The 72,089-nt window shown below is 39.1% G+C and overlaps 1 protein-coding gene and 1 long non-coding RNA gene across 2 annotated transcripts; one reads left to right on the top strand and one right to left on the bottom strand.

Annotated features, from left to right (window-relative positions):
* The first annotated feature begins 31,585 nt into the window (after nt 1-31,585).
* On the top strand, nt 31,586-33,681 carry LOC124276780. The gene is made up of 3 exons (XR_006898660.1): nt 31,586-31,596; nt 32,708-32,820; nt 33,635-33,681. It is a non-coding gene; the product is annotated as an uncharacterized LOC124276780 (long non-coding RNA).
* Nucleotides 33,682-45,641: 11,960 nt separating this feature from the next.
* Nucleotides 45,642-70,202, bottom strand: LOC124276764 (sodium-dependent proline transporter-like). The gene is made up of 14 exons (XM_046712418.1): nt 70,163-70,202; nt 59,686-59,889; nt 58,863-58,994; nt 57,646-57,925; nt 57,050-57,230; nt 55,131-55,265; nt 53,635-53,738; nt 52,912-53,036; nt 51,484-51,596; nt 50,703-50,834; nt 49,635-49,734; nt 47,592-47,692; nt 47,211-47,384; nt 45,642-45,731 (listed from the first exon to the last, which is right to left on the bottom strand). Exons 2-14 carry the CDS (start codon nt 59,879-59,881, stop codon nt 45,642-45,644), a joined length of 1,863 nt encoding a protein of 620 aa, XP_046568374.1. The 5' UTR covers nt 59,882-59,889; nt 70,163-70,202.
* Between the last annotated feature and the right edge of the window lie 1,887 nt (nt 70,203-72,089).

Raw genomic sequence — 72,089 nt, 5'->3', positions numbered from 1 at the left:
TGAGCAGCCAACTACTTAAAACAACAGTAGACGATTATTGCGATGGATTAAAAAACGATAGAAACTACGTCGAGCCTCAGTACAAAGACTATTCGAAGTTTACCATAGATGATAAGGGCATTCTACGTCTTAAGGATAAACCGGAGGTTGATATCATGAACACGCGCACCTGAAAACCACTTGCCTTGTCAACGCTAACCAGTCGCTATGGTACCGAATTTATCCGTAATAAACTAAACATGCAGGATTATGGTGGTGCAAAACCTAAGATTCCTCCGAAGGTAGTTCAAGATCTGCAAGCTACCAGGTCCGAACTCAGAAGTGGTGGTGACATGACACAGCATGCTACAGAAGTGTCAGACAGCATCGAAAAACTGTTAGGCACGTACTGGGACAAACCGTTGCCTAGTTTTAAATTTCCAATGAGGGAACTGTATGGTTTAGATGAAGCCTTGAAACATGTACGTGGAGAACTCGTGAACAACATGGGTAAACTGAACGAACTCGACGAGCACATCGCAAGTGAAAAAACCAAACTCACCGAAACTGAAGACGATGATATGAAGCGTCGTATCACAGAACGACTACATAATTTACAAGATGAGAGACAGACTGGAATCCGCTTCCTCGAATCGAGAACAGCTTCGATCTCAGATCAGCCGCGTGCGGGAAACCATCGATCGAGTACTGAACAAGGATACCACGTTGGCTGAAAGGATCAGAATATTGTTCCGAGAGCAAGGCATCACCATTGCCAGCGTTCTTACAGCATTTGGCTTCATCATATTGACCATGGTCGTATCGGTGACTGGTGGTGGAGGAACACCAACACCACCAAAACCACCGAGTGGTGGTGACGTCAGAGACTGGATAAAAAAACATCTGAAATCACTAGGGGAAGCCCTGGCTAAACTCGCGGGTAAAGCCGCCGAAGCCATGCCAGGTATCCTGGGTAGCATCGTCTCGTGGTTGTTTAGCACTCTCTCGAAAACAATCACGTGGTTCAGTCAAAACCTGTGGGCGTTCATCGTCGCCGTTGACGGGTTGGTGTACGTGTCCGCTAAGGAATTTTTAACCAGATGAAACCCAAGCCAACTGCGATCCCAACAACCACCAGCGCTGTTTTACGGTCGATGTGCTGCTGATTAGACACCTGCACGTGTGGTGTTTTGGGTTGTGGTGGTGTGGACTGAACCCTAGACTCTGGGGGTGATGCCACTATACCCGTTTCACCAGTATGCGTGGGTGGTGGTACATGGGAGACGTTGACGTCGGCGTGAACACCCAATTTTTGGTCGGCTGTGGCGATGATTATTTCATTGTTGTAGCCTGTTATTTTATTGATTCTCAGACGCATATCACTCGGAGCCATGTACAATCCAACACCGAACACGTAGTCGACTTTTGACCTGGCGTATTGCAACGTATCCTGATATCGTTTTATAGCACTAGGTAAATCTACTGGTGATGCGATAGCGTCCTCAATATTAGCCACGAACTGTTTTTGAGAATCGTAAGCCGTTCCCTTACCTATAATATTAGAATGCTTCTGTGATTGAGACCCTAGAATAGCCCACACGTACGTTCGAATCGAATCGTTCAATCTGATAACACCAGCACGAGTAAAACCCTTCGACGTGTCCAGCATAAATATTTTCCAGTCATTCGGACCCTGCTCGAACCTTCATACTCGGTAATCCTTGCTGCCGTCGAAAGACATGAGATCATCTCTCCACTCGTTACTCGTGACGTAAGCATTCGCATATGTTTTACCACCCCATTCTTTTAGCTTTTTGTTGGCTTCCACGAGGGGCATGTTGTTAACGATAGGGATACCCAGGCCATGGTTCGGGTCCGTCAAACGCCAATGCGTCTTTGGGTCTAGTTCGAATTCATTACAAATCCGTTCATACGCACGTCGATCGTACGGATTGTTTACTGCATCCCATGCCTTTTCCTGTGGGACCGGGGCGCTGATTTCTTTGAGGATACGCCTTACCTGGTAATACAAGTGAAAAGTGAAAACGGATTTACTTAGCTCATTACGCCTAGTGTCTGTCAATGTCAAACCACATCCAGTTGTCGCACACCACACGGCAAAATTGAATTGATTCTGCCAGAACTGCATAGGGTTGTGAAACCAATCGTGAACCGTTTTAACATTAGTGACCGAAAACCTATAATTTTTAAACACGTCTATAAACTGGGTTTTGAAGTACGAACCAGCCGTGTCAACCACTATTTTCATGTGTGTGAAGTCATAAGCCTTTATGTTGTCGTTTTTTGGGTAACGTACTTCGGGTTTATACATATTATTATATAATATATAAATATATATAAATATGTACATTACGCTTCCGGGTGTAATGAGCGGTGAGGCCGTTCAACTTATGCACGCTATTGATAACACGTCTGGTCAACTCGAAATAGCACTATGTGATATAACCTACTACCCGCGATGGACAAACATCAACAGCAATAATAATAATGTGTTCTTTGGTGGATTCCTACGTAAAATAACATATGGATACTACAGGGTGTGTTCTCTAAATGATGAAGTCTTCAAACCCTTAGGAGCTGAACTCAAAATAAATGACTCAAACGGAACAGTGGTGTTGATTAACAACAGTCCAAACAAATTGAGACTCGGTCGACCGTTGGCGAAGATACTAGGGCTGCCACCAGAAGAAATAAACCCTAAGATTACCGTTACTGGTACGAAGTTACCAGAGCTAGTTCCATACCGCGAGCTATGCATTCATCTCGATCAGCTTAGCACAACAGATAATGTACAAAGTGAACGTCCTTCCAAGTTGTTGAGGGCTGTCCCGGTTAAAACAGAAAAATACAATGACGGACGCACCGCGACAGTATAAAAAATTGATAAATGGTAATATTTCTGAATTAAATATATCAATTTTAGATACCAAAAATAATAATATAAATATAGGATACCTCAGCGTAACACTACATATACAATAATGGCTAGCAATCAAGGCCCAGGAATGCGAGTAAAAAGATGCAGTAATGTAGGATTATCAGACCTAGGTGATACTAGAGGGTTTGATGACTCAGGAATAGATGGTAAAATTTACGCTTTTAAGCTTGTAAACAGATCTTACAAACGAGTTGAAGTTCCCGTCGTCGGTGGATCTGGTAGTACTTTTAACCTAGACACATCAAGATCTGCCAGCAACACTCGATACATACAGTTCGCAACGACGAGGATGAATGGAGAATATACCTATCGTTTGGTGGTAAATTGTTCGATTTAGAAGACTTTGACAGAACGAACGTTGATCAAAACAAACCGTACTATCTAATGCTCACTAACGATGACAAGTGGATGATGTTACCATCTCGAATCAACTGGTTTCTCAACATCACACTAAGTTCCCCATACGTATTCACGGAAAACAAAGACAACTTACTAAACAAAGTCGTTAACAAGGGAACCCTAATCGTGGCTTACGTCCCATCAGAGAGACGCAGTGTAATCACCAGCCCACTCTCGACTATGTCAGCCCACATGCTATCGGTTAAACCAGGGGAGAAAAACGCGGTATTGAAGTTGGTGTCTGAATTCGACGGCATGCTCAACATCTTGCAAAATCTACCGGAGAATTTCACGCTGTTCATCCAAGTCTACCTAGGTCAACCAACTCAGAGTGAGATTGAGATCGTGAAGGGAATCAAACTCCAGTGGGCTAAAAAACACCAGTATCGCGTTTGCTCTATTTACGTGTGGATGGGAGACGATTCACACACCAGTCTGCAGGGTGTCACCGTTAACGTGGAAGACACTATATCTCTAGCCAGTATTTTTCTATCCGAAAACATACATTTTATGGAATTGAAGTTAACGCCTGAGAAATTATCAGAAAAACAATTGGAAACTATGTTATAACAGTTATATAAACAATGGTAAGTCATCACCCCAATGTAACACTCGGTGATCTAGGAGACACAAAGCGGTTCAATTTACCTGGTGAGGAAGACACCCCGTACCTACTATACTATAAAGACGACGTATACGAACGAATGCCACTAGCAGATTTTTCAGAGCTTGAATGGTTAATTAAAATAACACTAACCTCACCTTACATCTTTTTTAATCAAAATGATTTCGTTTCCAAAATTACAAACAACGGGATTCTTCTCACGTCCTTTAATCCCTTCAAAGAAAATACTGTTCAAATATTACGAATACCAGGGCACACTGGTAACATGTTAGCTCCAGTCGGCTTGAATGCCAGTTTATTCATTCGCAGCATTTACGATTACCAACGTGATTTTTTTCAGATTCAAATTCTGGTATGAAATCACACACCACGCTAGTTATAGACGTATATCTCGCAGAGATGTCAAGTCAAAGAATACTTTTAGATGGCCTGAGAATAATTTGGTTTAAAAGACACGAGAATAAACATTGGCGAATCATAATAAGACAAGGTTATAAACCATTAATAAGCCTAGATGGGCTTAGTATTTTAGACCAAAACATACCTATTAATGTCTCACCCATTTACCTGTACAATAATCTAAACCTTATAAGCCTCAAATATATTAATAAAAAATTAAATGACATATAATTAAAAAATAATTTATAAAATATATTATAAACACATAAAATGGGGCTATACCCAGCCATAAATGAAGAAAGAAATATAAAGGGAAGTGTAGAAGGGTTTCGACTTAAACAGATATGTGAAATAAAACGTCAGCTAGAACAAGACCGTGATATTCGGGCATCGCTACACAAAAAATACAATAGAGCTTTAAACTACATTGATGGGGCTGATTCAACTCTTATGACAACTAGCATGGGATTAGGAGCAGTAAGAGATGGAATGTTGACCACCATCGTAGCCGCACCAGTGGTGTTAGGCCTTGAAATAACAGCTGTAGTGACAGGAATAGCTGGGTCAGTGTTTAAATTTGTGTCTCGCAAATTGAAACGTGAAGCTAAGAAACACGATGAAATTAGAATTCTTGCTGAAGCAAAGTTAAACACGATAGAAGACCATATTTCCACCGCACTCAATGATAATAAAATCTCAGAGGAAGAGTTTCGTTTGATCCTATGTGAACTCGAAATATATAAAAAAATTAAAGAAGAGATTCGATCAAGGTTTTATCCAAAAAGTTCTGCTATCGGCGAGAACGAGAAAAAAAATACATAAACCAAGGGATACAACAAGCCCAAGAAGCATTTATTACGAAAACCAAAGACATCATAGAAGATACACGTTAAATTGGTTTGCTGAAGTCAATATTTTAAATTGATGTAATCTTATGGGTTTACAAATTGAGGTATAGATACTTATTGATTGCTTGCCTTATATAGGATGACCCCATACTCTATAGTCTTACTCTTTCGAGTAAGACTATGGTTACTTTTTATCTCCCTTTAAAGTAGCCATAGTCTTACTCTTTCGAGTAAGACTATGGATACTTTTTACAGGGGAGATAAAAAGTAGTTGTGTTACGGATTTAAAGATTAATATGAGTTAGGAATAGATACTTATTGATTCCTTTCCTTATATAGGCTGGTCCCGTACCCCCATTGTTTATACTACTTAAGAGAGATAAAGTGCTATTCTATTGGGACAGCTAGGGACACTTGAGAGGGCAAAGAGGCACCTCATCGCCCTTTGTTCACCACTGAACCTTTTAATCCCTCGAAACAAGCACCTCACAAGATCTGCCAACATCGCAGACAAGACGTAACTGATACTGGTAGCAAGAGCGAGTGCAGCTTAATAAGGCGTGTTAGCTTGTGTAATACTGCTTTCTTTGTCAGGCTCTTTTGGTGATAAGAATAATGAGTTCACGTGGACGTGCAGCACATTGAATACTCGGATGATATACTCCAGTAGAAAAATCATATAACTATATAACTATATATAACTATTTATAAATATATATATATGTCTGCGGATATATATATCTATATATATACATATATATACATATATATATATATATGTCTGCGGATCTAAGTCGACCATATCAGATTAATGTCTATTAATATATCGCTCATCTCCTACGTATATACGAGATATTAAATACTACGTAGGGGATAATTTGTCCTACGTAGGAGAAAATATGCCTTACGTAGTAGATATTAAGTCCTACGTAGGAGATAGTGAGAGCAAACATTTTTTTCACCGTGGCCCTACTACGCTTCCGTAGTACTAAACCCTAACTTGAAACTCTACATATTACTGTAAGAGCCAGTTATCATGAAGATAGAACCGTTCATAGCGAACCGTTCTCTGTCAAGTTTGTACAGGAGGTGGTGCGTGTGTAAACGTATGAAGTAATATCCGTTACATGTTCAACACGAATGGCGTTTTGAATTAGCTTCACAATATCATCTGCGACTGAACCTTTGATATTCACTGCGCGATCAAAGGTAACAAGAGTTTTTAAAACTCCCAGCGTTGTTGAGTGAGCGACTCAACATGGATTTATGCATAAACACCATACAGCGCATTGATTAGATTCATGTTCCCAAAGGAAAGACCAGCACAAACACAGGCGTTCACTACACGCTCTCGCTTTATGAGATATACGTCGACAGATGGTTGTTGTCACAACATGTACTCAGTGAGTGTTCAATAGCAAAAAACAGTCAGTAGTCTACAAACTAAATTAAAAAAGCAAGGTTTCTTTTTATCCACTATTATGTATCATTTAGCATGTGTTAAGTTGTAGAAACGCTACACTTTAAAGAGTAAATAAGCACAAGAACTTCCATTTGTTTTCCGTTGTCAGATCACATAATGCCAATGTCATCGCTGGGCGTGGGACGTGGAGTGACTGAAAAGCAAATCAGCTCGGAATACTTTCTGTGTTTCAAAGACAGCTATGTAACATTAATGGCTGGTGTAAATCACATAATGCCAATGTCATCGCTGGGCGTGGGACGTGAAGTGACTGAAAAGCAAATCAGCTCGGAATAGAAGCTGTGTTTCAAAGACAGGTATTTAACATGAAAGACTAGTGAATAATCTCTCCATAAATGCCTGAGTATGACGTCAAGTACATGTAAAGCCTTGCAAATGGTATTATTGATAAATATAACTTGACAAACGTTCAGCCATTATTTGGGCTGTGGGGTATCCAAGTGGTTAAAGCGTTCACTCGTCACGCCGAAGACCCGGGTTCGATTCCCCAAATGGTTACTATGTGTGAAGCCCATTTTAGGTGTCCCCCCGCCGTGATATTGCCGGAATATTGCTAAAAGCGGGTAAAACTAAACTCACCCACTCACTTCATTATAACCGACACTGTCCATGTATTTCATGCAGCGCCGACTATTTTGCCGTCGCCCATGTCCGTGTATGAACCATACAGAGACGGAAACAAATTGCATGTTACAATAATGTCAGTAAAAGCTGATATCATCTAAATGCGTTTTCATGCAAGTTTAAAGAGTTACAATGCCTTTAAGGAGATATCCAAATAAACAATAAGAAGGAATCTCGTAGCATGCTGTTACTCTGTAATCAACGAGTGAGCGAGTGAGTGTGGCTTGCGCCGCTCTTTGTCATATTCCAGCAATATCTCGGGGGTGGCCTCACACATTATGCAAATATGTGGGAAATTGAACCCGGATCCACGAGCGAACGCTTTAACCACTAGCCAAGCAAATCGACCCTCCATGATCAACGAGGACACGTGACCAGAACATAATTTGTCAAACATCAAGCACATTCCTATGGTTGTTTTCATATATGGACACAGAAGATAATTTCCTATATGCTTTGATTCGGAAAGTGAAGTATGTGTATATATAAAATTTTATTTTCTAGCATTGCCATTGAAAAACATAGTTTTATTACTTCCTTTTTAAAACTGTTTCTGAAGAAAGAATACAATGCAACCATTCTGAATAACACATATAAGATTCAGATTTAAGATTCACAAATCGTAATCGAGACGGGAAGCTATATGAGGACCATAGGAGAACACATAACTTGTCAGTTGACACGATTTATCATCAATGAAGATCTTACTGGACCCGAGCAGCACAAGCTCGAAGGGCCCGCCAACTGGTCTTGTATAAGAAAGTTGAGGCGTCATGGGTGACCAGCGGGGTCATGCATCCTCATTAAGATGGGGGACGGGCCGGCGAGAAAGGTGGCCAACAGCACTTCGATGAAGTGTGAGAGTCTACTAAACTCAAGGTAGTGATTAATCTGAGTCAAGACAAATGAATACTATTACAGTCATGAGATAACTTGTTTGAAATACTCATAATGCCCTTGCACGATCTCATGAAAAGTTACTGTCGATAGTCATCATGACTCCATGCTTTACATATGTTAACATCATTATAACTGTGCATAAAACTGTGTTGTTTACAGTAACATTGCGCTTTTGCAGAGATTCACGTGATGTAAATGAACAATTTATATGATTTAGATAAATATGATAATATGCGCTCATGAAGTTGTCAATGCCTCCCTTCACGTCTTCAGTCAGTGACACGCACCGCCAGATGTTAACAGTGAACGCGCTGCGAATGTTGTGAAGCACCTGCACGTGAGTGTGTGGGATGCACGAGCAGTGTGTCCGTGCTCTACATGCTATGTAACGGGTCTGTCTACTACAGACAGACAACACGTACTTACAATAGATCGTCCATACAGGTAAACTGTTAGCTTCCTCCGACGATAACGAGTCCCAGTGTACGAACTTGACTTTTATGCATACTATGATTTTGCTTGCTTGGGCAAATAATATCGGTCTGTGACTGTGATTAAGACTGGGACAAGGTATGGACAACCAACAATTTGGACAACAGACCATTGTTTAGGTCTTTCAATTGTAGATATGATTCAAATAGCTTAACCTAGATTTCGATATCCTTCGAATGTACATTTGGTTGAAACTGGAAAATATACATTTATCTCGAGACAAGAACGAATGTTTACATATAATTCAAAAGTATGACAGCACGTGTATCCATTTTGTCTTTTGTCTTCTACCCGTCCCTACTAGACGAACAACTTGTCTCTGAAATGAACATATTTTACCGAAAAGAAGTTCATAGTAAAAAAGAGAAATATAATAAAAAGGAGCCCTGAGACATTCTCCTGAAGCTGTGGAAATCTAGACTTGCCACATTTTCTAAACTTGCGTGGACTTTTGATATATTTGCTTCAGGGTCTGTATGACAGACTACGTCCCTACATACGCTCAATCACAAGTGTCTCCAGGTCACGGAGAATCATTGGTGTAGGGGCTCGTATTGCAATTCTCGTGCGTTTGCATGTGTTGTTGACGCAGCATGGACGCCTTGTAACATCACTATTTGATTATGATTCACAAACACATGCTCATGATATGATCGGAATCGTGCCACGGATTAGCAGATATTTATCATGAAAACAGGTTTTTATGTAGGTGGCTTGAAACTTGCTTTTACAAAGGCCAATAGATTCGATCACAATACTTTTCGTTTTACAACTTCTTTTCTCTTAACATGCTGACCTCAAAACTGATTTAAATTCTAATCGCTGCTTAAAGAGTAAGACAATAAATAGTATGCCAAATTATCGTTACCATGACAACCCTGTGATATTTCACCTTATGTAAGAGAGTAATAAATACGATGCTAGGTATGGCAGTACTACTGCAGTTGATAGTGTCTGTCGTAAATTTTATTAAGTTGCTTCAACACTATCACTAATCACTGGGTATGTATACAATTATATGTGTGATGGAGGAGATCTTGCGTCGCTAGTTTTCTCAATAATCGGAATACATGTATGTAGCGTGAAACCGGCAGATACCTATAGAAGAAAGTGTTTGCCATACCTGTAACAACGATGTCCCTTGTATATAGAAGGCATATAATATGGGGATGAATGGCATGTACTTTTATCTTTATAAATACTACGATCTTTCACAATAATCCCTCTGGATATCAGATTGAGGGTACTTTTTAAACATAACTGGTATTTCAATTATTGTATTTATACAGTAATATTCTTCAAACGTTCTCCACATACGTCCGTCAGATACATCGCGCACTACCCCTTTCTCTTTTCGTCTCTCAAACGACTGTTACAAGTTCAGAGAATCCTGGTCAAAGTTGAAACGTCTTAAGACTATTCCCTACTATTCTGTAACATGCACATTGTACCTAAAATGGGTAGAGCTTCCGTTCGGGGGAATATCAGAAGGACAGCGATACACTTGTCTCCAATGTTGTAGAAGACACTCCAACTACTTAGGAAAACAATAACCCAATGAGATATTGCATTCATGTCGGATTCAATGTTTTCGGCCCCTATCAGATGTGAACTTGAACATGCAAGGTCTGCGTCTATGTCAGACTAAAGGTCTACGAGTTGTTTAGCAGCACTGGGGCGTAATAGTCATATGGGCCTGCTCCAAACAACGGAATATATATCTTTTGAGAAGGACTTCTCCGACGGGTAAAGGTACAGCAATGCAACATCACGAAAAATATTTTTTTTCACTATTTTTCATTTCATGTTTCACAGAATATTTAATTTGATGGGCGAGAGTTTTTAATATCGTTCTAATCTAATCGAATTAAGTCAAAATGAGCTGAAATTTGTGTCATGATGCTTATAAACATACACTCATTCATTTACAACCAAAACATGAATTCTGAGCGAAATTAAACATTCGCGCCCATGGGCCAACATAGTTTTCGCCCATGGGCGAGATTTTTTAATATCGCCCTAAGTTAGTCGAATTAAGTCAGAATGAGTTGAATTTTGTGTCATGATGCTTATAAAACATGCACTCATTCATTTACAACCTCCAAAACATGAATTCTGAGCAAACTTAAACATTAAAGTTTTTTGTGTGCATTTTTTCATCCCTGGCATATATTCATAACAACTGCATGTTTAATTTGGCCAAATCATTTGTCAGAAAGTGCCCACAGTGCGGAGAGTTTCTGGACTTTTGTGAGTCCAGAATTAAATTGTGACGTGTTTTATAGTATTTTAAAAAAGAAATTGATGTAATCCATACATTTTTATATGAATTTATATTGTAAATAGGTAAGTTACTATTTTAATTTTGACGAATGAAAAAATAATTTTGATTGTTAGTGGCTGTACCTTCAAAAGTGACTGAAGGGGCGTAAACTAATTGTCCCTCTGTGGTTTTAAGTGTATAAGTTCTGGTAGTTTTAACTGTTTGGTTCTCTGTCTACAAATCACCGGTAGCCAGAGGGTTGGTATTAATCCAGCCGGGGCACCTTGCAGGTTGCAGAAATACATAACTTTGGTTCCTTGTGATCTGTAGCCCTGCTTTAGATTTTAATGTTCTATATAGTCACATTTTGATTCTAACGTACCAGTTTTAGGCCTATATCTGTGAACACCTAGATATATTACTGTGTTTTGATGACAGGTTTATTTTGAAATGTAATGTTTGAAAGTTTCGTAAAACTGTTTTATTTGATATTTGCCATAACATGGCTGAAATACTACTGATGTGACATATATTTAACTCACTCAGTCTTTTGGTCTTCTGTTTATCTCTAGTCGTTTGACCCTTAACTGTTCACTGTATCATTCTCGATAATCATCAGGGTATACGTTACGATCAATCTCCACTATACCCTGGATGCATCCACGGCTTGATTTCATTACCTCCCAATAAGGTGTCTACGCTGGTAAGTTGAGCGTACCAATCACAACTCACTTTCGCTTCTTAAATTATCCAACCGTTTAAACTTGGCAACACAATTGATGTAGAGGTACTCTGAAAGAGGTAGAAGGAGTTCTTTCATATATTTTTTAAAAGTTTCAGATATGTCAATTTGTCAGTATGATTGCATCCAAAATCTGAGTGGCACTGCGAACAAGAATGCGGAGCCAGCTAAGGGAGGTAATACAATTATCGGGCCAAGCCGTGGATGCATCCAAGGTATAGTGGAGATTGATCGAAACGTATACCCTGGAAATTATCGAGGATGTTCACTGTATGTGCTCTTAATGTTCCTAATGATGGTTTCCGCACCATATCATGGAATTCGTTCTGTCCATATATGTTTTTTTTATAAATTCAATGTTACTTTGCGAGTGTTATAATATTTGAGTCTGACTTTTGTTATTGAACGAGAAAATGTCATGGGAGCAGAGAAACAACGATTACGTGAAGGTGAGTGAGTGGGAGAGTTTAGTTTTACGCCGCACCCAGCAATATTCCAACTTTATGGCGGCGGTCTGTAAATAATCGAGTCTGGACCAGGCAATCCAGTGATCAACGGCATGAGCATCGATCTGTGCAAATGAGAACCGATGACATTTGTCAACCAAGTAAGCGAGCCTGACCACCCGACCCTACCCTACATTCAATCCCCGCACCTGGTCAGTCTCCAACATCATGAGGACAAACAACTTTGTTGAACGTATACATTTCTTTATAAATTATTATTAAATATATTAATAAAGATTATTATACTATTTTGGCATTTTCAAATTTCAATTTTTAAAATGTTTTGTAAAATTATGAGTTCTTCTGTTCAGGCTGGCGCAGGCGAATGACCAACAAGGTGGCAGAGCAGTCATTGGGGATTTACAGGCTCACCCCCGAGCTCCACTGTGAAGCCAGCCTCCTACCCTTCCAGACCAGGTTCATTCAAGAGCTCCACTGTGAAGCCAGCCTCCTACCCTTCCAGACCAGGTTCATTTAAGAGGGACGTCTGAAGGCATACATCCGAAAGTCATCATCACAGCAAGACAGGATAAGGTCTTCCAACTGTTGAGTTTGTTCAAGGATGGTGACTTGTCTATGTCCCAACTTCCCTCTAGATGTTCTGTGATCCATGGGCCAATCATTCAGTGAATGAATGAATATGACAATATGTGTAATGATGACGCTGCTGTTATAATCTTTTTGTTATCATCTTGCTAATGTGATGTTAATGAAATGAGTGAGTGAGTAAGTGAGTATTGTTTTACGCTGCTGTTAGCAATATTCCAGCAATATCACAGCGGGGAACTAAAAATAAATATATGTGTTGTTTTTATTATTATAATTATTATTATTGTTGTTGTTATCTAGCTAATGTTATAAGGACATGAAATATAAAACGTCATACTTTGTTTTATATATCTTGTTATAATCTTGCAAATGTTATAAGGACATAAAATATAAAACGTCATACTTTGTTTTATATATGTTGTTATAATCTTGCTAATGTTATAAGGACATGAAATATAAAACGTCATACTTTGTTTTATATATGTTGTTATAATCTTGCTAATGTTATAAGTAAATGAAATATAAAATAAAAGTTGACGTCATACTTTGTTTTATATATGGTGCCGTTTTAGTCCAGAAATCAGTAGCTGTTTTCGCCAATATGGTGCCGTTTTCGCAAAGTACAAATTTGGAGCCTTTCTGCTGTGGTACCGTTTTAGCTATCACTAATTAAGACACTGAAGCTGCATGGACACGTTCATTCTACTCTCCATTGTTTTGGTGTTACCAAATATTTATGCTGCCTCATCTTATCTGTATGGCATGTTTGTCGAAGTGCACTGCTTACAACTCTGTACTATATGTTTTCAGAGTGTAGTATGGCCACAGATACGGATAAAACACACATCATGTAAAACCTAACAAGTGTGAATCAGGCGCACAGTTGGTTTGTCGTTCGGCAGTGGGTCTGGGTGACCTCGACTTTCCTCGAACATCCGTGTCATCACAGCTTTTGTTAGTGATTAATTCCTGTCAGCTTTTCAAACGCCCTGTGTTTGTGTAACCATACCCAACAAACCGCGTAGCATAAGCAGCTTGGGGACTTTGATGAACAAAGGAGTCACGCTATACGATTACTGTTTGGTATGCACTATGTCTCGTACAGTAGTGTTTAATGACGAGAGCAGCAGTAGGCACAGACTAGCGAGGTCATACACGGTTTAGCCAATAAGACGACGCTTTTAGCCGAAATGATTGCAACGATCTTATTCATAACGTCACAGGCTCATGAACAACAATATAGATGACACAGATTCTATGGAAAACTCCCACACCTGGTGTGAAACGAAATACACAGACTTGCATAGTTAGACATGATGAATAATACACGGCTGAGAAATACAGGGCCAAATGTCAGCTCACATAAGGCTGCTGTAAGGGAATGAACATAAGATAATTGTTAAGGTATGTTTACGAAACACACTTAGGTCCTTGGTTAAAATCCTCAGCACCCAGGTCTCAGCGGGGATGGTGAAAAAATCTGAATGTTTACCACCGCATATATGACAAAATTGTACTGATCGTACGGTAAAACGCTGACTATAAATGCAGTCCATTTGGTAGGCTGATATTTGGCGTTGAGTGATTCAGTGTCCATAATTTCATTCGGAAATAATCCATTTGTAATAGGCGGGGTTCTGAACAAACTCCTGTCGCCCAGTGACAGTTAAGTTAAATCAACCTTTTTGGACTTCTTGTTGTGTGCTTTTATCATATAATGTGTTGCTCGCTACTCAAAACTCAGTGACCAGTTCATCATCATAAACCTTATTAAGCGTAAGCTTATTAACAGAGACAGACTGAAAAGTAATAATAGTTTATTACAAAAACCTGGTAGAAAAATTGAAACAAACACTCAACAACTTGTCAATGTCACAATGCTCTAACTCACATAAGCATTCAGTCCTTCAGGTACACGAATCCCTTAAACTACTCTCAAAACACCATCCAAACCAACACTTCTAACCCGAACATTACCCAACATCTGGAGTCTAAACCCAATTTCGTTTCCTACGCTAATGCCTCCCCCCCTCAAAACACACACACACACACACACACACACACACACACACACGCGCGCACGCACACACACATGCGCACACACGCACGCACGCACGCACGCACACACACACACACACACACACACACACACCTGACCTAACGTTAGAATAAGATCACATGACACCCCCATATTGCGCTTAGCATTCTGCTTTATAACAGGGAGGGAATGATCCTGAAACATGACCTCGGGACATCAGTACTACTAGGAGACACCTCATATGATGTTCAAAGCTAGACACTGAATTCAGAAAGGCAGTTCACTTATACAGCGCTCTAGGATGACCTTTGATGTGGGTCAAGGTTCATCTACTGACGTCTACGGACGTCTCCACCAATCAGCGCCTACCAAACATCCACGTGGCCTACCCAATGTATCCAGCACTTTGATGAACAGTAACACCAGACAGAAAGTAGTCCCTTAATTAGAGCAAGTGAAACAATGTTCTACAAGACTCTCCGGTAAGCAATTAATGTGTCAATCGTAATTACTATCTAAATATCCCTATATGAACCCCTGCCCCCTACATGTACTTGCATTACTATTTAACAAAAAATGCGACACTGAATGCGACATGGAAAACGCGAATGCATACGCATGTGATAATGTTCAGTTGAATGCTAGGACTTTTGTTTAAACACATACACATAGCGCACATCATCTATTATCTAAAAGAGCGTGAATTTATTGTATCCTTTATATCGAGTTATCCAATTCCTTTCTAATGTAAACACGAAGAGAGACTAAATTGATTTTAAATTCATTGATTTTAAATACTACTATCATTATTTCAAATCATTTATATCACTATACTCTCTTTTAATAGCAATTCAACACAATTCGTTGGCGGGGTTAACTAGTGCTCAGCCTACCCAGGACACTTGAAATGTTAAAGTGGGTCGTTTCCTTCACTGTGGTACCAATCGCCGCATGAAAAAGAGCCATTGCTGGCAAAACAAGGTAGCTACATGACCGCTGAAATTCATGCTAATTTCTATGAACACGGTAATAATCCATTTACCTATGATTCTTTGTTTACAGACATTGAGTTTTGTCTGTGACAACGACATATCTATATCACAGTTAGAAATTCTGTCGACGCTAAATAATGACATTGCTTTTAAGTATCGAACTGAGAAAGTGACTCGGTAAGAAGAACGTGTGGTGAAATAGACAAATGAAAGTATATAAACAGTTAAATAGGTAATCTACTGTAGTAACATATAAAAAGCTCGCGCCTGTGAGATATCAACAAAACATTAGAAAAATAGCTCACACCAAAGCCTTCACCGAATATTCACCTGACAACCCGCTTCCAAGCTCCGCGAACCTATTTCACTGCGCATGTGCTAAGAGCGCAGCCCAGCTGTTGAAACCACTTCAATTCCCCCAAGCGCTGGTGGAAAGTTAGTGAATCATTTGAACTACGATTTCGCGCGGTTTTTTTCATCGCGTTTTTTTTCAACTTTATTAGTTGAATTTGCATTTTTGATGATTTGTTTCGGTAAGTCCTTACCGAAAGGTATCAGAATCTGCAAAGTTGTGTTTTACGTTGCATGTGACCTTTAAAATGTATTTGTGGACGAGTTAAACATATTTGAAAATACAACATTTTTGCAACAGATTTCTGAGTTATGCGTTTCTTTTGAGAATAGTATATATTATATAAGCAGTGTGTGTGTTTTATTTGTTTTTTCGTTTTTTGTTGTTTTGGATGTGTTTTGGGGGCAGTATTCTGAATCATTGAATTCTTCCATTTCAAGAGTCCTACATCATGGAAGTCATGCAGATTTGTAGATATGTACCCTTATATAACAAGGTTATGAATTCTGTCCTATTTTGATATGACTGAAGCATTTTCTGACTGTGTTGAGATATGCCAATTAAGCCTATTGTGTAATTACGGGATAAAACAGAGAACACGATAAATACCAGGGATGATACATGCGTGATAAAAGGACATTAATCACCAACACTATTATAAGTTATGCCGTGAGTTGGAACAAAAGGGAAAGGGAGTCAGTTATCCTTCAACCATCAGACCTGAAATCAATGCATGAAACGCCCATCCTTCCTTGTCAGTCATTATTGTATATACCTACCACAGCACCAAAAACCGGATAGTAAACCATTGAAATATACGTAAATACAGTAGGAAATACATGCCATGACCGGGTTTACGTATGTTTTCAGATATTTCCTAACTTCGGGCATATATTTCAAATGAATCTATACCTTTGAAACATATGCTCATCGTACATTTTCGTATGCACAAGCACCTCGTTCATGTATGCCCTGACCGGATTGTCGGGGATTTCCAAATATGAATTGCAAAACAGATACCCCGGTAAATACATGATCATACAGTATTTCCAATGCATTCCTTTGAATTTCAGTAGGTGCTGAAATTTCCGATTTCGTTCTAAGTTTACTCGGTTGGAAACATGTGAATTTACTTAGGTGGGGAAACACAAGTAAATTTTCAAATTTGCAAATGTTTACACATCTTAGATATTTATGTATCATACCGGATAAAGGGCGATGCGTTGCCCCTTTGTCCTAGCAAGTGTCCCTAGCTGCCCCAAAAGAATAGCACTTTGTCTCTCTTGGAGCACAGTCAAATATGCTACCCGAACCAACTCGTAATTTCTTAAGTCTGTTTAGCTCGCGCATCACTACTGTACAATAATTGTGGCAGTACATAATTGGAATATTATTGCACTTGCTGTAATAAACGCCATACATAAACTTTAAAGTTTGTTTCACTAACGCAAAAGTATACAATAAGAAACAATGCCATATCAAATTATATATTCTGTGAGACATGAAATGAAAAATTGTTTTTATCGTGTAGCGATTATGACCGGATAGCACAGGCGGGTGCGTTCTCTGAGTATATCATAGACATGTTGGATCTCCGTGCCTTTTGTGAAATTCGTCTATATTGTCCTGTTTAAATTGACGATCCATAACTCAGATTGCGAGTAAATATCACGTAAATAATTGTGATGTCGCATTGCTGTAAATTTCCCTGTCGGAGAAGTCATTCTCACAAGATGTATATTCCCTTGTTTGGAGAAGATCTATGGTTATTACGCCCAAGTGTTGCTAAACATCTTATAGGCCTTTAGTCTGACACAGACGCGGAGTGAGTGAGTGAGTTCAGTTTTACGCCGCACTCAGCAATATTCTAGGTATATGGCGGCGGTCTGTAAATAATCGAGTCTGGACCAGACAATCCAGTGATCAACATCATGAGCATCGATCTGCGCAAATGGGAACCGATGAAATATGTCAACCAAGTCAGCGAGCCTGACCACCCGATCCCGTTAGTCGCCTTTTACGACAAGCATCGTCGCCTTTTATAGCAAGCATGGGTTGCTGAAGGGCTATTCTGCCCCGGACCTTCACGGGTCCACAGACGCGGACATCGCATGTTCAGGTTCTGATCTGACAGGGGCTGAAAATATCATTCCGACATGAATACAATATCTCAGTGTTTTCCTAAGTAAGTGGAGATCTTTCTACAACAAATAACTCTATCGTTGTCCTTCTGATATTCCCCCGAACGAAAGCTCTACCCATTTAGGGTACAATGTGTAAGTTACAGAATTGTAGGGAATAGTCTTAAGACTTTTCTACTTTGACCAAGATTCTTCGAACTTGTAACAGTCGTTTGAGAAGATCAAAAGAGAAAAGGGTAGTGCGCGATGTATATGACGGACGTATATGGAGAACGTTCGAAGAACTTTATAAATACAATAATAGAAATACCGGTTATGTTTAAAACTCACCTTCAATCTGATAGCCAGAGGGATTATTGTGAAAGATTGCAGTATGTATCATCATAAACGGGCCAAGATAAAAGTACATGTCATTCATCTCCACATTATATCCCTTTTATAGACACGGGACATCGTTGTTACAGGTAGGGCAAACACTTTATTCTAAAGTATCTGCCGGTTTCACGCTACATACACGTGTTCAGATTATCGAGAAAACTAGCGACGCAAGTTCTCCTCCATCACACCAGAGACCACATAATCTATCATATGGCCTTTGATCACACATATAATTGTATAGATACCCAGTGTTTATTGATAGCGATGAAGCAACTTATCAAAATTTACAGCCGACAGTATCATCTGCATTACTCTCTTACATAAGGTGAAATATCACAGGGTTGTCATGTTAACGATAATTTGGCATACTATTTATTGTGTTGTTCTTTAATCTGTGATTAGAATTTAAATACGTTTTGACGTGAGCATGTTAAGAAAAGAGAAGCTGTAAAACGAAATGTATTGTGATCGAACCTATAGGCCTTTGTAAAAGCGAGTTTCAAGTCACCTACATAAAAACCTGTTTTCATGATAAGTATCTGCTAATCCGTGGCACGATTCCGACCATATCGTGGGCATGTGTTTGTGAATCATAATCAAATAGTGATGTTAGAAGCAGTCCATGCCGCGTCAACAACACATGCAAATAGGGGCGTAGCTACCATTATAAAAACAGCTCGAGCATTCACATGATCTTTGCTAAAAATAATTTACAGTAAATTACAGTAAACAGGTTATTCTTCATATCATAGCTTTCAGTGATGATTGTTTTTCCATCGACATGTATGAGGATGTTTTGTTACAGTCATGATTACATGTGAATCATCATTGAAATGCAGTTGTTTATTTATCATTTGTTTATCAATTATTTTAGAAAAAAACACCAAATACTCGATGTATGGTATTGTATCAATGCAGCTGACATGTATAAAATATGTCCAAACATATTTGTATATGAGGAAATCACACTTGAATTTCCATGGTGGTAAGACTTCCGTCCGTAACCCCCAAACCTCCCCACCCCTCCCCCTTAAATTTTAACGATGAGGAAAACTTTCTTTGAGTGGCATTTATATGTCTTTCAGTATGTTCAGATTAAATAAACAAAACACGTTAAAATCATCCTTATCGGATGAGGAATATATATTGAGGTGATATGATTTGACTAGAATGAAATTTAAGGGGGGATACAGGCGGAAGTCTTTCCACCATATTTTGAAGCTATTGAAATCATCAAACGATAACTCTTCAGGTCTCATAAAAAATGAAAGTTGGACAAGCTCTCAATACCACCTAAATATAAGGCTTTGCAGCTCATATTGCTTACACGAAAAACATGGCTTGCTAGGTGCCTGGCAAACGCACGAGAATTGCAATACGGGCCTCTAACCACTGATTCTCCGTGACCTGGAGACACATGTGATTGAGCGTGTGTTGGGACGTCGTCTGTCATACAGACCCTGAAGCAAATATATCCAAGCCCACGCAAGTCTACAAAATGTGGCAAGTCTAGATTTTCACAGCTTCGAATTCAGGAGAAAGTCTCAGGGCTCCTTTTCCTTATATAATATTCTTTTTTTACTATCAACTTTTTTTCTGTAAAATATGTTAATATCAGAGACTAGTTGTTAATCTAGTACTGACGGGTAGAAGACAAAAGACAAAATGGTTACTAGTGCTGTTACATTTTTTAATTATATATAAACATTCGTCCTTGTCTCGGGATAAATGTATATTTTCCACCAAATGTACATTCGGAGGATATCGAAATCTAGGTTAAGCTATTTGAATCATATTTACAATTAAAAGACCCAAACAATGGTGTGGTGTCCACATTTTTGGTTTTCCATAGTCACAGAACGATATTTTCTCCCCTTCCGTCTCTAGGAAAACTCACTGCAGGGTTCGGGTTATGGAGAGCCATACCGAACACCCACAGCTGGCGGGACCAACATCTCCAGTAACATTTACATCTGCCAACGCTTAATTCGCAAGTGGTGAGGCAATAAGCTAATGAGGCTAAGGGTCCTGTACCATGTTTGTGAAATATCTGTGATGCCTTATATGAAGTCTATCATCTAAGCAAGTCTAGCTATGTATGGCGTTAAGTCACTGCTTTAAGAAAGGCCCCTTTAGAATTTTATCTGGTCAATATTAGTATTTCCATCATATCCGAAAATACATAGACTAACGCTTAGTGTCTGAATATATATAATTTTGATAGTAACAAACAAGCCCATTTAAATTGAGCCCCAGGGAGACACGACATTCAGTCCGGCTAGCCATGGCTGCAGTTAGCTATAGATATGTTTACTTTGTAACCCGACCCCCAAAGTGAGTTAGGATTCTTGCAGATGTTAACAGACCCTGGACCTGAGGAGATCTAGACTTGCTTCATTTAAGGCTTTAGCATTGCACAGAGGACTCGGCAGTAGGGGAAATAATGTGGTTCAGGGACTGTGAGACAGACTAAACAGTAAGGAAAATAATGTGGTTCAGGGACTGTGAGACAGACTATAAAATGCATGGCAACCTACACTTCATTGTGCCTATCACTTTAAAACACAAGGGTTATTTCCTTTGGGTTAACTGACAGGCTTTCGGTGTCAAATTATTTGGAACTCCAGCCAAAGGTGATGTTATGCTGTTTGGAAATATGGCCTTTTTGTAATGCCATAATGATAAGTGATTGTTGTACATATGATGTTTTTGAAGGATAATATCAGCGTACTAATACTTTGCACGTGTTTCCCCCCCCACTCTTTCCATACCCGTAAAAGTTAACTTTCCAATATATGCCTGTAAGAAAATACTGTAAAGTAATGGGATTGCTGAATTTGGCCACCTGAGGTAGTGACCACAGCACTCTGGTTATACTGCATTGGGAGAGGACAGAGCTTGGCAAGATACCAATAAATATGCTTGTCATTTAAACCTTTATCTGATAATTGTGGAATGTGATTTTATAATTGAAGATGCTTCCTGCACCTGTAGCCCCAATATAGATGTTGTTAGTCCAAATTACTTCGTCTCTTTTTTTTCAATTGAAATTAAGATCTTTGCCTTTTATCAAAATAACATATTTTCAGTCTTAATGTGCCTTTGTCGGGAATCAAACACCGGTTTCTAACCTGACAAGCGAACGCTTTAGCCACGAGCGTACCCCATCATTCCTTGATACTGTTGGTACATTTATTATACATTCAAGATTGAACCCAGTTTTGTCACCATGTATCCTTCAGTTTTTATGTTAGTGACATGATCTGCACACTGATAATTTAAAAAGTGGAATATAAATAATGATTGTTTGCGATCTTTATCCAATTTAGTTTTCCACTGATCTAGTAATTTTCAGTTTCTATTTCCACGAAATTCTGTACGAAGGTACTTTTAACAGTTTCACCCAATAACAGTAAAGCAATCATTAATACATTGTAATCATCTTTTATGAAAGTATAGATAATGAAATTTGTTCAGTTATGATCAGTCGGATAACTCATACAAGTGAGCACTAAAATTAGGGACCTACCGGTTCATGTCTGTGTGAACACATTCGTCCAGATCTGTGTTTTATTGTAATTAGCAGTGTCTCCTAGTATAGCATATAAGAAGTGTACCTAAGGTCAGTTATTTAAACTGTTATGTAATTTCCATTACAAAAAGTATAAATGATATTACCTATTGGTCAGAAAGACTTATCAGTACCCCAACACCGACCACCGCCGCCACCCCACCCTAGGCCTACCCCATGCCACACCCTCTCCCTCGCACACACACACACACTCCCTAACATACATATCGCTCTGGCCCATAGACCCGATATTTGAACCTTTTAAACAGACACCATGTGTATGTCAAGAAAGACACATACGTTATTAGTGGTGCTCAGTCATGGGTATCACTTCACCATGTGTTACTAATTATCTCAGTACATTATGGCGTGGTCGGACGCGCTAACGAACCCTATGTGACAGTTACATTACAGCACCATTGAAATACATGTTGAAGAAGTGCTAATCTTGTAACACTATACTTACTCATTTCCAACCATTTACGCATGTACAAAATATATGACAAACCTAACCCTGGTCATACGAGATTTCAAGGGTATTGAAATGCATGTCCTACAATCACAGCATTTACATATGTTACACATGTTAGGAAACATATGGAAACAATGGCCAGATTTACACACCTGTGAAATACATGTAAATGCAGAGTCGAATGTTCGTTTATTTTAACACCCTTTTAAACGTGTGTAAATCTGACGGCCAGATGAAACGTAGATTTCAAACGTTGTTCATATGGCCGCCGGATGAAACGAGTATTTCCTGACGTTAGTAAATTTGGGTAATACAGTCATTTTGTGTGGTGTACAAGGATCATCAATACAGGTCCAAACACGAAAATGTAAAGTGTCTGTCGACAAAAACAAGGGATTCGACACTATTCTTTTTGTATAACCTGTTCAACTCATCTCCGCAAGTAACTGAATCTTCACTTTACTGAGAACTGAATGTTTTATCCCATATATAACATGTGTTCTCTGTTTCAGTATATTTGTTGAAAAAAAACGAGTATCAAAATCCATCTTCTAGCAAACAGCTTTTTAGCAATTTGCTTTGCTTCACTTGAACGCCATCACGACTGTGACGAAGTTCGCTAAATTTGTGTCACATTAAAGCGAACATTCACACCACATCACATTTTTTAACAACAGTTAATCTTTAATATTTATATTCACCTTAACATCTTACCATCATGTATACCATTTCACACCACTGCGTTTTGTACCTCAACATTTCAATTTATCATATCCTACTCCTCACCCGTTTTAGTGCTCTTATCTATTTATTTGTTTACTATCTCAGTGCTTACTGAAATGCGATATGTTGATTTGTCTTATGTGTTTTACGATGTAACCAAAATTTCCTTCGGGATAATAAAGCATTATCTTATCTTATCTTACTATAATCGTTTTTTCGTTGTTTTTTTGTACTCTCTCTTGAATTCTCATTGACTGAATTCAAACATACAAACGTGTTTCCCCTCACAGGCAAACAAGCACAACACCCAAAACATCATGTTAAACCAGCATGTGCGCACTGCATGCATTAGCCAACTGCACGTCCCAAACATATAAAGGGTCACATATTTCAACACCATGTGAAGTTGTTCTCACTCTTCCCCGCAAAACAATATCCTAACAAATGCACCCTACCCTTTTGTTCAATATTTTTTTTCCACCGAAATATACCCCGAAGATAATTAAAATGAACTTAGCAATGAGTACTCAAACTCGTATCACATAGTATATCAACGTGATCAACCAAAAAAATTATTTCTTATCAATAAATTTTCATATTATTTACAAAGAAGCGGTTATTTGTTACAGGTTGCATTTATCACAATAAGGCGTTTGAAGTTAATGTTTTGCCTAATTTGCCTCCACGAGGGTAGTCTTAGAGTTCGCCATTATGTTATCATGTTATTGAATTATTTGGTAATCCTGAGTTCACAGGACGCCATTCACCATCAGGTCCCAAGGCACCAAGTATACACTTTCAGCAAAATTTCTCTGTGGCTATTATAAAGTGAAAAGTCAACTCGCATTTGCGAGATATGTTCGTATTTATATCAAAAGGATATATGGAAAAAGTACCCGTGAAGATCCGGGGTAGAATAGGTGTTCAGCAACCCATTCTTGTCGTAAAAGGCGACTATGCTTCTCGTAAAAGGCGACTAACGGGATCGGGTGGTCGGGCTCGCTGACTTGGTTGACACATGTCACCGGTTCCCAATTGCGCAGATCGATGCTCATGCTGTTGATCACTGGATTGTCTGGTCGAGACTCGATTATTTATTACAGACCGCCGCCATATAGCTGGAATATTGCTGAGTGCGGCGTAAAACTAAACTCACTCACTTACTCAATATATGGAAAAGTAGCCTTTTTCTGGACCGTTTGCTTGGCCAAGCTGGCTTTCGAGAACATTCAAGAAACGTTTTGTGGTCCAAGGGAGATAACTCTTTTGGTTTTTTAACCAGCTGATCACATTCGTCACTACTCGTCCTTTTCCGTACCTCTGTCGACGAATGTTATGTGCGAAAATACGACAAACCAATCAGAACGCGCGTAATGAGTGCGGTACTTTGATAAAAAATAATCCTCAGTACGTACTTAAATCGTTTATGGCATTATGTGTTTGTTAAAATCATGAAAAATATGTATCAGAATATTAAAAATACAAAGATTATAGCTTACAGAATTGTGTTGCCTGATGTGAAGTTATTAATAAAAGAAAGGGGTCATGGACGATGAGACATTCAAATACACGCGTTATTTACATAATGGTTGTCCTGGACCCAGTTGAGTCTTTTTCTGACGAACTTGCAGGCTTGTTTTGGTGATTGTACGTGCGCTTTCCGACATTTTTAGGAATCATAATTTTCATAAATTGCTAATTATAAATTGTTTCAAAACAATATATTTATTTTATTATTAACTAATAAACTTTAATCTTTACCACCGGACTTACATTTCACATCTTTGGGGATATTTTAGTCTGACGTTTCCGGGGTCACTTATATTTTTTCAGCTAATTCATTTGAAACTTCCACCAGGGATATGGCAACAAGGTTACACGAATGTTTGGTTGGAGATATATTTTAAAGTCATATTTGTATATCTGTTTTGGAATTAAAGGGAGCTGAAAAATATTATTCTATTAAACAAATCCCATGTGTCATTTTTAAACCCTATTTAACACACATATTTCTCCACTTCGTTGTATCCCCCCGAGGGACACGAGTCGGTATTCAGATTGTCTCGGAATAACACGAGTTAGTCACGAATGCGAACAACCATCTGAACTTAAATAAGCGCATGAAATTCCATATAAATCCTTCACAAAGTAACACCTGCGTCATTATCTTATATGCCGGCCTTTCTTCAACTGGACAATGGATAGAAAATGTGAAACGTCTGATATCCGAAATGGGATTCGACACCATCCTTCTTAGAGAGGCTGACCTAACTGATCATTTGTTAAAAGGATGTATCAGTTGCATGCTGCCGAAACCAGCGACGTGGTGTTGCTCCTTCATGTGTCATAACTTCTTTGAGTAGCATTTTTAGAAGTTGGAGAGTCAGAAAAGGATACACTTTATGGATGAACAACTTCTTTATTCAGGTGATTGAATGGTGCGCTATTCCTTTTATACCGATACATGTTGGCATGCTGCAAGTGCAGTAAACATTTAACTTTGACTGAAGACTCAACTTCCATGAATTGGTATAAGATACTACGTCCATTGCATTACTTGTTTTTGTTGTTTAAGCGACATATTATCAACAATTTTGCAACACTATTTGGAGGTTAAGCATGTCAAAATCTTAGTTTGATAAATTCTTTAAAAAATGAATTAAAGGTTTCGACTGGACCTTTGTTGCTGCTAGGTAAATATCATTTCACCGACTTCACTGTATTTACCACTGCTATTATATTATATACTTCTATTCTACTATGTACTACCATAGTTTAATGCAAATTTTGCTGATAAGTGTGAAGGGGTTTCTTGTGAAACGTTGCATTAAAGCGTGTATTATCCTTGTTGGAAAGTTGGATCTGAGTACAATAAAAACCAGGTTGAAACACCAGCGTTAGGCTTTATTGTTTGAACAGCAAAACGAAGATAGTCCTGCTAGTTGGTTGTTATCTTGTCGATTCATCCTGTAACCTTGCTGTTACTGTAGTTCGCAGGTCGCCATTCATCATCAGGCATTAAGGCAAGACGTACACTCTGTCAATAAAAGCAATTTATAAGCAACAAATGTTTCATCCGCAAAAACTTCAAGGCCAGTGCCGAACAGGACATTCTACAATAATCCTGTCTAAATTCTACTTCCCTGCTACCAAATCAAAGACCTTCAAATTCAAACGTGAAAAGCAGTGTTATGGATAGCATAATCTGAAATGTCACCAGAATTCTTTAAGACGGAAGAAAAACAATGTATCACCTTCTTCAGGGAATTGGTCGCCATGTGGTTCCTGACAGTCATTACCATGTAGACGGGTATGGGTAGAAGGGGCAGCACTGCAATGAGCCAGCCAATTGTAGAGGCGTAGCTAGGATACACGTACGTGCCGTAGGTTGGTGGCTGATAGTGGAGAAGTGTCAAGATGAAAGTGATCTGGATATAAAACAAAGTGTCGTGAGGGTAACATGTATAATTAGTGTGTATGTGGCGCCGATACATTTCAGGAGACGTGTTTATTGTCTAAAGAAAAATCTTAAGGTGTCACTGCAATGTTCTAAAACAAAATACCACTTTAAAAATTGTCCTCGTCGGTGTAGGATACGCTCACCTTTTGGTGAGTGATTGAGGAAGTGAGATTTCACGCCGCGTTTAGCAATATTCCTGCACTATCACGGCGGCGGACGCCTGAAATGGGCTCCACACATTGTGCCCATGTGGGGAATCGAACCCGGGTCTTCGGCGTGACGAGCGAACGCGTTAACCACTAGGCAACCCCCCTCACCCCACACATATTTTAAGCACATATACAAGGTATCATATGTCTATGTGAGACTTCAATGCGATCATTGTATCGTGCTACTGCATTGTACTTACTATCAATATTGTCGGCGTTACCAGAGTCCAGAGGATCTTGACAGGCATCGGCAGTGGCTTGCCAATCATCATCTCAACGTCTTTACTAATTCGTGTTATACCTGACAGAACATATGATCACACTGACAAACATTGTAAGGTAGCGTTCATAACTGAAATTTTATTAATATGTGTACTGTACCTACTTTCTGACAATGTTACGACCGGCTCTCTACCCCATGAATAAAAAGCAAGTGATCTTTTTGTACAAAGTAAATACATTTTGAAGTTAAAATATACAGTGACAAACTATATATTGTCATCCACGATAAAAAAGTTTATCTTTGAATACGTTTGAATACGTCTGTACCTTGAACATGTGTCTTGAAGACATACTTCTAGCAGCTGAAAAAAACTGAATAAAAACTATGGCCATAAAATCAATTTGCCCATAAAATCGGCAGTTGACTTTACCCCATTCAAACGCTTGTTGAAGACTCACCTGTTTTCCTCTCATTACAACTAACTATGTATATCCTTGTATGTTTAAAAATGCGTGTTACAAATGCACATTTAATATCATTATGTAAACTACAAAGAACGAGTTTCGGGATTCCATCGACCCTTGCGGATCTTTCACTTCCAACACAATATATAGGGACAAAATTCAACTTGTTCATTGACAAGAAATGAGCTGTTTGGTAAATGTTTATAAGGAACTGTTGTATGCAAATGAAGTGAATAGAAAATCTTGGAGGAAAGAAAGTTTTCTGATGGTGACCTGTAAGTCCATTCTGGACCAGACAATCCGGTGACTGATATTGTGAGCAACAGCGACCACCAACACACAAACAATTAATCATGAGCACATGATGGATTGAGTTAATTTTAAGAGTAAGCATACACCCTTGATATCAATAAATAAATGTACGCACCATATCTCCACGAAACGACAATACACTCCATTGTACTTATCACCATGGGCCCGAGAGACAATACATACCAGTCGACCAGCTGAAACATGTACGGCCCTCCCTGCAACAGGAAGTCAGCAAGTCCATATCGTCCTTCAGGCAATATATACTATTATGGTTAACAAATTTTACTCACTTTTACGTTTAGTACTGCCACTCTCGTCGCTGCCGCCTCTTCCTTGCTCTTATGTCTACCGGCACAGCAATAACTTCTACTGCTGCTCCTTTGACATTACTGCTATTACATCTGCAACTGGTACGACGGTTTCCACTCAAAATACCACTACCATTGCCACAGATGCCAATACAGTAACTCTCTCTACTACTACTACTTCTACTAGTACTGCTGCTGCTGCTGCTACTACTAACGCAGTGTCGCAACCTCTGACAAAACTACTACTGCTACGGTTGCTGCTGCTTCTGCTAGTACTACTACATCTACTACTACACTACAGTCACTGATGCATGTTGTAATGCATAACTCTTTGACTACTGACTCCCACTTTGATTTAATACCAGTATCACTCAGTGAGATCAGTGGTCCCGAACATGGCAGGTATCTGCAGTGGTAATAAAGACCTGTGGACAAACAAAAGAATGATTCCATATTCATAATATTATTCAAAATAATCTTAGATGCATTGAAACCTTCACCAAAGCTATGAATATCTTTCCATTTGAAAGCAGAAAATTATGTATCTGCCACAAGAAATATAATTTCTATTTATCCAAGCAAAGCAAAAGCTCTGGCTGACTGTCTTTTAAAATCAATTTAAACTTACCAGGATTTTTAAACATAGCATACTTGTTATTTTAATTTTGGCTAACAGTTCTTACAATCGCCAACAGCTGAAGGGATGGTGTAAATCCAACTAGGCTCCATGCAGGTAGCAAAGGTACTGTAAGTCCCCATGGTCCCTAGTATGCTGATCTACCTTCAGTTGTTGGCAATCTATAGCCTGGTTTTATATTGTATTGTCGTGTATAGTTAAATGTTTTAGATTTGGTTACTAGTTTTAAATTTCAACCTGTGATAATCTAGTTGTTTTACTGTCCTTCGTTGACAGGTTTTTATAATTTACCTTTAATATCTATTAATCTGTAACTTGATTTAGTCACGATATGGCTGAAATATTGCCAAAGTGACTTTAAATTTTAACACACTCACTCAGTCACTGTCTTTCAAAGGGAGAAAAAACTTTAAAAGTGACTAAAGCGTTTATAAAATATATCATGTTCCATAAGCTGCTTAAAGCTGTTTGAAATGTTCTCTTGCATTCTTTTGCACTATTCACTTTTGTGTAAAACATTTTGTATAAAAAGGAGGTGTGTCAGAAAAAACATGTACTTTGGGCTGGAGGTCTGTTATACTGTAATTTAAAACTTGAATCTTGAATTAATCAAAACTCGATTCCTAATATAATTTATCTTTACTGGGATTTATCTAACAAAGTCATTCACATGAGCAATTGAAAGAAATATCCCACATCAATGCATCCATATGACTACGGGGATTATGTACGATAGCCGAATGGTTAAAGCGAAAGACCCGGGTTCGATTCCCTAAATGGGTGCCCATCGTGATATTGCAGGAATGTAGATAAAGTGGTGAAAAGGCATATTCACTCACTTGTTCATTGAATTATGTCTTTACTAGGTGTGCTGTGTAAATATCCGTTATCTTTAATGCAGATAACACTTAATTTACAAGCTAATACTTAAATGAAAACTTTCTAAATCCAGATCATATAGACGCAATGAAGGTCACAGCATGTCTAATAACTTGATCTGTCCCTCCCTGCAGTCTGTGTACGTGACTGCGCTGCTGCCGTACGTCCTCCTCATCTCCATCTGCATCACGACGCTGCTGCAACCAGGTGCTCTAAATGGCGTGTATTACTTTTTCATACCTGACTTCAACAAACTCCTTGATATGCAGGTGTGTTTCAATTGACAAAATTCAAGTCTTTGCAATTCTATGTATTTCCTTACTACCCTCTTCTTCCAATCTTGATGAATACTGACCAAACACGCCTCACGTTCATTTATTTAGCAAATACAATAAAATATATTACATTTGACCAATTTCTAAAATGGCATTGCGTATTCATTGATGACAATAGTATTCAATTTCGAGTTTCTGAATTATGTAACATGCTTGTGAACATGATTCATTTCATAACTTCCGATGTTTTCCTTCTATAACATTCTGTGACTATGTTGAGAATATGCAGGGCTATTCTTGCTTCTTCTGATGCTTCCAGATAAATATCAACTCTCTGTGTAAATATATCATACATCAAACGTGGTATATCTTTGCAGTGTGTGTATTTCCTCGGCTTCCAGTTTTGATATATACACTAGCACGTCATTACCCTCTACTGAATCTAAACTCTCTACAAGTGATTACAACAGCAGGTCAAGTTTGAGAACCAGTGATATTCACAAGATTGAAGGTCAAACCTACATCGCCACACATTTTGCTAGAGGAGATTTTAATGGAGAGTAAAATAATGCCATCATCTGTTATATATCTACAACTGAAGTCATTGATTGTCATCAGCATAATTGGTCAGTTAAAAAGGACTGTGTGGTCAGATGTTAATGACAGCTCAGATACATATATAACGGGATAAAAACCAGTGCTTTTATGACGGAAGCCAATAAGATCAAAGCGAAATCGATCAATTCTGTGTCCAAACAGGCTTGACATTCATTATGTCCTAAAAAATAGTATTCAAGATAAATATCAACTTCCTGTTTAAATATAGTATGGAGCAGACCTCTCCCATCTACTGAATGTTTATAGAAACAATGGAACTGTTTGACGATGAATTACACTACCACTTCACACAGGTGTGGCTTGAAGCATGTTTGCAAGTGTTCTATTCACTGGGTGTTGGCCTCGGGATGATTGGCACTGCTGCGAGCTACAACAACTTCCATGAACCATGTCTCCGGTGAGTTACTAACACACCAGTGCGGTAACATGAAAAAGTATCAAACTGAAACCTCACATGATTAATGGATTACAACAGGGTTGGTTATTACTTTTGCGTGCATTACTAACAACCACTTAGGACATGGACGTTTGTTCTATCACTGCAATGTTAAGGAAACCTTCTCAAAGTATGCAGGTCACCTTTGCAAAATACTGGTGGCATTATAAGGAAAAGATGGGTATAAAACTGAAATTTGTGTGTTATATTTACAGAGATAGTATCATACTGACGATTGTCTCAGAAGGAACCAGTATCTTCTGTGGCCTGGTGACCTTTGCTGCTCTCGGAGTCATGTCACAGAAAACGGGAGTTCCCATTGAAACTGTTGTCTCAGGGGGTAGGTAATCTGTTTTTGTATGATAAAAACAAACTCCGGGTTTTAAGAAAGAATAAAGGAAAGTGTTGGGTAACTGATAGGTAGTACTCCAAAGCTACAAGGCTCGTATGATACTTTTTGATCCTGAAAAGTGTTTTAAAGGATTCCTCCTTGCTGAATACAATGTTTCATAACTAGTTATCAGAGTCCAGTGGCGTATTGTGTTTGGGACAGTTGAATCAGGGGATACACGTTAAAACATGCAGTAGTATTTCCTCAAATGTCACTGAACATAACCTTCCAGAACGGCGGTAAATTTTAGATTTACAAAATGTTTGATTGTGCACTTACCTTGTGTTTACATGTAGATTATTTAAATAACAATATACAAAAGCGACCAAACCTGTGCTCTATCCATAATAGATCCCTGTTCAAGGCAGTGTAGATTTTATCTAATTCCAAATATTTTCTGAGCATGTGCTTATGAATCACTATGAAATAGTGATGCATCAAACTGTAACATGTTCTCAATAAATCTACCATAAAACACTTCCTGACATCTTGAATGTTGTAACTTTGACCCAAGCACTTCTGACCAAGAGGCATGTGAGGCGGGATTGCACCTCGAAGGTTGTTAAATGTAAACAGTAAAGGTTGGAGGTGTTGGAATATTGACAAAAAGGAAAAATTGTCATCCCTCTGAATATTTAACCATATTTTTGACTCTGAACCTTTTTGAATGGATCTAAATGTAATGCAAATAAAGTGGTCTCACTGATACATATTATTGTAAGTTCAGGTGGGTAAATCAGTGGAAGCGAATTGGCTCTTTTATTGCTATTGACGGATAACAGATCATTTATATACCTGAAGTTTCAGTTAAACTTATTGGCAAAATTACCCACTTTCGATTAACAATAGACCCACGAAATGGTACGACTGTGACATACAGGCGATGATACAGTGTTAATGATAACATATTGGGTAAGGTACTCAAGGCCCGCATGTAAAATGGAACCAGTCTCATCTTGAGTATAAACTAAAAGTTGTTGCCAAAACGATAGATCCATATCTGGCCATATCATACATAGTTATATATGATCCATATCTTCATATTACGTCTCTATTGAAGATCCAGGATTGGGATTTGTGACCTATCCAGACGCTCTCGCACAACTTCCGGTCCCTCAGCTGTGGTCATTCATGTTCTTTCTGATGTTGTTCATGGTTGGTTTGGATTCACAGGTACAATATGTAGTGTTCAATTCAATGTTCTAATTCATCGTGATAGCTGAGAAAAAAAGTGGTCCAAATGTAACATGGCAGAATATTGCTGCCCTTTTCGATTTGGGATTAGGGATTCTAGATTAGAGCAGTCTACAGCCTATTCTGGCAGTAACGAAACTGAGTGAGTGTCAGTGCCTGGGGATTAAGGATTCCAGTTTAGATCAGGGCCATATTCTCGAAACGTTCGTAGCCCTACGAATTCTTAACTTGGATCGTAGCCAATGTGTTAAGAATAGGCTTAAGTAGTTCGTAGGGCTACGAACGTTTCGAGAATAGCTAGCCAGGTCTCCATCAGCCTTATCTGGTAGTAACCAATTGGGCGTGACATCTTCTCTGAAGCATTAACTAGATCAATGTTTTGTGGGGTTCAGATTCGATCATTTAAATGGCACATTCACAAGTGGAATAGTGTGCAGCCTAGGCAGTGCTGATGTTAAACAGCTCCAAACACACAACGGATATCACAGACTTTTGTACACATAACCTGAAGAAGTTCATAAACTTTTATTTTTCTCCAAAGCTCTATCTCAAGCTGAGCGTTGAGTGAAAACGCACAAACAATAATTACTGATTACATGTTCAGTATATTATCTAAAAGTAGCAATGCCATTGATGGAATATGTCTGAAGGTTATGTTAAACGACATTTCCAGCTCAATATCGCAATAATAACAATATTGGCATTCAGAGTAAAATACAACTGGACAACACTGATGTTTATGAACATATTACTGGTTTGCATTGAGCTACACCGTCCACTGTTGTCCTTCCAGTTCCTGAGTACTGAAGTCGTTATTACTGCCCTGATTGACCAGCATCCGCAGCAGCTGAGCAAGAAGAGGATGTTTCTAACAGGAGGATGCTGCCTGACAGTATTTCTGATTGGACTCATCTTCTGTACCCAGGTGACTATGCTTACCTGTTGAACAATTCAGTAGGTCCAAAAAGGTCATTGTTGTGGCAGTGGTACATGTATTTGAAGACGAAACGATTGTGCTAGCTGTAGACGGCTGTAATGTCAAGGGCAAAAGCAGCAGCTCTCCAGCAGCAGCAGCAGCAGCAGCAGTAGTAGTAGTAGTAATAGTAGTAGCAGGAGTAGTAGTAGTAGTAGTAGTAGTAGTAGTAGTAGTAGTAGTAGTTGTTGTTGTTGTTGTTGTTGTTGTTGTTGTTGTTGTTGTTGTTGTTGTGACAGTAGACGTTGGATAATGTTTGAAGGACGATATGGACTTCCTGTTGCAGGGAGGGCCGTACATGTTTCAGCTGGTCGATTGGTATGTGTTGTCTATCGGACCCATGGTGATAAGTACAATGGAGTGTCTTGACGTGTCGTGGATATATATAGTGCGTACATCAATTTATGTGTATCAAGTATATATGCTAACTGTTAAAATTGACCCAATGGATCAAGTGATCATGATTTAAGTTTTTGTATGTCAGCGGTCATCGCTGCTCATAATATAAATTACTGGATTGTCTAGCCCAGAATGGACTTACAGGTCACCATAAGCAAATGTCTTTCACCCGTGGTTTTCTATTCCTTTCAGTTGGATACAACAGTTCCTTGAAAACATTTACTAAACAACTCATTTCATAAAGAGAATACTTGTTTTAGAAGTAAAAGATCTGACAAAGTTGATGGAATCCTGAAACTCGTTCTCTGTAGCTTTTATTCGTTGAGCAAGTTGGAGTTTTTTTCCGTTGCTATAAGTATGTCTTCAAGACATATGTTCAAGACAGAGACGTATTCAAACTGATGATAACATGTCCTGGGTGCTGTTCCACTAACCGATCTTATCTAAGTTCAATCTTAGCAAGTTACGCCAATTTTACAATCATCTTAGCTAAAAGTTTTACCCGTTCCACTACCCGATCATCGGGACCGATCGTAGCCGGTCCCGATCTTACGATCTGATCCAAGTCTAGATCGAGACTCTTTCGTGCGTGAGATAGAGGAATGCGAGGCACGAGTTATCTCCCTTTGCATAGTCTAGCAAATGATGGAAGTAGTTTACGAACTGAGTGAGTGAGTGAGTTTAGATTTACGCCGCACTCAGCATTAGTCCAGCTATATGGCGGCGGTCTGTAAAAAATCTAGCTAAGATGCATAGCGTTCACTAGGTATCTTAGTTATAAATAATCGAGTCTGGACCAGACAATCCAGTGATCAACAGCATGAGCATCGATCTGCGCAGTTGGGAACCGATGACATGTGTCAACCAAGTCAGCGAGCCTGACCACCTGATCCCGTTAGTGGCCTCTTACGACAAGCATGGGTTATTGAAGTTCAATATTCTAACCCGGGCCTTCATGGGTATTTTTCCAACCAAGTGTAAACGTGGAGAAAAAACCTAGAGCAAAATATTAGGGTAGTGAGCACCTTGGTTTCAGGTGCAAGTGCGTGTGAACGCTGGGTATCAGGCATAATATAATAATAATAATAAATGCATATTTATAGTGCGCCTATTCCACATCCTGGGGCATGCTCAAAGCGCTATGTACTATAATTTACACGAGAGTATTTACAGCCGAGATTATAAGTAATATACTGAGAACAGGTTTTAAGTCTGGACTTGAAAAATGTCAATTGTGTCAGAGCTTTTACTATGTGCCTGAACCTTGTCAATCAGAATAAACAAGGCGTGACGAGGCATCCTCTATAACGTATCTAGAATCTGTCAGTGGTCTTGAATAACACGCGGCCTGCCTTTAGAATCCCCCACCAAATAAGTGCACTTGAAATCACACATATTTGTATCTTTTTGTTTCACAACATTGTTCACTTCATGACCCATCCCTATTCTTAACCATGACGTTGCAATATTGTTGTACAATTGTGTTACACCGACTCGCTCGGTTGTGATCCCATGACGACAGTGGTCAGACTGGCCTGACATTTGTAAGGCTTCAGTGCAGTGTTTGTTTACATCACAGAAATATACAAATTCATTTCAAGGGGGTTTTTAGGGGACGCTCACGTTGAAATGCTCGCTCTTGTTTTTCACATAGAATAGGAAAGCCACCATTTTGGTTTCTCTACGATTGATTTTAGCTATCCTAAGTTGGTCATGAGCAACTTAGACTTAGAATCTTAACTTTACGATTGACTTAGGTAATATTGGTTAGTGGAACGGTATGCCGATCGTAACGTCATGCCAAGATTTTAGGGGTTTACGATTGGCGTTGGGCTAAGATCGGTTAGTGGAACGGCACTCTTACTCTGATCGTAGAACACGGACCCGTGAAGATCCGGGATAGAATAGGTCTTCAGCAACCCATGTGCTTGCCATAAAAGGCGACTATGCTTGTCGTAAGTGGGCGACTAACGGGATGGGGTGGTCAGTTTCTCTGACATGGTTGACACATGTCATCGGTTCCCAATTGCGCAGATAGATGCTCATGCTGTTGATGACTGGATTATCTGGTCCAGACTCGATTATTTACAGACCGCCGCCATATAGCTGGAATATTGCTCAGTGCGGCGTAAAACTAAACTCACTCACTCACTCGTAGATCACGATATATATACTACTCACACTTTCCTAAGGATCACAAGAAATCGCAACTTTATCTAAACGTAGATTTAGAATTTGAAATTGTATCCATTTAAAACTGGATAAATAATGATATGGTAACATTTCTTAAGAAAAACAGCCACTTTAAGCTAACCCTATGCATTTGATACATGGGTAACCATAAAATGGTTTTCATGGCACCAACCAACCATTTTGCAAATCATGGCATGACAAGTACACATGACAAGTACATGACAAGTACACATGACAAGTACACAACACCTTTCAATAGCAGGTAGTGGATCCACAAGATGCAGTGACATACTGAAAACTTGGATCCATTACAATAAGCTTAGATATATAAACCACATTTGACCCCACACCATAGTTTTCCTGTTGAATCAATATTTGATCCTTAGCGAAGTGTGAATAGTATAGTTCGTCACTGTATCTTTAAACTTCAAAATTTATTTACAAGAAAAAGGACATTGTAAACATATTACTTGGATTGTATCCATGGGGTCGAGAGCAAACCGGTAGTAGCATAGTCATAATGTTAATAGAGTATAATATGAATACAATTGCACAAAATAATATGTTATGAACACACATGAACTTACAATGTTTGTCTTCAATGTGAACATATGTGTAAACATATGTTCTGTCAGGTATAAGACGAATCAGTAAAGACGTTGAGATGATGATTGGCAAGCCACTGCCGATGTCTGTAAAGATCCTCTGGGCTCTGGTAACGCCGACAATCTTGATAGTAAGTACAAAACAGTTGCACGGTACAATGATGGCTTTCACGTCTCAAATAGACACGTGGTACATACTTGCTTACAAAGTATGTGAAAGAAGCTCATCATTATTATGATAGCATATGACTCGTCTGAGCAGCTTTCCATCCACCGCCACCTCGTTGTATGAATATTGTATATACAGTCTGTTATCAAGTGCTCTTGCACCTGTTCCATGGTCCCCAGTATGCTGATCTACCTTCAGTTGTTGGCAATCTATAGCCTGGTTTTATATTGTACTGTCGTGTGTAGTTAAATGTTTTAGATTTGGTTACTAGTTATAAATTTCAACCTGTGATAATCTAGTTGTTTTACTGTCCTTCGTTGACAGGTTTTTATAATAATTAATATATATTAATCCATAACTTGATTTAGTCACGGTATGGCTGAAATATTGCCAAAGTGACTTTAAATTTTAACTCACTCACTCACTCTTGGACCTGTTGCCATTACAGGCTTCTTCATGATGTTGTTAAAATACAAAACATTTCCATACTCAATCACCATAAATCACGATTTAGAGTCTATCCGTTGTGTGCGTTTATCAGATTATATACTAATTATATGAAAATAAAATCATATGGGGACTTGACTGAAAGGTGAGCTTATTCTGCCCCAACGGGAACAAGTTTAAAGTTAATTTGATGTTAGAACATCGCATTAACAACACGACTTTAAGATTAAACTTTATCTCAATAAACACGTCTCTGGAAATATACCGGCGCCAAATACACACTAATTATACTTGTTACCCTTTTCAAAGTCTGCTTGTGATATCCTTGTTTCATATCCAGATCACTTTCATCTTGACACTTCTCCGCTACCAACCACCAACCTACGGCAAGTACAAGTTTCCTAGCTATGCTTCTACAATCGACTGGATTATTGCAGTGCTGCCCCTTCTACCGATACCAGTCTACATGGTCATGACTGTCAGGAAGCACATGGCGACCAATTCCCTGAAGAAGGTAGCACACACTTGTTCTTAAACTGTATCGAATATTAAATATACATATTAACATCAACCCTGCATCGCAATGTTAAAATGAAATGTAGACTACGCTATGGGCTCAACTGAACTGTCCTACTCCTAGTTAGTGGATGTCCTGCGCTGGTCCCCGTGGTTGGTTTTTTTTGGTGTAAAAATATCGTTAGGTTCAAGTTTTAAGAAACATTCTCTGATCATTTTGTCTTTCAGATATTTATCAACTTCTTTGAGCGGCTTTTTAGAAGCTGGGAAGTACAACATAGACAACATTTATGGATAGCAACTTGTTTATTTCGTGAGTGCGACGTTTCGATATAGATTCTTGTACCGCTGCCACGGAGGACTATATTGTATTTAAGTTGGCTTTTATTAATATGTAGTCTCGATATGCTGAAATACTGCCGATGTGGAATTTTAACCCACTCTCTCACTCATTCACCAACTCACTCCTGTTTTGGTCCAAACAGTATTTAAAACGACACGATGGCCTATTTCGCCGTGCTTGTTGATTGGCAAAATGTCAGCAGTAAGACCAAGAATATGAAGTGTGCTGAATGGAAATTGTTTACTATAACTTTGTGGCCCATGCAGGAAGCGAATGTACTGTAAGTCCCCATGGTCCCTAGTATGGTGATCTACCTTCAGTTGTTGGCAATCTATAGCCTGTTTTTATATTTTACTGTAATCTATAGTTAAACTGTTTTAGTTTGTATTTCTTGTTTTAGATTCATATCTGTGATATTCTAGTTATTTTACTGTCCTTTGTTGACAGGTTTTTATAATTTACCTTTAAATAGTATGTATAACAATTAATTGTTCTCGCCACGATATGGCTGAAATATTGCCGATGAGACGATAATTTTTTTAACTCACTCACTCACTATAACTTTGTTCTGAATAGACCCGTACACAGCATCAGTCGTGTCCAGGGTCATCCAAGCCTGATCTTATCCTTTATGATATGGCCAATAAAACAGAGTGCTATACATATACATGATAGTGTTGAGCTCTCAGTTGTATTAACTATTAGCACAGTTGCTAAAGTGTGGATCGGGCGACGATCTGATAGTATGGGGCGCTTTTCCCCGAGACCCCAAAACTGATGATTAGATTCCCGATTGAGCTCGATTTCTGTGATGACAGTTGTCAGTGATGTGTGTTCTCTGCAAAGACCCTTTGACGTCACACCAAGTCATCCAAATCCTTGGGCTGTCCTTTAGGTCATTAGTTTGCTACTGCTTCCGTACCACTCTGCTTTTAACCAACTGGTGTACAACTGTACAACGCTTTAAAATGTTTATAATATGTTCGCAGTTTGCAAACTAAGTACAGATGAAAAATCAAACCGACAAGCCAATTTACATATATGTGCTAATCAAACGACATGTGTGATAGGAATTTGCTTTCGTTGACAGAGTGTACGTCTTGCCTTGAGACCTGATGATGAATGGCAACCTGCGAACTCCAGAAGCCGGCAGGATTCCATTGATGATGAGTCCACAACATAACAACCACCTCCCAAGACTACGCTCACGGTGCTGTTCAAACAAAAACATGGAACTTTAACGTTTCAAGCCGTCTTTATTATTGACTAAGTGCACTAACAGTCCATCGTGACAATATTAATATACTATACTTGCCACCTCTCAAATACGGCCAATCATTCCCATATTACCATTTGCTGATACACAGAAAATGCAGAGGCATTTTCTGTTGGTTGCGTTTATACATGTATGTTCTGCCTGTACGCTTTCCTTTGTTGTAGCTATACAGAGTTATGCAAAATATATGAGTGAGTGAGTTAAACAACGCCTTTACAGTTATACAGTTATGCACAGCCTGTCAGCTTAATGTGAATGGGAATCCCAGAATGACGCAGGTCTCGAGTGAAATTAAAGGTTTATCCTCACTGTGCAGGCAGCATATAGAGGATTAGGATTAGTGATGTTGTTAAAAGGAAAGGGGTCGTCTCATGAACTAAACTCATGGCCTAGGAGGGATTCCAAACTGATAGATTGTCAGACTGGCATCAAGTCACCAATTACCCTTGTTCAATTAATGTCACTGAATAAAACTCATGTTGTTAACAGCTATATATTACAAAAGAAAGGGTTTTAGAATTCATTCCTAATACGCAAGGTGGGCGAAATCTCGTCTATCAAGGTTATAAGCTCAGAATACGGAAGAGACGCAACAGCAGTATACATTGGAGATGTTGCAAGGCAGGCTGTCCCGCAACCATCCAACCGGGTGCCACGACCACAAATCATGTCGAAGGCTGGCATGCAAGACTTAGAAAATTGGCCAGAACCATCCCAATATATATAGATTCATTGCTCTTATCCGGAAAGAGAACAGCCCGCTGAGATGACAATAGTTCAGATTCTACTTGGTGCTAAGCAGGCCCCCCAAAAGAAGAAGTATCGACACATCGATGATGAAATCCTTCGTCAGAAGTCTCTACTTGCAAACGGTGTGAAAACTTTGATGGAATTTGCTGATTCTATGTCACATTTAGTTGGACTTTAATTGTAATGCTTTTCAGTGCTAACATAAAATGTAGTTCATTCAGTGCTATGAAGTCCAATGCTTATTTTTTCTTGTAAAGGTTTGATATTTGTGTGTGTGTGTATATATAGTTAATATACTGAAGAGCAAAAGAAACGCAAGTCTGGCTTTCTGTCAAGTTTTTGAATAGAAGACAAGCAAAATTATGTTTAATCACTTATTCTATAGCAAACACTGTTAATTTAACAACTAAAAGTTGCTGTTGACATTGAATTGCAATAAGTTCAAACTGATCACAGTCCGTCAAATGGAGATACCCCTGAATGCAAAAAGTGACAGTCTCATTAGTAGCACGTATAGCCTCCTTGAGCTTGCACACAGTCCGTGCACCATGGGCTCATTGAGTTCACTAGAGTCGGAAAGAATGCCTGAGGCAACTGGTTCCGCTCACACACCAATCTCTATTCCAATTGTGCAAGTGTGAGTGGCTGTCTACCTGCTGCAATCTTCCGTCCAATTTTGTCCCAGAATGTTCAATGGGAGCCATATCCGGGGAAAGAGACGTTAATGTTGTTCTGAGCCAGAGAATCCATCGACACCCTTGCTGTGTGAGGGTTGCAAATGTCGCTGGCGTTGTTGACGTGCCAAAATTGGCCCACATAAGGCCTTCGGCAGTGGATTCCAGCAGCCCGAAGACGACGCCTAATCGTATCGCTTGGCACTGCTTCCCTTGACCCAAGAACTAAGGCTGCTGCCACTGTTGCTGCTTGAGTTCGGTTCCTTAGCAAAGTGACACGGATAAACCGATCTTGCGCATGAGTTGTCACTCGTTGCCGTCCGGTACGGGGACGATCAGCAGCAAGCCTCTTTGCTGATGAAGTTGAGCAAGTCGTGTAATGGTGGTAAGATTATAGCCCAATTGTCTAGCTACAGCGGTTACAGAGCTACCTCCGTGAAACTTTCCAATGGCCATTCCCTTCTGCTCTGTCGTTAGTGTAGGCATCGTTTGTGTGGCGTGTACACCTCCTAGCGTCAATACTGAACTGTTTTTTGACATAGACCTTTATAAATGATACCTCAGAGTGAAATGAATGCTTTTCATCCATAACCGTCGATACACATGCTAAAATGATGGTTTTGCTGCACTGTTGGTGTGTTTGTTCGAATGGTTCGTATGGACGTCAAATTGCATGATATCATCTCATCTGGGATCATTACGTCACTTTACCATGAACGTTCAATAAACCTGAACGCTTACCTTCATGAGATTTCATTTTTTCGAAACTTGCGTTTCTGTTGCTGTTCAGTATATATATGTTATTGTATTGAAAAATAAAAGTTTAAACTTTTGTTTACACTGATATGGTCCCCCAAGTAATCCCTTTGTTTTGCTATTTGACATGCCTGATTGCTTCAGTAATTATGAACAAAAGGTGCCTGCACTATGAGGAGACCCCAAATTAAAGCACATGTACAGTCACTTCCGCTAGGGTCAAAGGGAGTTAAAAAAATTCTTCTATTTTTTAATACCACTAAAATATTAGATAGAAACCTTACTGATGAGCACATGAATCTGTAGAACACTCACGAGTCATAACGGCAGTTTACTGTCTAAAAGGTTGCATGTACGTGTGTATTATCATTGTCAAAATAAGGCGTTTATGTGTGATAAAAACAATGTTTAATCATGTGCCGCACCTGAAGAGAGGTATATGTATATATATATATATATATATATATATATATATATTTCGAATTTGTAACATGGTGGTTTGTTAATTATGCTTGTTTGATTGTGAGGGAAACACGTTTGTACGTTTGATTTCAAGAAGTGAAAATACAGAAAGCACAATAAACGCAACGAAAAGGCACATTATAGTGTTGTGAATGTAGACTGTGGTTACCTCTAAATTAAACCCGTAAATTAAACTGCGCGTGAATGTAACACGGATTTAGTCAAGTTCGTCGCAGTCTTGATGACGTTCGAGTGAGACAGAGCAAAGCGCTAAAGAAATCATTGTCTGAAGATGGATCTTGATGCTGTTATTTTTCAACAATATTGACATAGAGAACATAAATTATGTTATATTTGGGAGAACGCTTTCAGTCAATTGTTCTGTTCAGACGTTTAACATCATCTGCTTTCGTGTTAGGGCGTGTATTGATGTGCCTGGTAGGTAAACACGATACTACGTAACACGTGTGACAGTCTAAAGGACTATTAGTGTTTAATGCGTTGATTTCAGGTCTGAAGGTTGAAAGATGACTGTTTCCCTATCCCTTTCGTTCCAACTCAGGCCATAACTTGTAATAGTGTTGGTGATTAATGTCCTTTCCCTATACATGCATCATCCCCGGTATTGACAAGGAAAGACATTTGGTCCAAACCAAATAACTTTATTGCATATTTAAACGTATGGTAATTTCTAGATATGCACGCATTTCCTAGATGCACACTTTCCACGGATATAATTGGCCTCTTACATGAAAGTCTAGTTTTATAACCAACTTTACAGTACTACCGTGTGATAAGAGGCCCTATGCATCACTCGAAACGTTTTATTTTTCTAAAGTGAGGCAAGATGTTTAAGTTTTCCTTTACATTTTTCGTGTATAGATGTTTTTCTTAACCTTTATTCTGTTTGTAGCATAGAGTAAGCATATAAACGCTACACTATAGACGTCTCCATTAATCTTTATACGTTGGGCTGAGCATCACCAAAGCAATGTATTGTGCTGTATTGTTGAAGACCCCATACTACCCACCATGTAACAAAGCAATATAATAATATTTGTCAGTACATTCTTTGTCTTTGTAAGTTTGATGACGAACGGAGATTCTTCTGCGATCTTCTGAATGAACTTGATTTTATATGCAGAGATGATCCATAGGCTTGTCGTAATGGCCGTTCATATTGACTTGAATGGGTTTTTTCACAATGAGTTTTCTTCTGCAATCATCTATTAACCACAAGAGATCAACCATTTATTTATTCCGAGGGATTTGATCAAAATAATAAATAATCCTAAAAATGCTTTAAAACATGCTAATGCTTCTAGACTGTGGAATAAGGCACGACTGCTGACTAACATTGTTGCAAGGTGTTTTTCATAAATAAATATTTAGGCTCGAAATATCAAATGGTCGATCGCTGATGAAAACTATGAAATGGGCCAAATTGAATATGACTTTTTATTCGTTACGAATACAGATTTTTGAAGAAATGAATAAATGTAACAAAACACAAACGTTCCAAAGTTAGACGTTACTAAATAATGCAATTCGTTCAGAGAACTTGTAAGCTGATCTGGGATTTACGCACGTCAAGAAAGGCCCGTGCTTCACTAACTTTTTAATACAAATACAGTACATGTATATAAAATTCAGTTATGATTGGGGAACATACTTCATCGTGATTTGACAATACGGGGTTGATATCATGTGACCATTATCATGATCTGACGGCCATATCATCTCAGAAGTTAATGTTTACAGAACTCTGATATCATGATAATTCAGTTGCGCAGATGCTCATGTTATTGATCACTGGATTCTCTGGTCCAGACTTGACTATTTACAGACCATCGCCATATAGCTGGAATATTGCTGTGCGCAACGTTAAGCAACAAAGATTACAGTATGTGTGTGTTATGGCAAAACAAATCATAAATCTTATTGAAGGGGTATTTTGAGTGTCGTCTTGAGATATGACACTTTTCTCTGTCCAACAGTAAAATAATCTCTTCAGGGTCACATTGCCCCTTACTTGGTTGTAAACGTTGAACAAGGCTCAAATTTGTATTCTAAACATCAAGCTGCCTTTTCAGTTGCAAATTCGACAATACAAAATTCGATTAAATCTTCAGTTATTCAGTTCTACGAATCACAGAACTGAACAACGCTCCTCCCAGATCCTAGTAAAGCGAGCGGGAAAACGCGGTGAAAAGAAATGACATGACAACCCCTACAGTCCGTTTGAGTCAGAAACGGACCGATGAATTGCAAATTTTATCATTGTACAAAATTGCCACATAAATATAAATAGTACACAAGTTTATCATTTACAAATACCCAACAGCTTTCTTATATTTGAAAATTTTCCGGACTCCACCAAAATAGTTGTTTCAGAAACTATCATCATTGAGACACAAAAGTTGGAATCTGTCGCGGCGGGGTGAAACCACAGAAATGGAACAGCCACTATCTCGTTGTGCACGGGATACACATGCCTGATGAAAAATGAAGTTGAATGCTGACGTGAAACAGTTGATGATTAAAGTGTACGATTTTTTCCGTGCTGAAGCCGAAAGTGGCAAACCATTTTATGCCATTAATAAATTCCGTAAGCGGTCAGCAAAAGCTTTAGGAGTATCAGCAAGGGTACTGACAAATGTTCTGGAACACAAACATTGTGAGGGTGATGCGAAGCAGGTAGGGGTCGTGTCAAAATCACACAAATTAAAGCATTTGGACAACTTTCAAAAGAACCTTGTAAGGCAGTCTATCAACAAGCTCTATTCTGAAAACAAATACATGTCGCTGAAAATGTTTTAAAAGCATTTGAAGCAAGAACACAACCTCAGAGTATCAAAGTACACACTCTGGCGACTCTTACACTCTTTCGGGTATCGTTATAAGAAAATGTCGGGGGTGAATAGGTCAGTACTCTGTGAAAGCCCTGATATCGTTCACAATTTTCTCAGGGTTATTTTGTATAACTCTGTATAGCTACAACAAAGGAAAGCGTATAAGCAGAACATACATGTATAAACGCAACCAACAGAAAATGCCTCTTCAGCAAATGGTAATATGGGAATGATTGGCCGTATTTGAGAGGTGGCAAGTATAGTATATTAACATTGTCGCGATGGACTGTTAGTGCACTTAGTCAATAATAAAGACGGCTTGAAACGTTGAGGTTCCATGTTTTTGTTTGAACAGCACCGTGAGCGTAGTCTTGAGAGGTGGTTGTTATGTTGTGGACTCATCAATGGAATCCTGCCGGTTTCTGGATTTCGCAGGTTGCCATTCATCATCAGGTCTCAAGGCAAGACGTACACTCTGTCAACGAAAGCGAATTCCTATCACACATATCGTTTCATTAGTTCATATTTGTAAATTGGCTTGTCGGTTTGATTTTTCATCTGTACTTAGTTTGCAAACTGGAAACATATATTGACGTTTCCGTTACCCTGCTGTTCAACGTATCCATTATAAACATTTTAAAGCGTTGTACAGTTGTACACCAGTTGGTTAAAAGCAGAGTGGTACGGAAGCAGTAGCAAACTAATGACCTAAAGGACAGCCCAAGGTTTGGATGACTTGGTGTGACGTCAAAGGGTCTTTACAGTTAGTACATTTGTAAAAGAGAACACACAACACTGACAACTGTCATCACAGAAATCGAGCTCAATTGGGAATCAAATCATCAGATTTTGGGTCTAGGGTAAAGCGCCCTATACTATCACATCGTCGCCCTATCCACACTTTAGCAACTGTGCTAATAGTTAATACAACTGAGAGCTCAACAATATCATGTATATGTATAGCACTCTGTTTTATTGGCCATATCATAAAGGACACGATCAGGCTTGGATGACCCTGGACACGACTGATGCTGTGTACGGGTCTATTCAGAACAAAGTTAAAGTGAGTGAGTGATTTAAAAAATGCATCGCCTCATCGGCAATATTTCAGCCATATCGTGGCGAGAACAATTAATTGTTATACATACTATTTAAAGGTAAATTATAAAAAACTGTCAACAAAGGACAGTAAACAACTAAAATTTCACAGATATGAATCTAAATCTAGTAATACAAACTAAAACAGTTTAACTATGGATTACAGTAAAATATAAAAACAGGCTATAGATTGCCAACAACTGAAGGTTGATCACGAGACTAGAGACCATGTGGACTATAGTATATTTGCTTCCTGCATGGGCCACAACGTTATAGTAATCAATTTCCATTCAGCACTCTTCATATTCTTGGTGTTACTGTGGACATTTGCCAATCAACAAGCAGGGCGAAATAGGCCGTCGTGTCGTTTTAAATACTGTTTGGACCAAAACAGGAGTTGGTGAATGAGTGAGAGAGTGGGTTAAAATTCCACATCGGCAGCATTTCAGCAATATCGAGACTACATATTAATAAAAGCCAACGTAAATACAATACATTCCTCCTTGACAGCGGTACAAGAATCTGTATCGAAACGTCGCACTCACGAAATAAAGAAGTTGCTATCCATAAATGTCGTCTATATTGTACTTTCCAGCTTCTAAAAAGCCACTCAAAGAAGTTAATAAATATCTGAGAAAAAAATGATCAGAGAATGTTTCTTAAAACTTGAACCTAACGATATTTTTACTCCAAAAAACAACCACGGGGACCAGCGCAGGACATCCACTGACTAGGAGTAGGACAGTTCAGTTGAGCCCATAGCGTATTCTACATTTCATTTTACCATTGCGATGCAGGGTTGATGTTAATATGTATATTTAATATTCGATACAGTTTAAGAACAAGTGTGTGCTACCTTCTTCAGAGAATTGGTCGCCATGTGCTTCCTGACAGTCAGGACCATGTAGACAGGTATTGGTAGAAGGGGCAGCACTGCAATAATCCAGCCGATTGTAGAAGCATAGTTAGGAAACTTGTACTTGCCGTAGGTTGGTGGCTGATAGCGGAGAAGTGTCAAGATGAAAGTGATCTGGATATGAAACAGGTCCAAGGACACTCAGTAACAGACTATATATATACATACAACGTGGTAGTGGTTAGAACGCTACTCTGATGAGGGATATACTATTATAATAATGATGAGCCTCTTTGACATGTAAACTTACACAAGTATGTATCATACGTGTTTGTGAGACTTCAACGCCATCATTGTACCGTGCAACTGTATTGTACTTACTATCAAGATTGACGGTGTTATCAGAGCCCAGAGGACCTTTACAGGCATCGGCAGTGGCTTGCCAATCATCATCTCAACGTCTTTACTAATTCGTCTTATACCTGACGGAACATATACATGTTCACATTGAAGACAAACATTGTAAGTTAGCGTTCACAACAGGATATTTTGTGTAATTCTATTAATGCGTGAACTCTACCAACTTTCTGACTATGTTACTATAGGTTGTGCATGGCTCTCTACCCCATGGATGACGTAAGTAATCTATTTGTACGAGGTCATTCTTCTTGTAAAATATATTTGAAGTTTAAAGATACATTGACAAATTATATATCGCAATCCACGATTAGGACAGAAACATGAGTCTCATTAACCTATTGAGACAATGACCTACTTTTCAGCCGATCCGAATTTTCTCGTGTGAAATTGAAAAGAGACACCACAAACAACTATGGTTACACTGAATTCCAATTCATGGTTCATTAGAAAATGGTGATATTATTTTAAGCTTCAATAACATCGTATTTCTATATTTTATGGCCAGTTGTAGGCAGCATGTCGTTAACTAAGACGTCACAGACTGCCCCTGTTTGATGAGGTCGTAAAATAATTCACAATTCATCTGGCTCACTGGTTACGCCTGTTATGTGTTATTTGCGCTTATTCAGTGTAGTTTGTAACGCACAATGTGATTGATATACATCAAGTCCGTACTAGACAGCCAAACTTTTCTAGCGGCAGAGCCTCGTTTTGAGATGTCCATGATTTCCTGATTTCCGTTTGTCAGAGCACGGTGTACGACAGAGCACGCTGCAGGACGTGTTTGCAAGGATTAGAAGCAGCGTAGTGTTGCAATATACACGTGCTTAGATGTATCAAATAAAACCGATTAATATTTATGTATCCAGTTGAATGAATTGGTCTCAAAGTTCTGGACTGGTTATTGTAGGAAGTTGCGCAATAGGACGGAACCCAGTCAGCAGGAAAATAAAACTGTTGTGTAATCAATGTTTTGACTTGTGAGCAACGATGACCCCTGGCACACACAAAATTAAATCAGGACCACGTGATCCTTGAGTATATTGAAGAGTTACATACACATTTGATGCCGATAAATTGATTTATTACCCACGTGGTCAACGTATGGGTAGTTGCATACTAATCTCGTACGACACGAGAGTGTCGTATCGCGTTGACCTGTGTCGTAACGACTTGACCTGAGATTCTAACGATTTGATTGGATAACCGATGACCTCTCAGTTAGGTCACGTTGTGACGGAACTACTTGTTCATTCATAACAAACACGTGAATTCATTCATTTTACAACTTAGATGCATTGTGGGAATGTAAACATTGCGAACGTTGCCGTATCGCTGTTTAATTGTGAGTCGAACTGAGGCATTATATCCGTCGAAAACATAAATGCAATGTTTCCACCAGTGATGTTAGCCGAGTGAAGCAGTTGCAAACCAAGAAACGGGGTGCTACGGAGTAGTTTACTGTAGGAGGCTGTACGAGAGGCGATGACAACTGACATGCATCGTGACGTCGGTTACCAAGGGGACAGACAAGAATGGCGTAGTGACGTCAATACAGTGTGACGTCATGCAAAAGTGTACTACAGAACAAAATTCTTCCGCAAGGAACCGGTTTCGGTTTGAAACCATAACAATAACAAAAATACGCTATTTTGTCAATTCAATGCATGTAAGACGTGGGTAATAAATAAAATACCACACTCTGTCTCATTACATACGAATTATACGAAACTCGTGACCTTCCTATGGTTTCTGACCTCACTCGTATGTAATGAGACCGAGTGTAGTATTCTCTATATATGCACCATATATCCACGACACAACAGTACACTCCACACTCAGAAAGAAAGTTTTCTGATGGTGACCTGGAAGTCCATTCTGGGCCAGACAATCCAGTGACTGATATGATGAGCGACGACGACCACCAACAGACAAACAATTGATCATGACTACATTTTTAAGAGTAAGAATACACACTTGATACCGATAAATTGATGTACGCACCATATATCCACGACACGACAACACACTCCAGTGTACATATCACCATTGGCCCGAGGGAGAATACATACCAGTCTACAAGCTGAAACATGTACGGCCCTCCCTGTAACAGGAAGTCAGTAAGTTCATATCGTCCTTCAAACAATATATACTACTATGGTCAACAACGCTTACTCACTTTTACGTTTACTACTGGCAGTACCGCTGCCTTCTCCAGGATCCCTGTTCCTACGTCTTCTATCACAGCAACTACAAATAATGCGCCTACCGTTGACATTACGGCTACGTCAACTAGTGCAACGGTTTTAATGCAATATACCACTACCACCGCCACACATGCTGATGTAACTACGAAGACAGTCCATATACTGCTGCTGTAAATGTCGTCACTACTACTACTACTACTACTACTAGTACTAGTACTACTACTACTACTAGCGCTTGTCACTGTCACAACTGATACTATTAAATACCATATTATACTTTTGTATTATCATATCATGTCTTTATCTACTTTATCCATATTAACCTGTATTGTATGTTCAGATTACCTGTATACATGTATGCAGATGGGCGTGTATACATATATGCAAATTGTATTATAATGTATGAAACTGTATGTATATGGGCCCGATGGCCTTTGTACGAAAATGAAGTGTTGATTGAACTGCTCACAATACTAATACTGCTTTTGTTACTGCTGCTGCTGCTACTACTACTACTACTACTACTACTACTACTACTACTACTGCTACTACTGCTGCTGCTGCTACTTCTACTACTACTACTACTACTACTACTGCTACTGCTGCTGCTGCTGCTACTGCTTCTGCTACAGTGAGAGATACATGATATGATACATAGCTCTTTGCTTTCATATTCCCAACAGGGTTCCTTCTACTATGAATGACCAAACTGGAATATTCACAACTTGCCACAGTCACTGTTTCATTAATTACAACTTGTCCATGTTCTTCAATATTGGTTTTCATGAGTCACTGGATCGTAAGCATTGTTAAATACACTGGCTGTTTTGACCTACTGAATTGTTCAACAGGTAAGCATAGTGACCTGGGTACAGAAGATGAGTCCAATCAGAAATACTGTCAGGCAGCATCCTCCTGTTAGAAACATCCTCTTCTTGCTCAGCTGCTGCGGATACTGGTCAATCAGGGCAGTAATAACGACTTCAGTACTCAGGAACTGGAAGGACAACAGTGGACGGTATAGCTCCATGCAAACCAGTAATATGTTCATGAACATCACCATCAGACAGTTATATTTTACTCTGGATTTCATAGTTAATGTTGCGATAGTGAGTTTGAAATGTCGTTTAACACGGCCTTCAGACATATTCCATCAATGACATTGCTGCTCGTAGATAATACACTGAACTTTTAAGCACCCGACCATCAGTAATTATTGTTTGTGCGTTTGCGTCCACGCACAGTTTGATATTGTGTATTGAAACAAAATGTTTATGACTTCTTCAGGATATGTGTAGATCTGAACCAGATCGAATGATCGAATCTGAACCAGACAAAGCAGTGATCAAGTTCATGATTTCTATCAGAAAGCTTAAGGAGACCTCATCTAACCAGGAAGCTCTAATGCCTAGGAACTGACAATATCTCCTTTTGGTTACTGTCAGAATATACTGATGGAGACTGCTATAAATTGAAATCCCGAACCCCCAGGCACTGACACTCACTCAATTTGGTTACTACCAGAATAGGCTGCTGGAGAATTGCTCTAAATTGGAAAACCAATCCCAAAGGGCAGCAATATTCTGCCATTCTATATTTGAACCACAGTTCCTTTCTCAGCTGTCGTAAAACACTTCATATTGCACCTGTGTATCCAAACCAACCATGAACAACATCAGAAAGAACATGAATGACCACAGCTGAGGGACCGGTAGTTGTGTGAGGGCGTCAGGATAGGTCACAAATCCCAATCCTGGACCTTCAATAGAGACGTAATATGCAGTGTAAAGCAATATATTCAGAAGAATGTTGAAACTAAGTACTTTGTTGCAAGGATAATCTTGCCAAGCGTCTTCAAGCTATTAGCAATTGCCGTGACCTTTTGGATAACTGTCGTACGTGCTTGAACTTCATGTTTATTCTCTAGATAGGACATTTCCATTTTTCATTCGGGTCTTGAGTATCTTACCCAATATAGTATTATCATGAACACTGAAAAATTGAGAACTTTGCCTGTATTTCTCATCCGTGTCAATCAGTTTGCCTATTGTAAATGAAAACAAAGTACTTTTGCGAATAGGTTTATCTTAAGTTAAGCTTAAGGTGTATCGATGATCTGTTATCGATTAATAGCAATCAAATAGCCAATTCTCTTCGACTGATTTACCCATCTGAACTTGAAAGCGACACTGCTTTATGTGCATCGCATTTGGATCCATTCATAGTGGTTAACCTCCAGCCTTTGCTGTGTACATTAAACAACTTTTTAGGTGCAATCGAGCCTCACGTGACTCTTGGTAAGATGTTGTTGGATCAAGGTTGTAGCATTCAAGTTGTCAGTAAAGCTTTCAAAATGTTTTACTGTAGATTTGCGAAGAACACGTTACAGTTTAGTGTATCAGTGACAAAATAATGTGTGCTGCACTTCCCTCTTTCACTGGTACTATACGCTACTGTATATACGCTACCATGTCTTTTCAGGTGAACAATTAACTAGCCTTGCATCTGTTTATGACTGGTGCCCATGGAGGGGTAAGGTATGCCCGCATTGTCGCGAACATCGAGTATCATTACTATTTGATAGTAATTCATAAGCACATGCTCAGAAAATATTTGGAATTAAATAAATTCGACATTGCCTTAAGCAGAGATTTGTTATGGATAGGGAACGGGTGTCGTTGTTATTTCTTATGATTAAAATACTCCAGGGTAAACTTGTTTTGTAAATCTAAAATTTACCGCCGTCCTGGAAAGGCTGATCCACGAGTACTATATGTTCAGTGATATGTCAGGAAATACTACTGAGGGTTTTAGTTTGTATCCTTATACTGTGACCTCAAGGCTTGGCATTATCTCTTGCCCCGTGATTCAACTATATCCCAAACACAATACACCACTGGACTCGGAAAACTATTTATCAAGCATTGTTTGAGCAAGAGGCATTCCTTTAAAAACATTATGATCAAAAACTGTTTTACGAGCCTTATAGCTCTGGAGAACTACCAACACGTCCCTTTCCCTTTCTAAAAAATCGGTGTTTTGTTGTTTTTGTAAATACAATAAAAATTACCTACCCCCTGAGACAACAGTTTCAATGGGAACACCCGTTTTATGTGACATGACCCCGAGAGCAGCAAACGTCACCAGGCCAGAGAAGATACTGGTTCCTTCAGAGATAATCGTCAATATGATACTATCTCTGTGAATATAAACACACACGTTTAAAAGCATTCAACTGTATCACTATCTACTGCTTACACTGGTTCAGGTCAAGTTGCAAATCGACTTACGTGAATTTCGAATGTCCAAATCGCCTCAATAACGCAATATATAAACAAATATTAACACGTCGCTGTGTTGAAAAGATTTGCATATTACATCCAGCCCTTTCGTTCCTAAATACGGAACATAAACTACCGTAGCTCTATGAAACCTAACTTCACAATGATGATTTGTGCAACTTTCTGGGATGTAATTACAGCCAATCATGTAACGTTTCTTGCGAGACCTTGTCATACGAATGCTCTGTCTCTATGATTATAGAATTGTACACTTTCAGACATTCAGCTTTATACCCATCTTGTCCTTATATTGCAAACGGTAATTTGTGAAGGTGGCCTTCATACCTAGAGAAACTTTTCTTGACATTGCATTAATGGAACAAACGTCTGTGTCCTAAGAGGTTGTTAGTAACAGGCGCAGAAGTAATCACCAATCCTGTTGTGCTAATAAATTAATCATGTGACGTTTCAGTTTGACACTTTGTAATGTTAAAGCACTCTCGGTTTGTAACTCACCGCAGGCATGGTTCATGAAAGTTGTTGTAGCTGGCAGCAGTGCCAATCATCCCTTGGCCAACTCCCAGTGAATAAAACGCTTGCAAACATGCTTCCAGCCACACCTGTGTGAAGTGGTAGTGTAATTCATCGTCAAACAGTTCCATTATTTCTACTAACAATAAGTAGATTGGCGAGGTCTGCTCGATACTATATTTAAACAGGGAGTTAAATACTATTTTTAAGGACATAATGAATGTGAAGCCTGTTTGGACACAGAATTGATCGATTTCGCTTTGATCTTATTGGCTTCCGTCATAAATGCACTGGTTTTTATCCCGTTATATATGTATCTGATCTGTCATTAACATCTGACCACACAGTCCTTTTTAACTGACCAATTATGCTGATGACAATCAATGAGTTCAGTTGTAGATACTATTATTATTATTATTATAGTATATTTATATAGCGCACATATCCATGCAACTGGTGCAAGCTCAAAGCGTTGGTATTTTCCCCTCGATCATTAAATGTCAATCTCAACGACACATCGTATTATCAATCTCAACTCCCAGGGAAGTATACAACTCTTGCTGCCACTGGGCGCACCGAGTTATTGTGGCTTTCTCATCCTAACGAGGTACCCATTCACAGTTGGGTGGACTGGGACACATAGTCACAGTTCTTTGTCCACGTTTACTGCACGTTGCTGTACCCGCAACTAGGTGTTTGCACGTATTCATGTGGCCACCATCTGGTCATATACCAACGGATTCGTGGGTTCTTTAGTGTACTGTACACTAGGGGTTGTGACAACACTGAAAGATTCTGCACACAAAGTTGACTCCAAAGTTTTTACACCCAGTCACAGGTGGGCTCGATCCCGACACCTCAACCTCGCTGGATCACTAGCCTGGCGCCTTAGCAAGCTCGCCCACCGCGCCATATAACAGATGATGGCAATAATTTACTCTCCATTAAAATCTCCTCTAGCAAAAAGTATGGCGATGTTAGGTTTGACCTTCATTCTTGTGAATATCACTGGTTATCAAACTTGACCTGCTGTTGTAATCACTTGCAGAGGGTTTAGAGTCAGTAGAGGGTAATGCCGTGCTTGTGTATATATCAACACTGCAAAGATATACCACGCTTGATGTATGATATATTTAAACAGTGAGTTGATATTTATCTGGAAGCATCCGAAGAAGCAGGAATAGTCCAGCATATTCTCAACATAGTCACAGAATGTTATAGAAGGAAAACATGGGAAGTTATGACATGAATCATGTTCACAAGCATGTTACAGAATTCAGAAACTCGAAATTGAATACTATTTTTATCAATGAATACGCAATGCCATTTTAGAAATTGGTCAAATGTAACATATTTTATTGTATTTGCTAAATATATAAGCGTGAGGCATGTTTGGTCAGTATTCATCAAGATTGGAAGAAGAGGGTAGTAAGGAAATACATAGAATTGCAAAGACTTGAATTTTGTCAATTGAAACACACCTGTATATCAAGTAGTTTGTTGAAGTCGGGTATGAAAAAGTAATACACGCCATCTAGAGCACCTGGTTGCAACAGCGTCGTGATGCAGATGGAGATGAGGAGGACGTACGGCAGCAGCGCAGTCACGTACACAGCCTGTAGGGAGGAACAGATCAAGTTATTGGACATATTGTGACCTTTATTGGCGTCTATATGATCTGGATTTAGAAAGCTTTAATTTAATTATTAGCTTGTAAATCAAGTGTTATCTACAATAAAGATAACGGATAATTACACAACACAGCTAGTAAAGACATAATCCAATGAACAAGTGAGTGAACATGCCTTTTCACCACTTTATTTACATTCCTGCAATATCACGATGGGCACCAATGTTGGGAATCGAACCCGGGTCTTTCGCTTTAACCATTCGGCTATCGTACATAATCCCCATAGTCATATGGATACATTGATGTAGGATATTTCTTTTAATTGCTCATGTGAATGACTTTGTTAGATAAATCCCAGTAAAGATAAATTATATTAGGAATCGAGTTTTGATTAATTCAAGATTCAAGATGTATGTTACAGAATAACAGACCTCCAGCCCAAAATACATGTTTTTCTGACACACAAAAGGTTTACACAAAAGTTAATAGTGCAAAAGAATGCAAGAGAACATTTCAAACAGCTTTAATTAGCTTATGGAACATGATATATTTTATAAACGCTTTAGTCACTTTTAAAGTTAAAGTTTTTCTCTCCCTTTAAAAGACAGTGAGTGAGTGAGTGAGTGAGTTAAAATTTAAAGTCACCAATATTTCAGCCATATCGTGACTAAATCAAGTTATAGATTAATATATATTAAAGGTAAATTATAAAAATCTGTCAACGAAGGACAGTAAAACAACTAGATTATCACAGGTTGAAATTTTAAACTAGTAACTAAATCTAAAACATTTAACTATACACGACAATACAATATAAAACCAGGCTATAGATTGCCAACAACTGAAGGTTGATCACCATACTAGGGACCATGGGAACTTACAGTACCTTTGCTACCTGCATGGAGCCTAATTGGATTTACACCATCCCTTCAGCTGTTGGCGATTGAAGAACTGTTAGCCAAAATTAAAATAACAAAAATGCTATGTTTAAAAATCCTGGTAAGTTTAAACTGACTTTGAATTCAAAAGATAGTCAGCCAGAGCTTTTGCTTTGCTTGGATAAATAGAAATTATATTTCTTGTGGCAGATACATAATTTTCAGCTTTCAAATGGATAGATATTCATAGCTTTGGTGAAGGTTTCAATGCATCTAAGATTATTTTGAATAATATTATGAATATGGAATCATTCTTTTGTTTGTCAACAGGTCTTTATTACCACTTCAGGGGCGGTGGGGTAGCCCAGTGGTTAAAGCGTTCGCTCGTCACGCCGAAGACCCGGGTTCGAATCCCCACATGGGTAATTTGTGTGAAGCTCATTTCTGGTGTCCCCCGCCGTGATATTGCTGGAATATTGCTATAAGCGGCGTAATACCAAACTCACTCACTCACTATTACCACTGCAGATACCTGCCAAGATATTGCGATATAGACAAACATATAGGATGCCTTGTTCTTAATACTGGTATTAAATCAAAGTGGGAGTCATTAGTCATTGAGCCTGACAACTCGATCCCGTCAGTGGCTTCTTGCGACAAGCATGAGTTAGCTCTGACTTGAAGTACTGTACTCCTAGTGAACATTGTGCTTTGTTTCCTGTTGGTTCTCAAAGAACTCGTGCCCATTTTGTAACTTGTAAGATCTGAATTTGAAAGGATATATCCGTATCTGAGTGGATGTTCTGGTTGAATAGTTGGCTCGTAATCAGTGTATTAAATATTAAAAGGGCATTCGTACAGATGTTTGCAGTGTTATTTCTGTTCACATTACCTTACCAACAGACTTGACTCCACGAATAAGACATATAAAGATTATGACAGTTGAAAACAAGAGACATCCAACTATGTGCCACTGTACAGACCCAACATCCTCCAAGCCTGTTGAGACACCCAAGACATTGTAGCTGAAAGAAAAATAGAGGGTAGGTGAGGTGATAAGTGCAGGCCATAGACTATGTATTAACTATCTTTGATTCTTACGTGACAAAGGGACGCAACTCTGTACAGCGAAGAGCAGCGGAAGAAACGAATCTTATAATTTGGGCAAAAATAAAAATAAATATCAAGCTAAAGGTCAACACAAGGGAGAAACGAGTCTACTACTCTGCGGAGTGTGAATCGATTGATGTTTTTATATGTCATGAATATGTAATTGATCATATATATCATTCGTCATGTGACTTTGACCGTCATGACAACAAAAACAACAACAGCGCCGAATCCGATGAATTTGTTGGTCTTTAATAACTTTAATCAAACCTGACAGTTATATACATTCATATTAAACATGAGCACCATGTATGTATACGGGAAGCATATTTTGACAAAGCTTGTCCTTATAAAAATAACATGACAGATATATCGTACTGCCAAAACTCTTCCGCAGGTGTGTGAGCTAGAGTCACATTTTCCCACTTTTCAGATTTGGTGATGGTATATGACGTATTCCCTGCAAGGGCTGTCTTGTTTCTGCTATACGTTGTATTCCCGTAGTCAATACACAGGTCGGTGTTCCAGCTGTTGCCACAAGTTGTCCAGGGCAGGACGCTGGAGCAGGACTTCACCATGTAGTAGATGGGCCAGGCCAGATACAGGTTGTAATAGGGCATGTACGCGAATGCAACCACAACAGCGCCAACACCAACTCCTAATTGTCAATATATAAAAATATTTATACGCCTTCTTCAGGAACAAGAAGCCAATATATAATAACCTGATCTGCACTTCGGTAGGGGATATACAAAAGACGAAATATACACAATCATAATCTACGTTGCACTGGCCAGTTTTTTTTATTAACACCAAGGAATGTCATGTTGATGTTGGCCACAAACCGAGCTTCTGCAGGAGCTAAATGCTTCCAATTTGGTTACAATTACAGATTACGAAATGTAAGTGCGCTCATGTAAAATATAGAAGCTCTCATTGACAGCCGCCCACAAGCACAAGCCGTAACCGCGAGACATGGGACGTTAACTTTGTGGAAGAATGTCAGTACGAGGAAGGAAATATAATGCTTTTGTCAACTGTGGCTCTGACTGGTCATAAATTTGGCCAATTATGTTTATAAAATTTAACTAATGCATGAATGTGGTTCATGGAAGAGAATAGTCATTCTCTTGACCGTCAAACAACAGCCGTTCACTCAGATGAAACTGGACCAACTCCAGCTACAAGTCTTGTTGCTGACACTTAAGGAAGCTGACAGAATAAACCATTTCATTGTTGAGAAAGATGTCCTTGGTTAGATCCGTTACGCGAAGGTTTTGTGACCCACAGTCTGTGGTAATCATGGCAAGAGCATATTATTTCTGAAAAACATTTCTTTACATGTGCTGTATATCATTTGACCCTTTATTTATGACACCTAGTAGTATAAGCGTATTCTCATCAATGTCAGTTTTGTTCTATATATAAAACCTGTCAATGGACTGTAAACAACTGATAATAAGGAAACACATCAGGCATACGCATTCCAAACACGAAAATAACCCAACAGAAGTGATTATATAAAGCTCACATGTGAATCCCTATCATTTGTATATAGTATATGCAATCGTATTGGTCAGAATATTGTCACTGACCTTTAAACATAGGACAGAAGCTCCAGACTTGTTTGGCAGCCTTTCCCGAGAACTGCGAGATGGTCGCCTCCACGAAGAATGAGGGGAACCCAGCGATGGCCAGGATCAAGACAAAGGGGATGAGGAAAGCTCCTGGGGGAATATGTAGTCATGTGTTCTTGTAATGATTAAACTCGACCATGCTTCAAGGTTACGTATCTCGTCAGGCTTTTATTCCGCATCAAGTTGACACGTCGTGGTAGGAAGGGAACACGGTTCAATGGGGCATCAAGCCAAATTAACTCACCCCATTCCATGTCAAGAATTCTCAACTGAATGGAACTATTTAAGGGGTAATTTTATGAGTATGTTACCTTCAAAGTCACCATGATATTTGACACATCCATGATATATACTAGGCGTCAACTTTCAGTTACTGGGTCAGTCTTGAATTATACACATCGATTATAATAATTAATGGAAATGTGTAAGAATATTCATAAATGATTTAATGTAACACATTTTGATCTCCATTAACCCTAACATAAAAGAGGATGCGTTGAGACCTCATCTTAGCGATCGCATTGATCACTGAGTTTAATCTGATGCCGTCCTTAAAGATGCAGACTAACCGTACAGCCATGTTCTTCTACAAACAAATCCAACTCTTATTCAACAGAAATAACGTGGGAATGTAAGCCTTAAAATTATACAGCTTTCTAAAAATGGTTATTTGCATATTTATTGGATCGTGTGTGTTTTTATGGAATCATGTCACAGATTATACAGGTATCGCAATTTGCTGTCTCCAAGAATCATAAGAAATAACTACATACAGTCTTACCTCCACCGTTCCTGTTGCAAATGTAGGGGAACCTCAGCAGGTTTCCTAATGCAACACAGTAGCCAATCATTGTCAGCATGTAGTCCAAATGTCTGCTCCATGATTCTCTCTGTGGTGTGGATTCACTTCTGTCACCTCCTTGACAATGTAACTCTGTCATGGGAACTCCTGCATCACTGTCCTCCTTGCTCGCCATGGCTAAAACTGATCTATCCGTAAAGCAAACATAATATATGTGTACTTAATGTTACTGATAAAAGATAAACATACACGGATTTATTTTGTTAGTAACATAATCTATGACCAATGGAAAATATTTGCAAGTAGGGAACTCCTACGTCACTGTCAGTACTTAAAGGTCACATGCAACGCAAAACACAACTTTGCAGATTCTGATACCTTTCGATATGGACTTACCGAAACAAAGCGTCAAAAAATGCAAATTCAACTTATAAAGTTGAAAAATAACGCGATGAAAAAAAACGCGCGAAATCGGAGTTCAAACGTTTCACTAATTTTCCCAAGACTTTTCTGGGGAATACGGGTTTCAACAGCTGGGCTGCGCTCATAGCACGTGCGCAGTGAAATAGGTTCGCGCAACTTGGAAGCGGGCTGTCTGGTGAATACTCGGTGAAGGCTTTGGTGTGAGCTATTTTCATAATGTTTTGTTGATATCTCACAGGCGCGAGCTTTTTTATATGTTATGACAGTAAATAAACTGTTTATATAATTTCATTTGTCTATTTAACCACACGTTCTTCTTACCGAGTCACTTTCTCAGTTCGATACTTAAAAGCAATGTCATTATTTAGCGTTGACACAATTTCTAACTGTGATATAGATATGTCGCTGTCACAGACAAAACTCAATGTCTTGTTTTATTGACACCTGTGTGTCTGCCTGCCTGTCTGCTAATGACAATATTCAATACACAACTGCGATCACTGACCACATGCAATTTGAACTTAACACCAATCAGGCTATACACCATAAACAAAACGCATTGATTTATGGCCCGAGTTCGGTCTCTGTCACATTATGTAATTACACAGACAGGCAGGTTTGATACTTGAACACATGACATGTTATGATTTCTGTTGATTGCAAAATGTTGTACACAAAAAAATGAGCATGTATTTACAAAACCCAACATCTCTATATATACACACACACTGAGCAATGAAGGCGGCATCGGCTAATGAACCAGCCGTTACACTTGAGTGCACACCCACCCGCTCTGACTGGGTTCGGTATCCGGCTGCTTCGTTTCGAGGGAGGTAAACCCAAGAACAAAATATTGCACTTTTGATTTGCGATTATACGCTTATAATTTTGTTTATTTGTTTTTTCATAATCAGCAATGCATATTATATGTCATGAAGAAGTGATAATTGTGTTTTAATTATGTTTGATTTTTTTGGTTGCATGTGACCTTTAATGTTGTGTCAACCGGTAAGGCAAATTGACAATATGGAAAGCAGTCTGCACAGTGACAGAAGGATAAAGATTAAAATACCACCATCACTCAACACCTAACCGTGGCTTTCCTGAACATGTCCTGCATTTGTTACTTCCAATAAGGGTCTGTTTCATAACTCATGTTGCTATTATCTCATTTGACGATTTAAATAACAATATATGAAAACATTCTAAAATACTTCTGTCCTTATGATCTTCTCAAATGCCTGAAGGCATTAAGTCGGTCGAACATTGTGTCAAATACAAAGTGGGGAAGCAATCAGACAACTCTCCATCACTGTTATAGATCACTGGTTCGCACAAAATGGAACTATGGCTCCATTGCAAGAGTAATTTTAAAACAAAGAGACATGATCTAAGGTCTCAGATAATGATTGGATGCATTTCCAACATCCACTATTGTTCTTCAAAACAATGTCGCATTAAATTGTCCCTTCAGTACATTATTAAATTCTGTTCCAATCCTTCAAATCCTGCTTATAACCCTGTTTTTAATCCTATCTGTGCGGAACACTTTCATAAGAAACCAAAGCTGGTTCCCCTTCTTTGGATTCAGATTAAACCACATATTGAGGCTAAACGTTCGGCGTTTGATATCATCTCTCCATACCGACTTTTGTCGACTCTCTGGCGGTTGGTCAGTCCAGAAGTAGACGCTTCCCTAACAAGTTTTAAAATGCCCGATACAAACCAATTAGTTCAACAGGAATACCTACAACTATTAAGTAAATACAATCATCACGGTTCAATATTTACCAATGGATGCAAGGACGCTGGCAAAGCAGCTAGTACCCCGGTGTTTTGTTCAAAACAGCTATCATTCCGAGTTACAGAACTTTCCATTGTAGTATCTGCAATGCACTGACCCTTAAGCTACCCATTGTAGTATCTGCAATGCGCTGACCCTTAAGCTACCCATTGTAGTATCTGCAATGCGCTGACCCTTAAACTTTCCATTGTAGTATCTGCAATGCGGTGACCCTTAAACTACCCACTGTAGTATCTGGAATGCGCTGACCCTTAAACTTTCCATTGTAGTATCTGCAATGCGCTGACCCTTAAACTACCCATTGTAGTATCTGCAATGCGATGACCCTTAAACTACCCATTGTAGTATCTGGAATGCGCTGACCCTTAAGCTACCCATTGTAGTATCTGCAATGCGCTGACCCTTAAACTTTCCATTGTAGTATCTGCAATGCGCTGACCCTTAAACTACCCATTGTAGTATCTGCAATGCGCTGACCCTTAAGCTACCCATTGTAGTATCTGCAATGCGCTGACCCTTAAACTTTCCATTGTAGTATCTGCAATGCGATGACCCTTAAACTACCCATTGTAGTATCTGCAATGAGCTGACCCTTAAACTACCCATTGTAGTATCTGCAATGCGATGACCCTTAAACTACCCATTGTAGTATCTGCAATGCGATGACCCTTAAACTACCCATTGTAGTATCTGCAATGCGCTGACCCTTAAACTACCCACTGTAGTATCTGGAATGCGCTGACCCTTAAACTTTCCATTGTAGTATCTGCAATGCGCTGACCCTTAAACTACCCATTGTAGTATCTGCAATGCGCTGACCCTTAAACTACCCATTGTAGTATCTGCAATGCGATGACCCTTAAGCTACCCATTGTAGTATCTGCAATGCGCTGACCCTTAAACTACCCATTGTAGTATCTGCAATGCGATGACCCTTAAACTACCCATTGTAGTATCTGCAATGAGCTGACCCTTAAACTACCCATTGTAGTATCTGCAATGCGATGACCCTTAAACTACCCATTGTAGTATCTGCAATGCGATGACCCTTAAACTACCCATTGTAGTATCTGCAATGCGATGACCCTAAACTACCCATTGTAGTATCTGCAATGCGCTGACTCTTAAACTTTCCATTGTAGTATCTGCAATGCGCTGACCCTAAACTACCCATTGTAGTATCTGCAATGCGCTGACTGTTAAACTTCCCATTGTAGTATCTGCAATGCACTGACCCTAAACTACCCATTGTAGTATCTGCAATGCGCTGACCCTTAAACTTTCCATTGTAGTATCTGCAATGCGCTGACCCTAAACTACCCATTGTAGTATCTTCAATGCGGTGACCCTTAAACTACCCTTTGTAGTATCTGCAATGCGCTGACCCTTAAACTTTCCATTGAAGTATCTGCAATGCGCTGACCCTAAACTACCCATTGTAGTATCTGCAATGCGCTGACCCTAAACTACCCATTGTAGTATCTGCAATGCGCTGACCCTAAACTTTCCATTGTAGTATCTGCAATGCGCTGACCCTTAAGCTACCCATTGTAGTATCTGCAATGCGCTGACCCTTAAACTTTCAATTGTAGTATCTGCAAAGCTCTGACCCTTCCCTGTCTTTCTTTTTAACGATTTGTCTTCAACTCATCCAATTTAGAAATTGTAAAGCCATAAAAGAGATCTTTCAACTGGCCAATACGACATTGTCATTTATTGGTTGCTCAGTCTTGTGAGCAGAGCGGGTAACACAATGGCTGATGCTGCCGCAAGGGCAGCTCTAGAGAAGCCTGTGACACCAGTACAATGATTATAGAACTTTCATCAGATGCTACATTCGTGATCTTATGCAACTAATTGGGACACCCGAGTAGATATATATAAATTACACGATATTACACCAACTACCGGGTGCACCAGTAAGGTTGTCAGTCCAGATTTGAAGAGGTCATATTAAGACGATAGAGTATCTCTCGTCACGATATACTCATGACTATTTGTTGAAAGCTGACGATCCTCCATTTCCGTATCCAGTGAGATGAAAGAACAACGGTGAAGCATGTTCTGAATTTTCCATCAGATTTGTTTCATTTCAAGGCTTCAACCATGAATGATCTTTTTTAGCATCTGCCTGTATTGAGTTATATTATTTTAAAAAAGAAATTGATGTAATCCATACATTTTATACGAATTTATATTGTAAATAGGTAAGTAACTATTTTAATTTTGACGAATGAAAAAATAATTTTGATTGTTAGTGGCTGTGTCTTCAAGAGGGACTGAAGGAGCGTAAAATAATTGTCCCTCTGTGTCTACAAATCACCAGTAGCCAGAGGGTTGGTATAAATCAAGCCGGGGTACCTTGCAGGTTGCAGAAATACCTTGTGATCTGTAGCCCTACTTTAGATTGTAATGTTCTGTATAGTCACATTTTGATTCTAACGTACCAGTTTTAGACCTATATATGTGAACATCTAGGTATATTACTGTGTTTTGTTTATTTTGAAATATAATGTTTGAAAGTATCGTAAAACTGTTTTATTTGATGAAGCCATAACATGGCTGAAATACTATTGATGTGACCTATACTTAACTCACTCAGTCTTCTGGTCTTCTGTTTATCTCTAGTCGTTTGACCGTTAACTGTTCATGGATCACTGTACCATTCTCGATAATCATCAGGGTATACGTTACGGTCAATCTCCACTATACCCTGGAAACATCCACGGCTTGGCCCGATGATTTCATTACCTCCCTTGGTTTATCCAATAAGGTGCCTACGCTGGGAAGTTGAGCGTACCAATCACAACTCACTTTCGCTTCTTAAATTATCTAACCGTTTAAATTTGGGAACATAATTGATGTAGAGGTACTCTGAAAGAGGTAGAAGGAGTTCTTTCATATATTTGTTTTAAAGTTTCAGATCTGTCAATTTCGCTGCTGGTATGATTTCACCCAAAATCTGAGTGGCACTGCGAACAAACCTTCGCGACTGCGACCGCTATCTTTGTTGACACTGGCGTAACGGCGGCTTAGCTGATTGGCTACTGTGAGAATGCGGAGCCAGCCAAGGGAGGTAATACAATTATCGGGCCAAGCCGTGGATGCATCCAGGGTATAGTGGAGATTGATCCAAACGTATACCCTGGAGATTATCGAGGATGTTCACTGTATGTGCTCTTAATGTTCCTAATGCTGGTTTCCGCACCATATCATGGAATTCGTTCTGTCCATGTATGTTTTTTTTATAAATTCAATGTTACTTTGCGAGTGTTATAATATTTGAGTCTGACTTTTGTTAAATTTGTTAAATACTGGTACTGTCTCAGTTTTCTGTTGACTGCTTATATTGCCCTGGAGGTACATCTGACATTTGAAATACATATATGTATACAAATATAGAACGTCATACTAGTGCATTTGGATGTTTGTATTGAACGAGAAAATGTCATGGAAGCAGAGAAACAACGATTACGTGAAGGTGAGTGAGTGAGTGAGTGAGTTTAGCTTTACGCTGCACCCAGCAAAATTCCAGCTATATGGCGGTGGTCTGTAAATAATCGAGTCTTGACCAGACAATCCAGTGATCAACGGCATGAGCATCGATCTGCGCAAATGAGAACCGATGGCATTTGTCAACCAAGTCAGCGAGCCTGACCACCCGACCCTACCCTACATTCAATCCCCGCACCTGGTCAGTCTCCAACATCGCGGTTAGGACAAACAACTTTGTTGAAGGTATACATTTCTTAATAAATTATTATTAAAGATTGTTATACTATTTTGGCATTTTCAAAATGTTTTGTAAAATTATGTGTTCTTCTGTTCAGGCTGGCGCAGGCGAATGACCAACAAGGTGGCAGAGCAGTCATTGGGGATTTACAGGCTCATCCCAGAGCTCCACTGTGAAGCCAGCCTCCTACCCTTTCAGACCAGATTCATTCAAGAGGGACGTCTGAAGGCATACATCCGAAAGTCATCATCAGCAAGACAGGATGAGGTCTTCCAACTGTTGAGTTTGTTCAAGGATGGTGACTTGTCTGTGTCCCAACTTCCCTCTAGATGTTCTGTGATCCATGGGCCAATCATTCAGTGAATGAATGAATATGACAATATGTGTAATGATGACGCTGCTGTTATAATCTTGTTGTTATCATCTTGCTAATGTGATTTTAATGAAATGAGTCAATGAGTGAGTGAGTATTGTTTTACGCTGCTGTTAGCAATATTCAAGCAATATCACATCGGGGAACTAAAAATAAATATATGTGTCGTTGTTATCTAGCTAATGTTATCAGGAAATGAAATATAAAACGACATACTTTGTTTTATATATGTTGTTATAATCTTGCTAATGTTATAAGGAAATGAAATATAAAATAAAAGTTCACGTCATACTTTGTTTTATATATGGTGCCGTTTTAGTCCAGAAAACAGTAGCCGTTTTCGCCAATATGGTGCCGTTTTCGCAAAATACAAATTTGGTGCCGTTCTGCTGTGGTACCGTTTTAGCTATTACTAATTAAGACACCGAAGCTGCATGGACACGTTCGTTCTACTGTTCATTGATTTGGTGTTACCAAATATTTATGCTGCCTCATCTTATCTGTAAGGCATGTTTGTCGAAGTGCATTGCTGACAACTGTGTACCATATGTTTTCAGAGGGCAGTATGGCCACAGATACGGATAAAACACACTTCATGTAAAACCCAACAAGTGTGAATCAGGTGCACAGTTGGTTTCACGACTTTCCTCGAACATCCGTGTCATCACAGCTTTTGTTAGTGTTTCATTCCTGAGAGAGATTATTATTGAAACGAATTTGTCGTCTTTGTTAACTGCTGAACACTAGAGGTAATATAGTGACGTGACACAAAAATTCGTGTCAGTTTTTCATCGCCCTGTCTTTGTGTAACCATACCCAACAAACCGCGTAGCATAAGCAGCTTGGGGACTTTGATGAAGAAAGAGTCACGCTATACGATTACTGTTTGGTGTGCACTATGTCTCGTACAGTAGTGTTTTATGACGAGAGCAGCAGTAGGCACAGACTAGCGAGCTCATATTTGATTAGCCAATACAATTTTATTCATAACGTCACAGGCTCATGAACAACAATATAGACGACACAGATTCTATGGAAAACTCCCATGCCTGGTGTGTAACGAAATACACAGACTTGCATAGTTAGACATGATGAATAACACACGGCTGAGAAATACAGGGCCAAATGTCAGCTCACATAAGGCTGCTGTAAGGGAATGAACATAAGATAATTGTTAAGGTATGTTTACGAAACACACTTATGTCCTTGGTTAAAATCTTCAGCACCCAGGTCTCAGCGGGGATGCTGAAAACATCTGAATGTTTACCACCGCATTTATGACAAATCGTACTTATCGTACGGTAAAACGCTGACTATAAATGCAGTCCATTTGGTAGGCTCATATGGCATTGAGTGATTCAGTGTCCATAATTTCATTCGGAAATAATCCATTTGTAATAGGCGGGGTTCTGAACAAACTCCTGTGGCCCAGTGACAGCTAGGTTAAATCAACCTCTTTAGACTTCTTGTTGTGTGCTTCTATTTTATAATGTGTTGCTCGCTACTCAAAACTCAGTGACCAGTTCATCATTATAAACCTTATTAAGCGTAAGCTTATTAACAGAGACAGACTGGAAGGTCACATACACGAATCCCTTAAACTACTCTTAAAACACCATCCAAACCAACCCTTCTAACCCGAACATTACCCCACAACTACAGTCTAAAACCCATTTCGTTTCCTACGCTAATGCCCCCCCCCCCTTCAACACACACACACACACACACACACACACACACACACACACACACACACACACACACACACCTGACCTAACGTTAGAATAAGATCACATGACACCCCCATATTGCGCCTAGCATCCTGCTTGATAACAGGGAGGGAATGATCCTGAAACATGACCTCGGGACATCAGTACTACTAGGAGACACCTCATATGATGTTCAAAGCTAGACACTGAATTCAGAAAGGCAGTTCACTTATACAGCGCTCAAGGATGACCTTTGATGTGGGTCAAAGTTCATCTACTGACGTCTACGGACGTCTCCACCAATCAGCGCCTACCTAACTTCCACGTGGCCTACCCCTTGTATCCAGCACTTCGATGAACAGTAACACCAGACAGAAAGTAGTCCCTTAATTAGAGCAAGTGAAACAATGTTCTACAAGACTCTCCGATAAACAATTAATGTGTCAATTGTAATTACTATCTAAATATCCCTATATGAACCCCTGTCCCCTACATGTACTTACATTACTATTTAACAAAAAATGCGACACTGAATGCGACATGGAAAACGCGAATGCATACGCATGTGATAATGTTCAGTTGAATGCTAGGACTTTTGTGTAAACACATACACATAGCGCACATCATCTATTATCTAAAAGAGCGTGAATTTATTGTATCCTTTATATCGAGTTATCCAATTCCTTTCTAATGTAAACACGAAGAGAGACTAAATTGAAATCCCTGAAGTTACTTTGGAATTGACTGTTTTAAGAGGAGCTGACGGATGTGGGGTTTCCTATGAAGTGAATGCTGATGGAAATATATTGACATTAATCAATTATTTATACAAATCATATTTGCTTCATGCAAATGTACAGTCATAGGTTTACTTTAAGAATGGTTTCAATTTAACCTCGGTAGATATAAACGTGTTGGGGAGTGTACCCACAAGTTAAGCATTTTACTCATTTTAAATACTACTATCATTATTTCAAATCACTTATATCACTATGTTCTCTTTTTTTTAGCAATTCAACACAATTCGTTGGCGAAGTTAACTAGTGCTCAGCCTACCCAGGACACTTGAAATGTTAAAGTGGGTCGTTTCCTTCACTGTGGTACCAATCGCCGTATGGTAAAGAGCCATTGCTGGCAAAACAAGGTAGCTACATGACCGCTGAAATACATGCTAATTTCTATGAACGCGGTAATAATCCATTTACCTATGATTGCTTGTTTCAGTTTAATTCTACGCCACTTTTATCAATATTCCAGCAATATCACGGCAGGGGACATAAGACATAGGCTTCACACATTGTACCCATTCGAACCCGGGTCTTCAGCGTGACGAACGAATGCTTTAACCAGTAGTAGGCTACCCCACCGCCCCGCAATTACCAATGACCATGCATTTTGGAGAGTATGATAAATAGGGTAAACCTGGTCATACAAGATTTGATTTCCAGGGTATATAAACCTGTGTCATAAACCACAACATTACAAATATTTCACACATTATAGATGAAACCGATGGTCATATTTACACAACTCTGTCACATGAATTGTGTTCTGCCAACTGCACTTCTGTTTCGTGACCCGGATAAGAAATGTTTGACGGCCAAATGATACTGGCATTATAACGTTGGTCAATGACATATATTTCTCGCATGGTTGCATTAGGGAACTACTGTTCCTTCGTGTGGTGTTAGTCTCTTTACAGAAACCTCGTGGAAGTTTTAAAGACATGTAAATACACGATATGTAACAGCATTAGTTTTGCAACAAGGTCTTCCTGTTCGACGTCATATTGCATGCATAGCTGAAATCCAGCCATCTTGGCCTCTAAAGCCACTGCATCAAATGTCTTATGATCTCAAAGATGTCAAAACCGTTTTTCATTCCTTCGTAACATCCAAGCTTGATTACAGCAACAGGCTTGTATTTGGATACAGAAACAGCAATTTGGACAAGCTCTAGCGAACACAAAAATCATCAGCTAGAGTAGTTACCCATACAAAGAAGTACGAGCATATAACACCTGTACACAATCAGCCAAGGAGGACATTACTATCTACGTCAACTCTCTTAGTTTCTCTCCTAGTCACACATACTGTCACACACGGTGATAGAACATTCTGCAAAGCAGGAGCTGTGTTGTGGAACACACTCCCAGCCTACTTACGTGATAATACCAACAAGTTTCCGACCTGAACTGAAAACCCTCATGTTCAAAAGAGCATACAACCTAGGGGCTTTGAGCAGTTTTCTGGATTACGACGATATAAAAATGCTCAACTTATTATCATTATAATCTATTTACCTTACACATTTCTATGCATTTCAGACGGATGAGCACCTACAAGTTCAGTGGCAGTGTCTCACATTTCCCCAGACAATGGTTACAATGACACAGGTAAAAATGGTCTACTTACCTGTATATCTAACTGTGCCACACGCTCTGTGTTCTGTGTACGTATGCAACGCTCAAGTCACCACAACTTGCCCTACTTAGATGAATTGCCGTTTGCATGAATGAACTGTCCTGTAACAAGCACGTTGGAATATACCCTCGTCTGAGAAAGCAATTCCTCCGTCCTATCACTAATTGAATAGAATATGCAATAGAGCAATAAGCAGTCGTGCATGCAAATGTTTCTATGGTGCTTTTATGTAACTATATTCATACTGTATAAGCTAACAATTTAAAGAAACCTCTTTGTGCTGGAGTGGTGCTTTCAGTTAGCTCATCTATAGCCCGATTTTATATTATGTTGTTTTTAAATGATTTAACATTTTACACTGAACTAGTTTTAATCAATTTGTGATATTCTAGTCGTTATACTGTCCTTCGCTGGCAGGGTTTTAAATAAGTATACATATGTTCATTTTTAGTACATAACTTTTTGCCATCACAATATGGCTGAAATATTGCCGATGTGACGTTAATATTAACTCACTCACTCACCCATTCAGTTAACTCAAAATTGAAACTCAAGCGGATTAAGGCTAAAAGGAATTATAGCCTGTATCTGAACTGTGTTCACTTAGTGAAAGCTAACTCAAATAACTGAGTTCACCAGGTAAATAAAGTTTGATTTTGTGAACTGTGTTCACTTTGACTTTGATGGATTTTGATGAGATTTCTTACAAGGATTAAGAAGGCATTACCACAACGCAACAGAAATCACCTTCCAGTTGAAATTGTGCAGAAAGGGGGTGCACTGTCTGGTTATAAAATTCCAGATTACTTTTAGAAATCGGCATTCGTTTAGAAGGAGTTTCACTAGCCACGTCTTGACGCTGCGACACGGAAAATCGCCATTGAAAGAATGCACGCTGGAGATTACCAATCTTCTGTTGCCAGGCGTCTGAATGATAGTCTGAGCACGATATCACGGCTTACAAATCGTCACAACCAAACAGGCATAACAAATGACCCTCCCCATACAGGCAGACCTCGAGTCACCACTGTAGCCCAAGATCGCTACATCCGGGTACTACATTTGCGTACTGCCACGGGTGAGAGGACAGCAGCCAAGGTGCCTGGACTTCGGAGGATATCCGGTCAAACTGTACCGAACAGGTTGAAAGAGATTAAACTGAGTGCCAGGAGATCCAGTCGGGCCCGTTCTACGTCGTCACCATGGCGCTCAGCGTCTTCGTTATCTAAAATTATCCACTTGGTTGTATAGACATTTCTTTCTTCTAAACTGATGCAAAAATTCTTTTCTTAAAGTCTATTTCTTGACGAGTTATACGTATTTGAAAATACAACATTTTTGCAACAGATTTCCGAGTTATGCGTTTCTTTTGGGAATAGTATATATTATAAATAAGCAGTGTGTGTGTTTTATTTGTATTTTCGTTTTTTGTTGTTTTGGATGTGTTTTTGGGGCAGTATTCTGAATCATTGAATTCTTCCATTTCAAGAGTCCTACATCATGGAAGTCATGCAGATTTGTAGATATGTACCCTTATATAAACAGGTTATGAATTCTGCCCTTCTTTGATATGACTGAAGCATTTTCTGACTGTGTTGAGATATGCCAATTAAGCGTATTGTGTTATTACGGGATAAAACAGAGAACACGATAAATACCAGGGATGATACATGTATGGACATTAATCACCAACACTATTATAAGTTATGCCGTGAGTTGGAACAAAAGGGAAAGGGAGTCAGTTATCCTTCAACCATCAGACCTGAAATCAATGCATGAAACGCCTATCCTTCCTTGTCAGTCAGCATCGTGTATACCTACAACGATCATCAATACAGGCCCAAACACGAAAATGTAAAATGTCTGAACACAAAAAAAGGGATTCGACACTATTCTTTTTGTATAACCTGTTCAACTC

Source organism: Haliotis rubra, unplaced genomic scaffold, assembly GCF_003918875.1.
Source record: "Haliotis rubra isolate DU_JTF1 unplaced genomic scaffold, ASM391887v1 Scf213, whole genome shotgun sequence".
Lineage (NCBI taxonomy): Eukaryota > Metazoa > Mollusca > Gastropoda > Lepetellida > Haliotidae > Haliotis > Haliotis rubra.
This window is presented reverse-complemented; position numbering and strand designations above follow the sequence as displayed.

Bases quoted from the DNA above. Each gene is read 5' to 3' on its own strand.
- LOC124276764 (XM_046712418.1), bottom strand. From the start codon at position 59,881: ATGGCGAGCAAGGAGGACAGTGATGCAGGAGTTCCCATGACAGAGTTA. The intron at 57,231-57,645 runs GTACGATATATC...GTTAATACATAG, and splicing joins CCTGCGGAAGAGTTTTGGCA to TCTATGGCCTGCACTTATCA. The intron at 45,732-47,210 runs GTAGCACACACT...TTTCGTTGACAG, and splicing joins CGACCAATTCTCTGAAGAAG to AGTGTACGTCTTGCCTTGAG.